This window comes from Dreissena polymorpha, chromosome 1 (genome assembly GCF_020536995.1).
Source record: "Dreissena polymorpha isolate Duluth1 chromosome 1, UMN_Dpol_1.0, whole genome shotgun sequence".
NCBI lineage: Eukaryota > Metazoa > Mollusca > Bivalvia > Myida > Dreissenidae > Dreissena > Dreissena polymorpha.
In genome coordinates, this window is record NC_068355.1 from 129267852 (window position 1) to 129339940 (window position 72089).

At 35.2% G+C, this 72089-nt stretch overlaps 1 protein-coding gene and 1 long non-coding RNA gene across 4 annotated transcripts; both read right to left on the bottom strand.

Moving 5' to 3' along the window:
• Positions 1-8025: 8025 nt before the first annotated feature.
• On the bottom strand, positions 8026-51815 carry LOC127849543 (tetraspanin-9-like). Of its 2 annotated transcripts, none has more exons than XM_052382185.1 (9): positions 51685-51815; positions 50695-50775; positions 47192-47383; positions 35460-35534; positions 32157-32276; positions 30224-30296; positions 28928-29076; positions 19275-19358; positions 8026-10695 (listed from the first exon to the last, which is right to left on the bottom strand). In XM_052382185.1, the coding sequence occupies exons 2-9, from the start codon at positions 50749-50751 to the stop codon at positions 10600-10602; spliced, it is 846 nt and encodes a 281-aa protein (XP_052238145.1). In that variant the 5' UTR covers positions 50752-50775; positions 51685-51815; the 3' UTR covers positions 8026-10599. The 2 variants fall into 2 exon arrangements, with proteins under 2 accessions (XP_052238145.1, XP_052238156.1); XM_052382196.1 differs by having other exon boundaries at positions 8026-10791.
• Positions 18034-19191, bottom strand: LOC127849552 (uncharacterized). Of its 2 annotated transcripts, none has more exons than XR_008034906.1 (3): positions 18948-19191; positions 18591-18743; positions 18034-18182 (listed from the first exon to the last, which is right to left on the bottom strand). It is a non-coding gene; the product is annotated as an uncharacterized LOC127849552 (long non-coding RNA). The 2 variants fall into 2 exon arrangements; XR_008034907.1 differs by lacking the exon at positions 18034-18182 and adding an exon at positions 18289-18386.
• Positions 51816-72089: the final 20274 nt, after the last annotated feature.

Consider the following 72089-nt stretch of genomic DNA (forward strand, 5'->3'; position numbering starts at 1 on the left):
AGATTTCGACATCAAACATCATGGACGTATAGATAGATACATTGAGGACAATTGCAATGCATAAAAACAATTACCCTACAGAAAATAATCGTTTTTTTTGGATGATACCATGACATATCGAGGGATTTTCACTCATTCATAAACTAAATTTATTTGGCGGGGAGTAGTAATTCAACAAATTTGATTGTTTTATATCTTGCTTGGGCATTTTAATGATCATACTTGTTAATGTATAATTAAGGACAACTTGCAGAAAACACAATCCCAATCATAGAACAAGTTCAGTTGCATTTATTTATTTGCTTGAAAACATCATGTGACAACAAATGCATTAAAAATCTTACAATGCTTCATAACTGAGAATTATCTAAAATGCTTAATTGATTTGAAGAACGAATATTATTATATTTTAACTTTAACATACAATTCACAGGTGGTAAGCGTGTGGATATGATATTAGTTAGTAAAAACATCATTTTGAATGGTAAATAATCATATTATAACGAAAAATCAACTTTTCTGAAAAAAAAACAATTCACTATTAAATATATATATAACAAGGTATTCAACTCGAAATCACCCCCAATGTTGAAGATAGCAACTTGATATTTGGCATGCATATGTATCTCATGGAGCTGCACATTTTGAGTGGTGAAAGGTCAAGGTCAAGGACATCCTTCAAGGTCAAAGGTCAAATATATGGGTCAAAATCGCTCATTTAATGTACACTTTTGCAGTATTTTAATATTCAAGATAGCAACTTGATATTTTGCATGCATGTGTATCTCATGGAGCTGCACATTTTGAGTGTTGAAAGGTCAAGGTCATCCTTCAAGGTCAAATATATGGGTCAAAATTGCTCATGTAATGTCACTTCTGCAATATTGAAGCTAGCAATTTTATATTTGAAATGCATGTGTATCTCATGGAGCTGCACATTTTGAGTGGTGAAGGGTCAAGGTCAAGGTCATCCTACAAGGTCAAGGTCATCCTACAAGGTCAAACGTCATATAGGGGGACATTGTGTTTCACAAACGCATCTTGTTTTTTTCCTTTTTTAATTTTGGAAAGAGCGTCTAATAAATGACCACACCCCACATTATACCCCCTCTCAACCCCCCCCCCCCCAAATTTTTTTTTTCCTTTTTTTTATTTTTGAAAGATCGTCTAATGAATTATTGAATATGAACAATTTCCCCATGATGGCTTACGTTATACTGTCAAGCACTCCAATAGTTGAGCGCGCTGTCCTCTGACAGCTCTTGTTATGCCCCTGGTAGGGTGGCATATAGCAGTTGAATTGTCCATCAGAATGTCAGTTTGTCCGTCTGTTCGGAAAAAAACAACTTTAACGTTGGCCATAACTTTTGCAATATTGAAGAGAGGAACTTGATATATGGCATGCATGTGTAGCTCATGAAGCTGCACATTTTGAGTGGTGGAAGTTCAAGGTCAAGGTCATCCTTCAAGGTCAAAGGTAAAAATAAAATAAAAAAATAACAAATTTCAAAGCGGCGTTCTCATGAAGAAGCACATATTGAGTGGTGGAAGTTCAAGGTCAAGGTCATCCTTCAAGGTCAAAGTTCACAAAAATAAATAATATATTTTTATTTTAAAGCGGCCCAATGTGTTTCTGACGAACACATTTCTTGTTCGTTATAATATGATAATTTATCATTCAAAATGATGTTTTCACTAATTAATATCATAGCCACATGCAAACCACCTGTGGGTTGCCTAACAACTAAGGCTTCAACCCATTTAAGGGCCTACCGGTATGTGAATGTTTGCGACCAAAAAAGAGGTGTATTGTAGACCATGTAGCATACAAGTATTACATAAAGGTAATAAATACGAAGCAAAGAAAGGTTGACTGTACAATTATAGTTTTATACTATGCTTTCATTCAGCCAGTGTAAGGCTACCAGAATATTTACAAATACAAAACGTGGCCTATCTTTCTATTTATGCCCCCCTTCGAAGAAGAGGGGGTATATTGTTTTGCACATGTCGGTCGGTCCGTCGGTTGGTCCGTCCACCAGATGGTTTCCGGATGATAACTCAAGAACGCTTAGGCCTAGGATCATGAAACTTCATAGGTACATTGATAATGGGGCGGAAATAACACAGACCTTCTTTGCAGATGATGCAACTTTTTATGTCCCCTTCGAAGAAGAGGGGGTATATTGCTTTGCACATGTCTGTCTGTCTGTCCGTCCACCAGGTGGTTTCCGGATGATAACTCAAGAACGCTTAGGCCTAGGATCATGAAACTTTATAGGTACATTGATCATGACTTGCAGATGACCCCTATTGATTTTGAGGTCACTAGGTCAAAGGTCAAGGTCACAGTGACCCGAAATAGTAAAATGGTTTCCGGATGATAACTCAAAAACGCTTATGCCTAGGATCATGAAACTTAATAGGTAGATTGATCATGACTTGCAGATGACCCCTATTGATTTTCAGGTCACTAGTTCAAAGGTCAAGGTCACGGTGACCCGAAATAGTAAAATAGTTTCCGGATGATAACTCAAGAACGCTTATGCCTAGGATGATGAAACTTCATAGGTAGATTGATAATGACTGGCAGATGACCCCAATTGATTTTCAGGTCACTAGGTCAAAGGTCAAGGTCACGGTGACCCGAAATAGTAAAATGGTTTCCGGATGATAACTCAAGAACGCTTATGCCTAGTATCATACAACTTCATAGGTACATTGATCAAATAACCATTATCTATGATTTTGTATTGTAACCCCCAAATATTTCATAGTTCATTTTATTTACACTGGTTTCCTTTTTTATGCTCCCCCAAAATTTATTTTGGTGGGGGGGGGCATATAGTCACCGCTTCGTCTGTCCGTCCGTGCACAATTTTTGTCCGGACTATTTCTCAGCAAATAATGACCGGAATTCAATGAAACTGTATGGGAAGCTTCACTACCAAGAGGAGATGTGCATATTATCAGCCGGTTCAGGTCGAATGATTTTTCACAGAGTTGTGGCCCTTTGAAATGTTCTATAACAAAGTATTGTCCCCCCAACTACTGTGCCCTGAAGACGTTTCTTTTTATCTGAATATATAGTGCAATATTGTAACAAAAAAACATGTGGGGAGCGTCACCCGTCTCCGACGGTTTCTTGTTTTTACTGGCATTCGTGTGCAGTTTTCATTAATGGAACAGAACTGTGTAGGTTTTAAAAAATCTGCTTTATCTTGTAAGCGTAATTTCATATTTTTCTCAACTTCAAGGGGAGATAATTCTGAACTTATTCTTAGGTTGCTCATTTACGATAGGGGTTGAGTACTCATTGATATGAAAACACTGTAAAAGTTTAAATGTGTTTACGAACCGCCCCCCCCCCCCACCCTCTCACACATATATTGCATGGGCATAATAAAAACAAAAAATGGTAACAATAAAACAGCATGTTTATTTAAACTAAAATGTCTACATCAAAACAAAAAGTTAACATAGAACACAAATAAAATTATTTGATTTTACTGGGGCTCGAACCTTGGGCCTCTCACATGTGAAGCGAGCGTGCAACCACTACACTACGGAACCGCTTGAAAAATCACCTTTTAAGATATTAATAAGCTATTAATAGTCGGTTTAAATGTAAACCCGGAAGTTAAAAACGCTGGATAGTGAGCGGGGTTAAAGGTTCATACCAAAGGGTCCATACCACTGGCAAGATACGGGTCAGGCCTGCGGCCTTCTATATGTGGTTCTTAAAAAAACAACCTGTAGGAGGACTTGATAGTAATGAGACTGGGATGCTGTGATGGTGCTCCTCATTGATAAGCGGCTGCTTCCTTTATCAAGACTCATTATTACAATTAATAATACGTGTCACGCTTCGCGCTCTATAGCGCCTTTATTAGTAACTAGGTGGTTGTTAGGATAGTGGAACAAAGAAGTTTTGTTTTTATACAAAACCAGAAAGTTTCACCGGTTCGCGTATTTCCCCAGTCCCTGTGATCTTTTATTATTGCCCAGTCCCTGTGATCAGTTATTAATTAAAAGAATAAGCTTTGCATTATTGGCAATAAATGTTGTAGTAAATGTAATAGGCACAAATGCAGTACTTATTTACACCAATTTACACAAAAAATCACCACTATGCAAGATATTCTGACAACAAAAATATATACATTGATCCGTAAAATAACTTCTCCTCCCATTAGTCCATATAAACGGACTCCCAGAGCCTTTGATAATTTTTACTATGGCGGCTCTGGCAGTCCATATGCACCCCTTCATAAACTTGGGTGCAGTTCAGCGCGGCGAATCCGTGCGCTTCACTAAACAGACGTCGTTCGAGACAAATTGAGGAAAATAATGAATAAACTTCATAAACATGTTAAATTTATCTGAATGGCAAACTACGGGTGTCATTCTTTGCATGCACCCTATAAAAACACGACGATGTTTCAACACACTTTTCTCGCTGACATGTTTATGTTTAAATTTGAAACAGTGTGTTTTGTATCGAATACCGCATCGTTATCGACTTTATAGGCTGGAGCACTAACCCGACGTGCAAAATATTGGTGTACTGCGACCTAACCAATATTGGGTCAATTTTCCAATATGGCGGATATTGAGTACAAAACACAACCTAAGTCAATAAATTCAATTATTTCTTGCTTTAATGGTACCATTTGGATGAGTTTGTGGTTTAGATAGGTAAATTTGTATTAGTTCTTGCAGTTTCAGTGTTCCTTAACCCTTGCATTGTTGATAACATGTTGCACCCATGGCCAAGAGAGAGCGCATTGCAACTATCAGCAACCCATTGGGTTATACTACTCCTCCAATAAGCGAAAAAAACGTATTACATACTAGTAGCCGCACTTCAGTGCGACGCCAATAAGTTAAAATGAGTATACATGGAGTAAAGGGTTAAACAAAATAAGTTTCAAACAATACAGGGTTGCCATTATGATTGCAAAGGATTATGTGGAATGTAGTAACTGATAAGGCCGGGGATCAAAGGGGCCGCCTAGGCCCCCTTGTGGGTATAAGCCCTGGTAGGGGGCCAGGGGGGGGGGGCGAAGCCCCCCGAACGTTAAACAATTCTAGACATTTTCAGGGACAAAATACCGCTATTCTCAGAGCACAAAAAGTTAAAATAAGGTTAAAAAAAGTAGAGAAAATTTTAAGATTTTCACATTTTTAGTATACTGTACAATTTAAACACATATTATATTGATAGATCTTTGCATGTTCCAATTCTATCCATTACCCGATAATCCATTATTATTACGATTTCTTTCTTCAAAACCAAAATACGGCCAATATTGACAATGAATGTGTTAAAGAATTTAGTAAACACAAATGTCCGCCATTTAACTCAAATGCATATACAAATTGAATGATTAAAGAGTGGTTACGAGAAATTTTTATGTTAGTTAAACTGACTAGTTATAGTATTAAAATAGACATTGAATGGATCTAAGTTGTTAGTATGTCACTGCTGCAACATAGTATTGAAACAAAGCAAATCAAGGCTGGTCAATGAAGTGTCTTATATCAAACTACAAATACCACGTTGTTAATCAAATTATAATTAATTTATTAATTTTAAAGTAGATGTGTGTCTATAGGATACAGATGCCCCCACAATTTGGCTCTGTCACAAAGATTTATATCGTTTACTAAATCAGGGGCCATAACTCCATAGATATCTGATATACTTGCATCAAAATACTCAGGTATACAAGTTCACATGCTGACAACTATTCACAGAAAGATGGCTCTTGCAGTTATACTTTTGAGTTCTGCACGACACAAACTTTGGGATATGGACAGCTAGATGGACAGACAGACAAACAATGGCAAATCACATCCTCCCTTTTTGGGGGGTCATACAAAATTAGTTATGATTAATATGACAGTTAGGAAAAGAAAGCGTAACATTTAAACTAAAATGTAAGTTGTAAGAAAGGAAAGCAGCATCTGCAATTAGGAATTTAACCCATAAGGTTTAAAACACAGCATGGCATTTGTGGGTTCCTTCAGTCAGTAGCATCATTGGGGAAAAAAGAAACTTGGCAGTATAAAGTCTAGATGAAGCGTGCATATCTGTCACCTTTATTTCAAGAAGCACATATGTTATGATTAAATGGAACATACATGTATTTTCACAGTGTAAAAAGATATTATCTTACCTAAAGACCAGTATGTCTGTACTGACTAGCCAATGAACCATGGTGCTTTCAAGGATGGACATCACAAGGTGATCCCCCAAACACATCTGAACTGTACTCATTACAAAAGATTCATAATGGATGGAAATTCTGAAAATACCTAAAGAAGAATCATGTAAGCCTTCATTTTACATTTTATTTATTTTACTTGCAAAATGAAAAAGTATAGATAATAGGGCTATTTTTGAAAAAAGTATGGAAAAGTAGGGTTAAGAAAAAAAAGTAAGGAAAAGTAGGGACCAGTAAAAAGCCTGCATTTGAATATCAACCGTACTTTCGTTTTGACAACTGACGACAGAAATTGTTCGATGTACGATGCGAGTCTAAATGTAGTTTTCATGCAGATTCGTTCATACGACACAATTTTGTTTCACGGATCATTTCGGCTTAGAGGACTGGGTGAGTCATGTAAAATATCGAAAATAATATATTTTTATAAACAACTGGTAACAAGAGAAGTTGAAGATAATTGGTCAGTTACCACATTTTAACTAATTCTTTTGACCTGTTAATTCTTTTCAGCTCAATTCAACAGTGAAAATGCCCATAATATCACTTGTAATTTGAAGGTTAGCGATTTTTATAAGCTTACACCTTGCATAGTGTTTTCATAACCGAGATATCGAGGAGTTTGCGCACACTAAATCAAAATCAACTTATAAACAATTCTGGGAAACTTAAATACTATTGGAAATACTGGAAGTTTGTGTAGATCAAATTTCTGTTTAAAGTTACAAGACATACCGTTAGTTGTCATATAGGCCTACTGGTATCTCTGTATTGTGCTAGATGTTACGATGACATTGGCAGCAATTATTCTAAACGTATTTGTATCACAATTAACTTCTGTCCAGGTTTAACCGCGTATATCTTGCGTTGGATGCAATTAAGAGATACAATGAAAATCAGTAAAAAAAAAATACTATTATTTAACAAGACTATTGCCAAGCAATATAATGTCCCCTATCGGCTCCACCATTGTCAGAAATTCCACTATTATCAGAATTTTGTTGTTGCCATAGCAACCAGAATTTTTGACGTAGGAACAAAATGAAATGAGGTGCATAATGTCCATATTGCCATCTATCCATGTTTTAAGTTTCATGAAAAAATATGAAGAACTTTTTAGATTATCAAAGGATTCAGAAAACCACCATTTTCAGCAGTATTTCTTGTCTATTTGTTGCCATAGCAACCAGAATTTTTGACGTAGGAATAAAATGAAATTACATGCATAATGTCCATATTGCCATCTATCCATGTTTAAAGTTTCATGAAAAAATATGAAGAACTTTTAAAGTTATTGCAGGATCCAGAAAAGTGTGACAGACAGACTCACAGAGAGCAAACCATAAGTCCCCTCGGGTGAAACCAGTAGGGGACAACAAATGGACGCCTTTTATTTTTGTTCTTAGCCCGAGCAATGCACGAGTCATATGGTTAACTTATCAGTCCTAAAATGAAACAAAGTCAATAGTTCGCGCCTTGTGTATTTTAAATTGGGTTTCTACAGACTTCCATATTTCTAAATTCACAAAGGTGGAGTTCAGCTCACCAATCAAATAGGTTAAGAGCATGCGTTTCTCACAAGTACCCAGAGGCAATTTTTTTATCCAATCGCATTGCTTTGAAATATCCAATTAGAATACGAAGTAATAATGAACTTGTGTTCTTTTAAATAACCCGCCCTTTATCTGGGATAATTATTAAGAAGTGCTCATTCATATATATTGCACGTGCAGCACAGCCTAAGATTTCTCTCACTTTGCACATGATGGTAAACTTGCATTAAACCAATCAAAACCACAGTTTTGCTATTTATTCACAATATACCGGTACTCAAAAGTAAAATGTAAAAGGATGAAAATATACATGAAGCATTTACATAAAATACTACAAGTATAAACCTTTACATACATACATATCTACCTATACAAAAATATGTAAACCTATACATACTTACACATATAACTATACAAAAATACAATATTAAAACGTTCACTAAAATAATGGAGTATGGTATTAATCTCTATGGTCATGTTCACAGAAATAATTGATCCAAGATATAATAAAAAATACTTTCCATTTTTTATTGTGTAAATGTAAAATGTGTCAACTAAACGTGTCTAATTACAGGAGACTCCGAAAGAACAGAATTTAATAAAAATCAATATCCTTTACTTAAAGGCACTCATATAAACTAAAACAAGTTATACACATTAAAAGAGAGAATTTAAAATAATTAACCTAACAAAAAAATAGTCATACACAACCTTTGAATTTCAACTAGGACCAAAACCAAAGAAAAACAAGATGTGTTGTGAAACATTATGTCCCCCCCCCCCATATATTTGACCTTTGACCTTGAGGGATGACCTTTACCTTTCACCACTCAAAATGTGCAGCTCCATGAGATACAAATGCATGCCAAATATCACGTTGGTATCTTCAATATTGCAAAAGTTATGGCCAATGTTAAAGTTTGACGCAAACAAACAAACCAACATACCAACAAACAGACAGGGCAAAAACAATAGACTGGGGGACATAAAAACAGTAAAAGTATGAATGCATTCAATGGAACCGGGATAATACATAAAATTAAATACAATCAACAGGACAAAGCATTAAACAATATGATGTTAAACTTTCCGAACTTGAAATTTATCTTCTGATACAACCTATGTTTAGAATAAAATGTTCTGAAAATTTACTACAATTTGTAAGCTTGTTCTGAATTTAACATACTTTAAAAATACAAAATTTGCATATGACAAGAAAATTTACAATATCCAGGTCGTACTTGTTTCCTAAACATATCTTCAGTCCTGAGTGCACTCACATATCCTAAAACCTTTTTACAGCAATCATGAAATCCAATTATCTAATAAACACTAAAAAAAATTAAATCATACACAAATGATGAATTCACTCACAAAATGTTTTAAATAAAAGCTGTTACCATACATGGCACAAGTATGATATGCGTTCAGTTATGATATGTTAAAATAACTTTTATGTTTTAATTTATTTATTGCATCACCACATAACATCTTATAAAAATCAATTGTTAATGGTAATAATTTAAGTTATCGATGCATGATAATATTCAATATCTTATCAATATTTGCCGTGTACAATGTGAATTGAGCCCAATATCAACACTAAAATGGGCCTTGCTCTAGGAAAACGGGGCCCAATGCATGTTTGTAGTGTTCTCCCTTATTAGCCATGCTGTACGCAAAGGTCAATCTGACAGGAAGACATTTGCTGCTTTAGGAATATTTGTTTAATAAAAGTCTCTTATAAACACATATCCAGTCTGGCAGAATGTGTTGTCCCTTAAAAGCCTGTATGGACAGCACAGGCTAATCAAGGATGACTGTTACACTTTACACACTTTTATTGAGCCCTATTTTTCCATAGCAAGACTCAACTATTTACAAGTCATTGATTGACCCATATTTTTCTTTAACATTCATAAGACTGGGCCCGTATTCACCAACCCATTATTAGACTTAAAAATAACGAAAAGATTTGGGACCAAGAAAAAATGCGTTCAATGTTTGAATATATACATGCCTCCACTGGTAATAATGTCATTAACAAAATGTTCTACATGAAAAATGCCATAGATAGAGATGTTTAATAACAAGTTTTACTCAAAATTCAAGCACTTATTGAATATATCAATTTAAAGAATATTCTTCATTTTTAGACTAAAGTCTAAGAATTGTTTGGTGAATACGGGCCCTGATCATTAAAACAAACTTTCCATGGAGTAACATTACGAAGTCAATGTACCATACATGGACAACTTAGGCATGCATACTTATCATGAACATTCATTTCAACGAAACATGTTTTGAATGATGAACATTTTGAAAACTAGATTTATAAAACATAATACATAGTCATACTCCTTAAAAAAAATAAAACCATTTGTGCCTAAATACAACGCATGACTAAAGCCCTCGTTGTACTGAAACATATATAAACACATGCACATGGATTGGTATAGAATGCATGTGTATGCTTAAAATATTGCTGCCAGAAATTGAGGTCACACAAAACTTAATTGCTGTGGGAAACTCCCAAATCCATGGATTTGTCATCACTCACTGTTTCATTCAGAATTAAAAGATTAAAAAAAGTGTTTAACTATTCACATTGATTTCAAATAAACCCATTTTGTACCAAATTTCTAAATGGTTTGTATCATAATTCACAACTTAGTCGACTTGAATTTCATCTTCAAAATCTTAGAGTAATTGGTTACAGCAAACAGATTGCTTCAATTATAACATATTCCATTTTACTAACAAATTCTTTTTTCATTTGACTTCTATTGAGATTTTCGCTATGAATGCACGAATTATTAATCTCCTCTGTCAGCCGTACGCACGTTATAATCCCCTTGGTCACTTTCTTTCAACTTCAAGACAAAGATAACACCCATCACAACACCAGCAATCTGAAAGAAAACCTCTCACCATCATTCTTAGTACTCCATTTCCCCTGTCTCACCCAACTTAAGGATAAACAAAACTCCCGCCACTACACCAGTAATCTGAAAAAGATATAAAAAATCACAATATATCATTCTGCGCATGAAATAAGCCTAGTTCACTGTGAAAACTGGGCTTAATGCATGTGCATTAAAATAAGGTTCATGCCAGCCAGATAAGCCTGTGCAGTCAGCACAGGCTTATCAGGGATAACACTTAAACTTTCAGGGATTTTTTCATTTTAAAAAGCATTTTCTAATAAAAATCCAGTCTAGACGAACAGTGATTTCCTTGATTCACAAAGGCTAATCTCAGTTGACCTTTTTCGCACATGCATTAAGTGTCATTTTTCAAAAACAAGAATCAAATTATTTACAAATCATTTACAAATACACTAGCATCAAAAATGACACAAATAACTATAAAGAAAAGTTCAAATTCAATGTATTACATACGGTATCAAACATCTATCAATGAAAGGGAAATAACTTGAAATTTACACAATGAACACCTTCTGTTTTCAACTTTACTTAGGTAGTTATCTTAATACCTGATGTGTTTTTTATATGAATGTTTGTTGTGATCTGTCTGAGAAACATTATTTTTACGAAACACACAAACACATTTACAAAAACACGTTGCTTTTGTTTTTAAAGAGATATAACAGTGCAAGTCATGGTGTGCATTTTATAAATAGTATGAACGATAGATTATTCTTTTCAAGAGCACCGCCTTGCGGATGCAGACCGCTCATCTATTTTTCTTTTTAAAGGTGTAGGGACCTATCTCAATTTCAATCACAAAGGAGGGAGGGTTGGAGTGGAGGGGTGTATAGTGTGGGTGTGTGGTCATTTATTACATTATCTTCCAAAAATGAAAAAAAAAATGCAAAAAAAAAAATATTTTTGGGGGGGAGGATTCTTGGGTGGGATGGTTGGACAGTATTTCAAAAATAAAATAATAAAAATAAATATTTGTGTTTTTTTAACCATGTTTGAAAAAAAACCAGAGATGTGTTTGTCAGAAACACAATGCCCCCTATTGCGCCGCTTTGCAAAAAAAATATAAAAAAAATTACCTTTGACCTTGAAGGATGACCTTGACCTTCAACTTCAACCACTCAAAATGTGCAGCTTTATGAGAACGCCGCTTTGAAATATTATTTTTTTACCTTTGACCTTGAAGGATGACCTTGACCTTGAAGGATGACCTTGACCTTCCACCACTCAAAATGTGTAGCTTCATGATAACGTCGCTTTGAAATTATGATTTTTTTACCTTTGATCTTGAAGGATGACCTTGACCTTGAAGAATGACCTTCACCTTGAACTTCCACCACTCAAAATGTGCAGCTTCATGAGAACGCCGCTTTGAATTATTTATTTTTTTGACCTTTGACCTTGAAGGATGACCTTGACCTTGAAGGATGACCTTGACCTTGAACTTCCACCACTCAAAATGTGCAGCTTCATGAGAACGCCGCTTTAAAATTTATTTTCTTTTTTTTTTGACCTTGAAGGATGACCTTGACCTTTAACTTCCACCACTCAAAATGTGCAGCTTCATGATAACGCCGCTTTAAATTATTATTTTTTTACCTTCGACCTTGAAGGATGACCTTGACCTTGAAGGATGACCTTGACCTTGAACTTTCACTACAAAAAATGTGTAGCTATATGATAAAGCCGCTTTGAAATTATTTTTTTTTACCTTTGACCTTGACCTTGAAGAATGATGTTGACCTTGAACTTCCACCACTCAAAATGTGCAGCTTCGTGAGAACGTCACTTTGAATTTATTTTTTATTTTTTACCTTGACGGATAACCTTGACCTTTTAGAATGACGTTGACCTTGAACTTCCACCACTAAAAATGTGCAACTTCATGAGAACGCTGCTTTGAAATTTAAAAAAAAAAGACCTTTGACCTTGAAGGATGACCTTGACCTTGAAGGATGACCTTGACCTAGATCTTCCACCACTCAAAATGTGCAGCTTCATGAGAACGCCGCTTTGAAATTTTTTAATTTTTTTAACCTTGAAGGATGACCTTGACCTTGAACTTCCACCACTCAAAATGTTCAACTTCATGAGATACACATGCATGCCAAATATCAAGTTGCTATCTTCAATATTAAAAAAGTTATGGCCAATGTAAAAGTTTTCGGACGGACAGACGCCATATATATGACATTTGACCTTGAAGAATGACCTTGACCTTCATCTTTCACCATTCAAAATGTTCAGCTCCATGAGATACACATGCATGCCAAATATCAAGTTGCTATCTTCAATATTGAAAAAGTTATGGCCAATGTTAAAGTTTTCGGACGGACAGACACCATAAATTTGACATTTGACCTTGAAGGATGACCTTGACCTTTCACCACTCAAAATTTGCAGCTCCATGAGATACACATGCATGCCAAATATCAAGTTGCTATCTTCAAACGTGAAAAAGTTATGGCCAATGTCAAAGTTTTTTTTCGGACGGACGGACTAACATACTGACGGACAGTTAAACTGCTATATGCCACCCTACCGGGGGCATACAAATTATTTTTTTGGGGTGGGGGGGTGGTATAGTATGAGGGTGTGGTGGTCATTTATTAGATATTAGTTAATTAAAAAAAAATAATGGGGGGGATTGAAGGGGGATTTGGGGGGGGGCATGGGGGATAGTTTGGGTGGAGTCTATTGTGGTTTGTCAGGTAAGAGCTGTTTTGTCAAAGTATCAATTGAATCTAATCATAAATAAAGAAGTTATGGCAATTTTAGCAAAATTTAATAATTTGACCTTGAGAGTCAAAGTATTTCAAAGGTCAAGGTAAAATTCAACTTGCCAGATACAGTACCTGATAGCATGTAAGTATTTGAAATTTAAAAGCAATAGCCTTGATACTTTAGAAGTAAAGTGGATCTAAACACAAAATGTAACCATATATTCAAAGTTACTAAGTCAAAAAAGGGCCATAATTCCGTAAAAATTACAAACAGAGTTATGCAACTTGTCCTTTACTGTCCCCTAATGACAGTTTGCGAGTGTTCCAAGTATGAAAGCAATATCTATGATACTTCAGGGGTAAAGTGGACCAAAACACAAAACTTAACCAAATTTTTAAGTATAAAGGGCCCATAATTCCGTCAAAATGCCAGTCAGAGTTACATAACTTTGCCTGCGCAGTCCCCTTACGATAGTTAGTAAGTGTTGCAATTTTGAAAGCAATAGCTTTGATACTTTAGGAAAAAAGTGGACCTAAACACAAAACTTAACCAAATTTTCAATTTTCTAAGTATAAAAAGGGCACATAATTCTGTCAAAATGCCAGTCAGAGTTACATAACTTTGCCTGCACAGTCCCCTTATGATAGTTAGTAAGTTTTGCAAGTATGAAAGCAATAGCTTTGATACTTAAGGAATAAAATGGACCTAAACACAAAACTAGACCAAAATTTTCAATTTTCTAAGTATAAAAAGGGCACATAATTCTGTCAAAATGCAAGCCAGAGTTATCTAACTTTGCCTGCCCAGTCCCCTCATGATAGTAAGTAAGTGTACCAAGTTTGAATGCAATAACATTGATACTTTATGGACGCGGACGCCAAGGTGATGAAAATAGCTCATAATTTAAAAAAAAAATAGATGAGCTAAAAATGAAATTTGCTCCAACTATTCTAACATCTTCCCAAATACAGGTGTGTATAAAATAAACTTATATGTTAAAACCAGATGGAGGTAAAGCATTGAGTCAAAAATTGCTATGAGTAAGAACCATGACGAAACAAGATATGTGTTTGTCAGAATCACTATGTCCCCTTTTGCGCCGCTTTGAAGCTATATAATTGACCTTTGACCTTGAAGGATGACCTTGACTTTGACCTTTCACCACTCAAAATTTGCAGCTCCATGCAATACACATGCCTGCCAAATATCAAGTTGCTATCTTCAATATTGCAAAAGTTATTGCAAATGTTAAAGTTGGGGCAAACAAACAAACACACAAACAAACCAACAGACAGGGCAAAAACAATATGTCCCCACACTATAGTGGTGGGGGACATAAAAAGAGCGTTCTGTTGCAAATAGTGCCAAATACCAGAACTTTTTTTTCATAAAGAGAGAAAGCACTCAAGAGAAAATGCAGAAAGCTTCAGAATATAATAAGATGGTGAGTTAAGGGCTACCCACATCTATTTTGGCTATTATATGAAATAATCAAATATAACTTTAGATCCAATTTGTTATTTGTAATTTAAAGAAAATTAAATAATTAATAAATATAACAGTGCTTTTCACAGGCCATTAAACGGTCCCTCGCCGGGGCACTTGAAAGTCGAAATAAGAGTCCGCTGGCACCTTGAAATTTTCTGATAAGTGTGTATTTTTCATACTGCAACTAGGCATTATTAAGATCAAAGCGATATCGACTGCGCCGAAAATTGTTAGAGCCGATTTATGATCCTCTGTCAATTACGTCATGCATCTCTTTACCCACCTAAAGCCCGCCTAAAGGTGGGTCATCGTTGTAATGGAATATCAATATTGGCCAATGAGAGCGCACGCTTTGAATGAGCGACAACACTTATGGGCAGTAATACTTGCATTAAGATTAGCATATGACGAGTCTCGGTCACTTACTTACTTACAACCGGGTGTAATCCTCGTGGATATTGTGCATTTCATGCATAATATGGTCAAAACATGTATTCGACTCGTAATGCGCTTTTACAAATTATCGTTGAATTAATTACGCACAACTGTAAATGTATCTGTCGATTCTCAAATGAGTATTATTGAATTTGTAGTCCGAAACACGTTTCCGAATTTTAATGCTAACAAATATCAACAAATTCTAGCGTCAAATAAACAGTGCTTTATCTTTTGTCTCAATAAAAAGCACGCGAAAATTATGCAGACATGAAGGACGTTGCATGGAAAGTGTGAGTTTATTTTGTGTTGTATAAAAAGGAGAACATCACGTCAGGCGATTAACGCATGTTCAGAGGGAAAGAAACGCCCCGATCGGACATTTCATCATATCTTTAAATAGTAACATATGCCAAAATGTATTTGATACTTAAGAAAAATGGCGAATGTTTGTGTTTCTTGAATTTCTTGAGCACTTTTATCATAAATATTTACCAGATTTTGCTTTTTAAACCTGAATATACGAGACTATCTGGTAATGAGTAGCGGCAGGAAAAGTAATAAGTACCCCCCCGCCCCCTAAACGACCCCGGGGCGTCTGAAAAAAATCCTGTGGAAGGCACTGTATAAGTCACATACATTAATTTGTGTTGCAATACTTGATTTATATATATTTAACAATACTTAATTTAATTAAAAATTATTTTTAGTATTATGTATATAAGCAACTTGATTATTAATATACTTATACAATGGAACTTAATGTTTTAAACATGTTTAATAAAGTAGTACGGCAAATCTCATATGTCCCCTTTTGCGCCGCTTTAAAGCTATATATTTGACCTTTGACCTTGAAGGATGACCTTGACCTTTACCACTCAAAATGTGCAGCTCCATGATATACACATGCATGCCAAATATCAAGTTGCTATCTTCAATATTGCAAAAGTTATTGCAAATATTAAAGTTGGGGCAAACAAACAAACACACAAACAAACAAACAAACAAACAGACAGGGCAAAACAATATGTCCCCCACTGAAGTGGTGGGAGACATAACAACATAATAGTTAAAATAAAATAGACAAGTTTTAAATTTCAATTTTTAACGATTATCACTCCACAATATTAAATTGATGAATACAAAACAAGACTCAGGACAGTGGTTTATAGAGGTTGCACAGTGTACGTGATATGTTAAATACCTATAAAAATACATATTTTCCTTCTTTCTAAATCAACCAGAAGCATTATTTTATAGCCAGATTGACAGGTGATTCGCCACTTAATTGAGCAACAATTATTATTAAAGCTTGTCTTGAAACAAAATAACTTACAGGACAAGTGGACAAAGGCAATTTTCAAGCCCCAAAGATATAAGTTTTACTTTTAGAAATATTGGAACTTACTACTTGTACTAGCTGTGAACATGAATTCTCTTTCTATCATACATACCATGTTAAAAGAATTTAATTAACTAAAAACTGTACAACTTTTGAACAACAAACAAATCAATAAGTATTAAATCATAAACATTTTAACTACTGCACATTCAAAAATAAGCATGGACAGTATGGCCATTATCTTGTAAGTCTTGTTTTGTATGCTTTTTTTATCAATAGAGACAACTCCTGTACTGAACAAGAGCTGTCTCCATAGGATGACATATGCCCCCAATAAACGCTTTGATAGAAGTTATTGAAATGCACTAAGTGACCCGTGACCTAGTTTTTGACCAGGCATAACCCATATTCACACTTGACTTAGATATTGTCTAGATACAACTTCTGACCAAATTTGGTGAAGATCTGATAAAAACTACTTAAACTAGAGAGCAGACACCATACTAAATCCTTGAATTGCACTAAGTGACCCCGTGACCTAGTTTTTGACCCGGCATGACCCATATTCGGACTTGACTTAGATTTTGTCTTGATACAACTTCTGACCAAGTTTGGTAAAGATCAGATGAAAACTACTTCAATTAGAGAGCGGACACCATGCTTAATCCTTGAAATGCACTAAGTGACCCCGTGACCTAGTTTTTGACCCGACATGACCCATATTCGAACTTGACCTAGATATTGTCTAGATACAACTTCTGACCAAGTTTGGTAAAGATCGGATGAAAACTATTTGAATTAGAGAGCGGACACGAAAAATGTGGCCGACCGACGGACAGTGCGAAAACTATATACCCCCTTTTCTTCGAAATGGGGGCATAAAAACTTTGAGAAGGTGAAAAAGGTAAATTGAAAAATATATAATTGGACATTAACTAAAACTTAAATTGTATTCAAATAATGTGTATCTTTACTTTACTAACATATTAAAGCATTGATTCTAATATTGATTTCTGTCATTACATGAATGAAAATGTATATCAATATTACATACACCTTGTACAGAACCTTGCTCTGGGAAAATGGTGCTTAATGCAAGTGCATAAAGTGTCGTCCATGAATAGCCTGAGCAGTCTGTTAAGGCTCAGCAGGGCCAAACCTTTCTGCTTTCTGACATTTTCCCTTTAAGGAAGTCTCTTTTCAGCCAAACCTTTCTGCTTTCTGACATTTTCCCTATAAGGAAGTCTCTTTTCAGCCAAACCTTTCTGCTTTCTGACATTTTCCCTTTAAAGAAGTCTCTTTTCAGCCAAACCTTTCTGCTTTCTCACATTTTCCCTTTAAAGAAGTCTCTTCTCAGTCAAACCTTTCTGCTTTCTCACATTTTCCCTTTAAGGAAGTCTCTACTCAGTCAAACCTTTCTGCTTTCTCACATTTTCCCTTTAAGGAAGTCTCTTTTCAGCCAAACCTTTCTGCTTTCTCACATTTTCCCTTTAAGGAAGTCTCTACTCAGTCAAACCTTTCTGCTTTCTCACATTTTCCCTTTAAGGAAGTCTCTACTCAGTCAAACCTTTCTGCTTTCTCACATTTTCCCTTTAAGGAAGTCTCTTTTCAGCCAAACCTTTCTGCTTTCTGACATTTTCCCTTTAAGGAAGTCTCTTTTCAGCCAAACCTTTCTGCTTTCTGACATTTTCCCTTTAAAGAAGTCTCTTTTCAGCCAAACCTTTCTGCTTTCTGACATTTTCCCTTTAAGGAAGTCTCTTTTCATCCAAACCTTTCTGCTTTCTGACATTTTCCCTTTAAAGAAGTCTCTTTTCAGCCAAACCTTTCTGCTTTCTCACATTTTCCCTTTAAAGAAGTCTCTTTTCAGCCACACCTTTCTGCTTTCTCACATTTTCCCTTTAAGGAAGTCTCTTTTCAGCCAAACCTTTCTGCTTTCTCACATTTTCCCTTTAAGGAAGTCTCTTTTCAGCCAAACCTTTCTGCTTTCTCACATTTTCCCTTTAAGGAAGTCTCTTTTCAGCCAAACCTTTCTGCTTTCTGACATTTTCCCTTTAAGGAAGTCTCTTTTCAGCCAAACCTTTCTGCTTTCTGACATTTTCCCTTTAAGGAATTCTCTTTTCAGCCAAACCTTTCTGCTTTCTCACATTTTCCCTTAAAGGAAGTCTCTTTTCAGCCAAACCTTTCTGCTTTCTGACATTTTCCCTTTAAGGAAGTCTCTTTTCAGCCAAACCTTTCTGCTTTCTCACATTTTCCCTTTAAGGAAGTCTCTTTTCAGCCAAACCTTTCTGCTTTCTGACATTTTCCCTTTAAGGAAGTCTCTTTTCAGCCAAACCTTTCTGCTTTCTCACATTTTCCCTTTAAGGAAGTCTCTTTTCAGCCAAACCTTTCTGCTTTCTCACATTTTCCCTTAAAGGAAGTCTCTTCTCAGCAAAAAAAAGTTCAAGCAGAAAAATGTCAACTCTGACTGCACAGGATTATACGGGACTGCACTTTATGCAGATGCATTTAGCTCCTTTTTCTCGGAGAGTGGCTCATTATGTTTAATTATTGCGCTTACCAGGAATACGCAGAACGCGAAGCCGATGCCGAGAACAATGTTTGCCTGCTCTATGATAAACTCTCTAGCAGCCGTGTAACAACCCTGAAATGCGGCCATAAGTTGCGATTTAAGCATTAACCAAAACGCGCCCACACACAATACAACAATAAACAACAGCCAAACTTTCATTTACAAACTTGGCCTATGGACCCCAGGTAGTTGAAGAGCTTGTCTTTTCTTTTCTTTGACCAGTTAACATCTTTTTTTGTTTTATCAGAATTTAATATAAGTAGCAGTAATTTACGTCATCAACAATGCCACCACAAATGTCTGAGAATAGTTTTCATTAGAAAAGTAAATAATTTAACTTATGTCATTACAAAACAACAATAAACAGTTATTATGAAATGAAATAATGAAATTTAGTATTTATGTAATTGCTTGAATGAATGGATGAACAAACACAACTTTGTTGTAAGCCATATACAATGCAACCGTAACATAAACAGCCCCACCAAACAAGAGATATGTTCGTCGTCAGAAACACAATGCCTCTACTGCGCCGCTTTGAAATAAAATTTCTATTTATCATTTGGCAGGTATATAAATCATCTCCCTTTAAAGCTTATTACTTCCCTTGGATTTTGTCCAATCCAACTGGGGGAGGGGTGGGTGGGGGGATCTGTAGACAGTCAAAAATGACCAAGTCAGACATCACTGAATACCAAGGCCTGTAGTTTATCCAAGAAATCATAGCCAGAGTTCATCATGTATCTATGGACATAAGTCCACAGGTATGTAATGAACCCTACCATTCACAAATTAGTACAGGAAAGAACTGATTTTTATATCATTTTTAAAAAAAAATTCAATCATTTGAGTTATAAATAATCAAAATAAAAAATCTGTACAGTAACTGTGAAAAGAACTTAAATTCTTGGTAAGGAAATATATAATCTGAGATATTATTATATAAATTACTTCCCTTGAAAATAATTGTCTCTAACAAATCTCTATTTTTAGTAGCAAATAATTAAAAGCCACCACCGTGACTGTAGATTCACCACTCAAAATGTGCAGCTCCATGAGATACACATGCATGCCAAATATCAAGTTGCTATGTTCAATATTGAATAATTATCTCCCTTTTAAAGCTTATTACTTCCCTTGGATTTGTAATTTTGACCTTAGACCTTGAAGGATGACCTTGACCTGTTACCACGATGTGTTTGTCAGAAACACAAAGCCGCCTACTGCGCCGCTTTGATTTATTTAACAAAAATATATATCATTCGGCAGGTCAGATAATTCTGTCCATTTAAAGCTTATTACTTCCCTTGGATTTGTTTTTTCGACCCCGTGACCTAGTTTTTGACCTGGCATGACCCATGTTCGAACTTGACCTAGATATTGTCTAGATACAACTGACCAAGTTTCGTAAAGATGGGATGAAAACTATTTGAACTAGAGCTTTGTCACAGACTTGACGAATACCCCCACATGCCGCATTGACACATAATATTTTGCATGCCTTCTTCACAAAATACAGCTGACACCATGCTCAATTTTTAAAACGCACTAAGTGACCCTTTGACCTAGTTTTTGACACAGAAAGGCCCATGTTCTAACTTGGCCTTAAGATCATCTCCATAAACTTCTGACCAAGTTTGGTGAAGATCGGATGTAAACTACTTTAATTAGAGAGCGGACACCATGCTGAATGTTAAAAAACGCACAAATTGGACCCGTGACCTAGTTTTAGGCCCGGAATGGCCCATGTTCAAACTTGTCCTAAAGATCATTTAGATAAAACTTGTGACCAAGTTTGGTGAGGATTGGATGAAAACTACTTGAATTAGAGAGCGGACAACATGGTGAGGTTTAAAACGCACTAAGATACCCCATGACCTAGTTTTTGACCCGGCATGACCCATATTCAAACTTGACCTAGACATCATCTAGATACAACTTCTGACAAAGTTTGGTGAAGATTGGATGAAAACTACTTGAATAAGAGAGCGGACAAGATTGTGTTGTTTAAAACGTAAAGTGACCCCGTGACCTTGTTTTTGACCCGGCATGACCCATATTCAAACTTGCCCTAGACATAATCAAGATACAACTTCTGACCAATTTTGGTGAAGATTGGATAAAAACTACTTGAATTAGAGAGCGGACAACATGGTGGGGTTTAAAACACTCTAAGTGACCCCGTGACCTATTTTTTTACCCGGCATGGCTTTTGTTCGAACTTGACCTACACATCATCTAGTTACAACTTCTGACCAAGTGTGGTGAAGATCGGATTTAAACTACTTGAATTAGAGAGCAGACACCATGCTCAATGTGTAAAACGTACTAAGTGACCCTGTGACCTAGTTTTTGAGCTGGCATGGCCCATGTTCGAACTTGGCCTTCAGATCATCTAGATAAAACTTCTGACCAAGTTTGGTGAAGATCGGATGAAAACTACTTGAATAAGAGAGAGGACACCATGCTGAATGTTAAAATACGCACTAAGTGACCCCGTGACCTAGTTTTTGACCCGGTAAGGCCCATGTTCGAACTTGGCCTTAAGATCATTTAGATACAACTTCTGACCAAGTTTGGTGAAGATCGAATGAAAACTACTTGAATTAGATTGCGGACAACATGCTGAATGTTTAAAACGCACTTAGTGACCCCGTGACCTAGTTTTTGACCCGGCAAGGCCCATGTTCAAAATTTGGCCTAGACATCATGTAGATACAACTTCTGACCAAGTTTGGTGAAGATCAAATGAAAACTACTTGAATTAGAGATCGGACAACATGCTGAATGTTTAAAACGCACTAAGTGACCCCATGACCTAGTTTTTGACCTGGCATGGCCCATGTTGGAACTTGGCCTAGACATCATGTAGATACAACATCTGACCAAGTTTGGTGAAGATCGGATGAAAACTACTTGAATTAGAGAGCAGACACTTAATACGGACTGACAGACAGACCGACAGACAAGTTCACTCCTATATACCCCCCTAAACTTCGTTTGTGGGGGTATAATTAGAGAGCGGACACGAAAAGTGTGACAGACTGACTGACAGACTGACGGACAGTGCCAAAAGGGGGCATAAAAATAAAATAATGACCCATGAAAATGAACATTATGTAGCTCTTTTAACATTTTACTCCTTGCATATAAACTTTAAACATTAAATATTTTACACACGAAAAAAGGTTATATTTTTAAGAATATAATTTTTTTAACGGTTCATGCAATTGTACTGCAGTATTTGTGTATATAATACAAGCTTATACTTACTTTTTACTAGGCATGAAAGACCAGATGTCAATGCAAGCTTATTGTTGACTAAAGATTACTTTAAAAAATGTCATATTGCTTATGTTCTGTCAATTGAAAGAAAGTAATTTAAGATCGCTTAAGTTATAACATAAGATGCCATATCAGTTTTTTAATAAAAATGTGTTATAACATTAATTTAAATAATTTTGTAAATGAATGTTAGATTTAGTATTTATTTTTCCTGTATTAAGGCCAGCATTTTTTTTTATTTGTTTAACGGGAAATTTTTCCAAAAAAAAATGAGTCGGGGGGGGGGGGGATAAATAAAAATAAAAGCATGAAAAGTGAGCAGTCTACCAAAAAAAAAACAAAAAAACTGTCTGAACCGATTATTTTATTTTTGAAAATTTAAAATTCAGCAAATTTAACCTTATGAATACTTGCATTAACCTTTAAGTGTTTTATATATCTCATTACACTGTTGCAGAAGCTTTTTATAATAATAGTTAACATATTTTCATATATATTTATAGGTTAAAGCACCTTTAGCATGTATTATACTTTATTGCCTCAAAAGAGACTATTAAACACGCCAGGTGTGTAGTGTATTATAGTGATCGTTAAACTTTTGTTGAATGAATATCATAATGTATGTTTATAACAAATATAGCATGCATTTGACATAAATAAAAAAGACTTGAAAACTGTTTACATTGTTTAATAGCTTTATCAACCAACTTTGTACCTTTCATCCATGGGTGGAATATGCACACTAAAAAATACTCTTTAATATACAACAGACTTGCTTTATATCATGATAATTTGTATCAATCATGAGAAAAAATGAGCCATGTAACAGGAAATTGGACCTTAGGGCAATTGCAACAATTTTGGCTCTAACAGAGCATTCTGATCAGAATCCAATCTGTTTAACATAATTGTCATTCAGTCAGTACTTCTAACAGTGTTTTTTTTCACCTATAGGGGAATGGTGGCGGGGCCCGTCCAAAGGGGAAAAATGCGTCCTTTTTTAGGAAAAGGGGAAAATTAAGAAGTCATTCTTTTATATGTAATGATATTTATTATATGAATACACATGTATGTATGAATGTAATATTCACAGCTGAATGTCTCTGTTCTTTTTCGTAAATATATATCAATGATTTGTTCAACATTTGTTTCAGTCAGTTCAGCCGTCATGCACAGTATCAGTTTTCCAAGCCAATTAGAGTCTAATTGGGATTTTTTTAATCAATAAAATGGCAAATTTGAACATTTTTTATCAATAAAATGGGCCAAATTGGAATGTTTTTATCAACAAATATTGACACAATATAGATACATCAGGCCTTTTCTTGGCCATTTTGGAAAAAAAATTAATTCATGAAGTCCACTGATTTGGGAAAACCTAATGTGATATAACTCTTTTTAATAATAAAAAATCATATTAATTATAGTTATATACCTTGTTAGATGTTTATAAAATGAATTTGAGATATATATATCATGAGGCAGTTGTTTCCAAAAAAAAAAAAAAAAAAAAAAATTTTTTTTTTTTACTTTTGGAGGGGATTTTTCCAAAAAAATTGGGGGAAAATATATACTATTTGTGGAGGGGAATGGGGCCGAAATTGCCATAAAAAAACACTGTTCTAAAGATGTCAAGCGAACACTTTGGATCCTTATAAGACTGCGCTTGAATTGATCTTGATCCAAACTTTGTGTAGTGAAAGTTCTAGTACAAAAATGTGAATATTTCATTTAAGAAACCGAGAGTTATAGACTTAAAAAAACATGTGGTGCATTTCATTTTATATTCAGATAGAGTTATAGTGTTTATTTATGTAAAGTGAACACAAGGTCCATGACTACAATATTTTGTGTATAACATCGTTATGAGGTTCTCTTTGAAGTTTGTTCAAATCATGCCGAAAATTTGCCCTCCCTAGGGGTTACTGTTTTGCTTATTCTCTGAAACCGCAAGGCCCATTGGTTTGTTACGTTGCATGCCAACCATATAGTGGTTCTTTGCTAAGTTTCCTCAAAGCATGTCTCCGTGATCAATACTGTTTGTGCTTCATGGGTCAACTGATTTATATAGATTAATGTATTTGATAATTCCTAACAACACAGAAACCGCAAGGGTCAGTGGTTCAATATTTGGTGTGTAACATGTTAGTGTTTTCTTCTTCTAGGTGTGATCAAATCATACATTTGGATTAAAAATAACCCGTCCTTGTTTCACATGATTAATATTTACTTATATAATATAGATCTTAAACAATCTTATTCTCTCAAAACGCATGGGTCAGGTGATAATTATTTTGTATGTGAAATTGTATGGTGGTAATCTTAGTTGTTTTTGTATCATGTCCATTGGCTTCACATTAGCCCCATCAACATATTGAGGTAAAAGACACAATTAATCTAGAAACCTGGATTTATTTCATTGAACATTTTCTTAAGTGAAAGCCATATAAAGAATTAAATAGTACATGTAGCAAGGATTTAAATTGTTCTAGTAGAACTAGAATTACTCTGCTGACTGTATCTAATTTACTCGCAAGATTAATTATATACAGAAAACAACTTTTAACCATGTAATTTTATATTTTTAAAATAGTATTTAATTTTAATAATTTCGTTAAAGACTCACAGTATTGTCAAAATAAAATGGTGTAAACTTTTGCACATATTATTTTGTTCCTCTTATTCACTGTTTTTTAGTTCAAATGAAAATTTCTATGGAATGTGTTGTCTGTATTATTTCAAGGAGAAACAACAATGACATTTTCTTGGATATATAATAAACAGAGAGAGCTATATAAATATGAAGATAATAATAACCCTTGGAACAAATACATAGAGCCAATTGAGCACATTTATCAACAGAGCCTGAGGTGTGGTAAATTTACTTGCATTCCTTGCAGTACAAATCCTGCAGTATGAAAACATTATGTACAGTTGATAGAACATCATATTTAAGCTAAATAATAACTCATTTTTGAAAAATAAATTAAGATGTATTTCTGATTTACAAAACTGATCAAATAATTAAGAAATAAATTCTATTTACTTTTTCATGACATTTCGAAAGTCAAAACTTTGGTTTCGTCTGTAGAAATTCAATAAAATGAACTGATCCACACAAAGGACATAACTTGGTCAAAATGTACCGGAAAAATGGTTAAAATGTCGATATAAAAATAGTTATACATTTAAATGTATGGAAAAAAAAATTTGTTTTAATTTAATAAAGAATAATAAGCATGTTAATTTGCTACTGTGTCAAGAAAAATAATTAAAACTGTCTTGTGACTTTGACGGACATACAAACATCCGGACCCAATGTTATTTTATACAGAAGCTGTGTTGCATACTTTTTTTCTAAATAAAGAATTTATATGGGTGGGGAATGGGATTATTGATGCAAATACCTGTGGTTCAGTCATCATGTTCATTATAAAAAAAACGTAAAGAAGTACTTCTTGGACATTTTCGGGATCTTGATTTTTTGTCTATAAAAATATTACAGGATCTACATTTTAATAAATACGCATATTTATTAAACCTACCCAAAACTTTTTAACACATCGCATGTTATTGATGGTGACACCTCTGTATCATCTGCAAAAGCTCTAATTATTTTTAATTTTGTATCCCATAATATGGGAATGATGTCAACAATGGTGTTCTGAAGATTAACTTTTCTAATTGAAATTGTTTCTGCTCCATTTTTAATTAATTTGATTTTAAAGTATGCTACATTTGTCTTGTTGTTGTTAATGTCCGCCATTTCCGAAATGAAATATGAAAATCATTTGTTAAATACTCGCCGATTGGCTAATAGTGTGTGGTATTGGCTGCAATAGCCAATGAAAATCGCTGACGCTTTACAAGTCGACTTGGCACAACGAAACAACCCGTATTATAAACAAAGTTTGAACAACACTTTCGGCAATCTGCGCAATTTTTTTTATTTTGGATAAAAAACCAGGTCAGCGGGTGAAATGTAAGAAAAAAAAGAAATTTTTTATTTGAATTTGTCGAAAAATAGGGTCGGGCGCTCCCGTAAAACAAATAATAAAAAAATGCTGGCCTAAAACATATAGGTTCAAAGTTATAAATCTACACAATGTCTTAAGGACTTTCTCATCAAAGAAATCTTAGTGACAAAACATTGAGCTGGAGTTGTGATAATTAAATCTTAAGTTATCAACGTGATTAAGGACTTAAGGTATGGCAGGGTTGTCATTATTAACCGATTGCCGATCAAATTCATCGGTTAAAATCGCCAAAAAATCGGTTGTTTTTGCCGAATCTTTAAAATTGCGATCGGAAGTTTTGATCACGCAAACCGACAATAATTGATGAGGAATAACCGTAGTATAGAAGAGCGACGCCCATTCAGTCAGTCCATTAACTCCGCCTAAGAGCTACTGTTTTCAATGAATTTCTCAGCGAGTGGCCAAAATTGATTTTTCCAGCTGTCAATCAAATTCTTCTTGGTAAGCACGTCAACCAATTTGCACTCAGGCAGCTGACCCCACGTGAAACTGTATCAAATAGCTGTACATTTCACAGATTATTACTGACCTATCTCAATGAATGTAGCACTGTATAGCGTAATTAACTAGTTTTTTTAGTTAGAGAAAAGGTTTCCACATATTAAAAAATGCTCTTCAATTTTCTACCAAAATAAAAGATATTAGCGACCTCTGCCCTACGAAGTTGTTATTCAGCATCTAAATATTAAAGTCGACGCTTTCTCCGAGGAAGAATGACGTGATGTTATACATGAAGTATAATTTTGGCATGATTTTCATCTGCACATGAAAAACACGAGAAATGTTTCCCTGTTGCTAGAATTTTCTTAATTTTCCGTGAATAATGAAATCTGAAAATGATTTCGGATAACACATTTAATTATACGCATTTGAAAATACCTCAATTAAATAATGCATTTTGTTATACAAATGGTCATAACACATAATGTAATAAGTAGGTAAATAACGTGTTTTGAGATTGCCAAACTATGCATACATAAAGGTCTACATGCATGAATGACCTGACAAGTTATATCACAATCCGGAATGAAAAGTACTCTGTAAAATTTAAAACAAGTGATGTGTTAGTCAGAAACACAATGCCCCCTATTGCGCCGCTTTGAAGCCATAAATTTGACCTTTGACTTTGAAGGATGACCTTAACCTTTCATCACTCAAAATTTGCAGCTCCATGAGATACCCATGCATGCCAAATATCAAGTTGCTATCTTCAATATTGCAAAAGTTATGAAGAAGGTTAAAGTTTTGGTTAAAGTTTTTGAATTTTTTTTTTGACCTTTGACCTTGAAGGATGACCTTGACCTTTCACCACTCAAAATGTGCAGCTCCATGAGATACACATGCATGCCAAATATCAAGTTGCTATCTTGAATATTGCAAAAGTTATGACCAAGGTTAAAGTTTTGGGACACACACACACACACACAACTACATTCAATGACAGACAGGCTAAAAACAATATACCCCCGATCTTTTGATCCGGGGGCATAAAAAGACGTGCTTTTATTCTCAGAAATTCACTTTCGCAAACTTTTCTGAAAGGAGGTTCATGTAACAGTTTAGATTGAGTCGTAATTACTAAATATAAACGGTTTTCAATGCTCTAAAATCGCGTCACGTGATTCACGAATGTTTAATGGGAATTCCCCAATCTCACAATTCAATTTGTATATGCACTTGCGTTAAATGGCGGACGACATTCATCGTCAATATTGGCCGTAATTTGGTTTTGAAAAAAAGAAATCATTATAATACTGGATTATCGGGTAATGGATAGAATTGGAACATGCAACGATCTATCAATATATGTTTTCATATTGTACAGTATACTAAAAATGTGAAAATCTTAAAATTTTCTATTCATTTTAGACCTCATTTTAACTTTTTAGGCTCTGAGAATAACAGTTTTTTGTCCCTAAAATGTCTAGAATTCGTTTTCGGTCCCCCCTAACAGGGCCTTGCCTTGGACCTAAAAGGGGGCCTAGGCAGCCCCCTTGACCCCGGCCGAATCGGTTACTTTTCAAAAATAATCCTTTGTTTACAATCATAATGACAACCCTGTATGGTTAATCTCACAATAGTTGTACCACACTCGAAAAAAATGGGATTAATGCAATCTGCACACGCTAAACAGGGCCAATATTTTCCGCTTCTATGGTATTTTTTGCTTAAAGGAATTATGTTCTAAACGAAAATCTATTGAAGTAAAAAAGTTTTAGTCCCTTATAAGCCTGCGCAGACTGCACTGGCTAATCTGGGACAACAATTTAGACGCAGTCATTATGCCCTGTTTTCCCAGAGCAAGGCTCATTTATTTACCCTGTAATGAAGAGCGTTATTCTGAGCCCCAGTTTGCATCCTCGGTGGTCCAAATGCGAATGACTGACAGTTTTGCAGGTTCAGATACTGGCCCAGTCTGTTTTCATATACACAGCAGCTGGGTGGCACGAATTTTTTGTCATACTCACCTGCAAAATTGAAACAAGTGAAACATGAGTAATAAACAAGTGAAACATGAGCAATAAACAAGTGAAACATGAGCAATAAACAAGTGAAACATGAGCAATAAACAAGTGAAACATGAGCAATAAACAAGTGAAACATGAGCAATAAACAAGTGAAACGTGAGCAAAAAACAAGTGAAACATGAGCAATAAACAAGTGAAACATGAGCAATATTTATGGAAATCTCACTTGGCTCAGTATGGACAATTATTAAAAAAGAGTTTGTATTTATATATAAATATCTAAACATACATAGCAATCATAATAAGTTGAAAATTAAACACTCCAAGAACTTTCCACATTTGCAATTCAGAACAAAAACTTTGTTGTCACAAAAATAAACCAGTCACTAAAAAAATTCAGGTTAAGAATGGAAAAAGTCTCAATTAATTTCTCTAATTGTTTGTCTTTAAATTGTAACCTTTACATTCAACCTACATACTTGGTTGTAGTATGTGCAGCTCAGTGTACTTGTAACTGCTGCAAAATTATTTTAAAGTAATTAAATTCCTGAATTTCAAAATCATTAATTTGATCAATGTAATGATCGTATTTGTGATGTTGACCTTAGAGCTATTTACCTGGATTTACACCTGACATTCCGCCTCATCTTTTTGATCAATTATGCTTGTTAAGGTTTTTGAAAATCCAGCCATGCTGGACAAAGTTATGCTCCAGACAAAGTGTCAATTGTGAATTTCCACAATTTAACCTTGGACGAAGGTAGTTCAAGCACATCCTTGCATTGTAACCTTGACCTTGGACCTAGGGACCATCATGCTTATCATTTATGCCAAGTCATTTCAAACTCAAACAATGCTAGACAAAGTTATGCTCCTGACAAATATTTCCCTGTGCCCACCTGCCCCCCCCCCCCCAGCTGTTTTTATGGCCCGAAATCATGACTAACACAATGCATAATAAGGAAATCTGACACATTTAAATAACACCAAATACACCTTAATACATGTACAACTTCAATATAAGAATGTGTCCCTTGGACATGAAAACTAGCTGCCACAAAAATTGAAGTTTGCATAGTCATAGTCAGTGTCACTGACCACTGAAAGCATAAATCAACAGTACCTTCAGATATAAGTGATTACTTACTGTACTGCCTGGTGAACCAGTTGGACTCCTGGTACAGACCCCAGCCCTCATCATTGACAGCACAGCATCGCAACTGGAACAATAACATTGGGATAAAGTTGGTAAAAGCTGTTTTAAAAATCAATATGGAATGCTTTAGCATATATTATGTTATTAAACATCAGTGTCTATTTTTAAGGAGGATAATATTGTGGTAGTTGACATTATGAAAATACATATAGAATATTTGTGCAAGTAACAAATTAAACTCTGTAATCTATATAAAGCCATCAAATTTTTTATATTTTGTATTGCCAATTAGGCGACATAGTTTGAGAAAGGTACAGGAGTTTGATGTTCAGTATATTAAAGGGATAAATAATGTATAATCTTGGGCTACTGTCTTGTACAGTAGAGATGCTCCAAAAAGCTTGTAATGAACCTAATGAACATGTGCATAAAATGATTTGAGAAAACCGTACTTGAATATCTAGCAGCAAAGACTAGTATCAGAGTACTACAAAATATTGTGTTGTCTATTTTGTGACACAAGTTCCATTTTTACCTCAATCTGGTATTTTGTGAAAGGGACCTGAACCTTTCAGAATGATTTTTGCAAACAACCAACAAATACAAATATGTATGAAATTGTTTGATACATCGAAAACAGCTTTTAGACATCTGTCTATTTTAAGCTTAAGCAGCAATTTTTCAGTGAAGTGGAACCATGCAAATAATCTATTGTAAGCTCAAACAACCATTTTATACATTTTTTCCTTACCTTATGGTTAGATTTGAAAACAAGTTCACACAAACATAATTAAAGTAGGATTATTTTTTTCAAAAGGAACCTTTTGAAAAAAATTCCTACTTAAATATCATTTGCGTGAAATTGTTTGCAAATCTAACCATAGGGTAAGGAAACAAGAGCTGTCAGAGGACAGCGCGCTCGACTATTCGACAGTATAAAGTAAGCCATCATGGAGAGGGGCGAAGGGGGTATAATGGTGTGTGTGTGATAATTTTATAGATGATCTTTCAAAAATAAGAAGAAAAAAAAATATTTTTTTGGGGGGGTGGTGGGTTGGGGGGTGGGGGGGAAGGGGGGTATAATGTGGGTGTGTGATCATTTAATAGATGATCTTTCAAAAATAAGAAGAAAGAAAAAAAAATTGGGGGAGGGTTGGGGGGGGAGGGGTTCTGGGGGGGGCGTGGGGGATGGTTTGAGTTGAGTGCACTGTGGTATGTCAGGTAAGTGTTGTTTTGTCAAACTTTAACATAGATTTATCAATAATATGCATATTCTAAGTATAAAAGGGGCAATAACCTTGTTTGTGGTTGGGGTCATGATGGTTAACAAGTATGCAAAATATGAAAGCAATATGTCAAGGGACATTGAAAATATTTGGGGTAGTACACAAATTTTAACATTTGCACGCAAATCGACACGGGAACGGCAACGCCGACGCCGGGGTGAGTAGGATAGCTCCACTATATATATTTCATATATAATAGTCAAGCTAAAAATGTGTTAAGACATATTTCTATTTTTCGCTTAAGTGGCAATATTGTGCTGTGAAGCGGAATCGCATGCATGTTAGGGACAGGACCCCAGAAGGAAAACTTCTAAAATATCATAAAAATCAGCCAAGACAATTTGAAGATATGAAAGAAACACAGATGTTTGTTAATTTTATTCAAAAAAATCTTAGGATCCATATAAGGCCCTTTAATTTGCTTATAACTTATAAGCTGCGATTTCTTGTTGAAAATAAAAAACTTACTATTGTGTACACTTCTGTTACAGCAAATGACAAATGTTAAAACATGTAAAAAAATATTATGAACAAACCTACAAGTAATGTTAAGTGGGAGACATAAAAATATACAGTCTATGACATTTACCTGTAAAATTGATAATTTTAGCATCCATTAAAAAAAACTAAGAAATTACCCGTTGTTGCAACATATCCCAGGACTCTGTGACATCCCTGTTTCTATCACTGTAATCAACACTGGTGGCATACTGAGTTCTGATGCCACGCTTCATGTCCTCTTGGAGGTTGTCTTCAAGCTGACAAACATAAAATATAATGGTAAACAAAAACAGAAACTTAAAAAAATAAATACATATGTAATTAGTGTCAGACATGATGTAAAACAGAGTCTATATTATTTGTAGTGGCCTTTTTTTACCATATCATTCTTTTACAAATCTAAGTACATGTTAATATCTCAAACAATCAATTATTTTAAAGAGCTGACAACTGCTTAGGAGAATACAAAATCAAGTTATTATTGATTGAACACACTGCTTTTTAATGTAACTGTAACCAGACAGGGCCCTCAATCTATCAAATCTGCCGCCGAATTTCGGCGGCAGTCCCCTACCTAAAAAGAATTCCCCCTAAGAAAACATATTTATTTTTTTTTAATAGAAAGATGTGTCTCATGATTATTATATCTCAATTCAATTTCAATTTAATCTTTTCAAACATACTAAATTATGAAAAATGCAATGAATATAGTGCAAACATGTACAAATGTAATAATGAGAGAGTATGTAAAAAAATCCCCCAAAAAGGGAAACGCCGCGAAAATTCCCCCTCCTAAGGGCTGTGGACCCCTTCCCCCAAAGTAGTGTGAGGGCGCTGCAAGAGCCCAAAAGGCCCAAAGTTGCTCAACTGAGATTCAAAGGAACTGAGCTGTTCTGTGCAGCCCAAGATGTCATGAGAACAAATGTTCTAACCAACTTTCATGACTAGTTAACACCCTGGCAGCCACGTTTTTCAACAGACCAGAACCATTTTCATACACATCCAAGATAACATTTAAACAAATATTCTGACAAAGTTTCATGAAGATTCATGAAGCCATATAAGGAAACATGCCGTGGCCCCTTCAAGGCCATGTTTTTCAACCAACTGGAACCATTTTCGAACTTATTCAAGATATCATTGGGACAATTCTTCTGACCAAGTTTCATGATGATCGGACTATAAATGTGGCTTCTAGAGTGTTAACAAGGTTTTACTATAGCTATATAAGGATAAATGCCACGCCCCTTTGGCGGCCATGCTTTTCCACCAACTGGAACCATTTTCGAACTCATCCAAGATATCATTGGGACAAATCGTCTGACCAAGTTTCATGATGATCCAACAATAAACGTGGCCTCTAGAGCGTTAATAACTTAAGGTTTTACTAAAGCCATATATACAGTAGCCATATTAAGAAAATTGCCTCGCCCCCTGATGGCCATGTTTTTAAAGCAACCGAAACCATTTTCGAACTCATCCAAGATATCATTGGGACAAATCTTCTGACCAAGTTTCATGAAGATTGGAAAATAAATGTGGCCTCTAGAGTGTTAACACGATTTTACTATAGCCATATATAGGGAAAAATGCCCCGCCCCTTGGCAGCCATGTTTTTTAAGCAAACGTAACCATTTTCGAACTCATCAAAGATATCATTTAGACCAATCTTCTGACCAAATTTCATGAAGATTGGACAATAAATGTTGCCTCTAGAGTGTTAACAAGGTTTTACTATAGCCATTTAAGCGAAAATGCCCGCCCCATGGCAGCCACGTTTATCAACCATCTGGCATCATTTTTAAACTTGTCCAAGATATTATTGGGATGAATCTTCTGACCAAGTTTCATGAAGATTGGACCATAAATGTGGCCTCTAGAGTGTTAACAAGATTTTACTATAGCCATATAAAGCCATTTAAGGAAAAATGCCCCGCCCCTTGGCGGCCTTGTTTTTCAAGCAAACTTAACCATTTTCGTACTCATCCAAGATATCATTAAGACCAAATTTCATGAAGATTGGACAATAAATGTGGACTTTAGAGTGTTAACAAGGTTTTACTAAAGCCATATATAGCCATATAAGGAAAAATGCCGGGCCCCTTGGTGGCCATGTTTTTAAAGCAACCAAAACCATTTTCGAACTCATCCAAGATATTATTGGGACAAATCTTTTGACCAAGTTTCATGCAGATTGAAAAAAAATATGGCCTCTAGTGTGTAAACAAGGTTATACTAAAGCCATATAAGGAAAAATGCCCCACCCCCTGGCCGCCATGTTTTTCAGCCAACCGGCATCATTTAAAAAAAGATGCGTTTGTGAAACACAATGTCCCCCTATATGACGTTTGACCTTGAATGATGACCTTGACATTGTGAAGGATGACCTTGACCTTGACATTTCACCACTCAAAATGTGCAGCTCCATGAGATACACATGCATGCCAAATATCAAGTTGCTATCTTCAATATTGCAAAAGAATTCATAAAATAAGCGATTTGGGCCACATATATTTGACCTCTGACCTTGAAGGATGACCTTGACCTTGACCTTTCACCACTCAAAATGTGCAGCTCCATGAGATGCACATGCATGCCAAACATCAAGTTGCTATCTTCAATATTGCAAAAGTATTTATAAAATAAGCGATTTGGGCCACATATATTTGACCTCTGACCTTGAAGGATGACCTTGACCTTTCACCACTCAAAATGTGCAGCTCCATGAGATACACATGCATGCCAAATATCAAGTTGCTATCTTCAATATTGCAAAAGTATTCATAAAATGAGCGATTTTGGCCACATATATTTGACCTCTGACCTTGAAGGATGACCTTGACCTTTCACCACTCAAAAATTTGCAGCTTCATGAGATACATATGCATGCCAAATATGAAGTTGCTATCTTCAACATAGCAAAAGTTATTGCAAAATGTTAAAGTTGGCGCAAACAGACCAACAGACCAACGGACCAACAGACAGACAGGGCAAATACAATATGTCCCCCACTACTATAGAAGGTACATAAAAATATTATTGGGATGAATCTTCTGACCAAGTTTCATAAAGATCGGACGATAAATGTGGCCTCTAGAGTGTTAACAACAAGATTTCACTATAGCCATATATGGCCATATAAGGAAAAATGCCCTGCCCCTTGGCAGCAATGTTTTCCAAGCAAACCTAACCATTCTTGAACTCATGCAAGATATTATTGAGACCTATCTTCTGACTTAATTTCATGAAGATTGGACAATAAATATGGCCTCTAGAGTGTAAACAAAGGCAAATCTTGAAGCCGCGCAACGGGCGACGGACAATGCACAACTGACAAAAGATCACAATAGCTCACCATGAGCACATTGTGTTCAGGTGAGCTAACAAAACATTACTCGAAAGCCATGACACTTCAGGAGCCGTACAAGAGCCTCACTTACATTATCCCTGAAGACAGCACCCAAAATGGCGGCTGTAAGAAGGAGCACAAACATCAACCCAATCACAGCTACAAACTGAAATAAAAAAAACATTGAAAGTTATTCAAAGCAAAGTCAATTTTATTCAACCCTATATTTCTTGCTAATACAATTAGAATTATTAGGCTAAAATATAATGAAACGAAGCATTTTTCTGGTAAAATTCCTGAAAAAAATATGAGCTGGTAGGTAGTTTTTAAAAAAAAATTAATGTATGCAGTGATTTTTTTAGCTTTTATTTGTTACAGCCTGTGCCATTTGAATTGGAAAAATTCGCGCAATAAACCATGACATTTGGAAAAATAGCACGCTAAATTGGGAAAAATTAAGCATTATAAATATGACTTGAGTAACAGAATTAAAATTGTTCTTAAGTGCATGTTCAGGGTTTTTCTAGCCATTTTGGGAAAAGGATTCTGGTCAAATTGGGATTGTTTTAATTGCAAATTTGGGAATTAATTATCAACAAAAAGGACTAAATTAAAGTTATATATTTTGCAGGATGTTTTAATAAAAAGTTGAGATCTAGAAATAAGAAGTCATAAGAGACTTCTTTCTTTAAAAAAAAAGGAAATTGGGCTTTTTTGGGGAAATTTGGGTCAGCTTTTTGGGAAAAAACTTTTATTTTTGTGATTGGGAAGCAGCCAAAAATCGGCTGTAATTTTTTGCAAAAAAACCCACTGGTATGCAAAACTTAAATTTACCACAATAACATGAGAATTTGTAGATTTGCATGCCCCTATTAGATGAGCAAGATTAATGGGAAAATTAAGACAACTATACACTGCAGATTCGATGTACCTTCAGTTATTTTTCGAATCTTTAATGTCCAATAAACCATGAAATGCAGAGGAACAAGTATGTTCACACACTTAAATTTTCTTTCGATTATCAAACATTTAAGTATTAAAGTGATATTATGGGCATTTTTCACTGTTGAATTGAGCTGAAAAAAATTAACAGGTCAAAGGAGTTAGTTAACTGACCAAGTATCTGCAACTCAACTTGCTACCAGTTGTTTATAAAAATATTTATTATATTCGATATTTCACATGACTCATCCAGTCTTCTAAGTTGAAATGATCTGTAAAACAAAATTGTGTCTTTGTGTCGTATGAACGAATCTGCACTAAAACTAAATTTAGATTCACATCGTACATCGAATCATTTCTGTTGTCAGTTGTCAAAACGAAAGCACGCTAACAGGGGTCTCGCTAGTGGGCAAAGTGGGCGATTAGTTCGCCCAGGGAATATTAATTTAGCACATTAATTTCATGAAGGCGAAGTAACATCTCCCCCTTTAAATGATTTACTTTATGCCAGACATTGACAGGGTTCATACAGATTTTCTTGAATAAAATTCAAGCACTTTTTAAGCACTTTTCAAGGGAAAAAATCCAAATTCAAGCACGTCTTTAGTCCCACATACTGAAAAATGTATATTATTTTAGTGTCCAATACTGACAACATTTTTCGCTAAATTGGTCCCTTCTTGCTTAACATTCTTTGTGACTTACAACAGTCTGCACTACCCTGATACCGTACCAACTGTTTTAATCAAAAGTAAGATATTTCATTATGATAATTTAGTACCGTAATTGACCAAAGGCATTACACATACCAAAACAAAACCCGTTATTTGTATTGAATATGTATTCTAAATGTTTACTCTTCTGGTGGCTTTACTACGCGGATTCCACCATACTAGCCATCTCTATATCTGTTCTGCATACTTAGAATTGGTGTTGTCAATTACCCAAGAGAACTTCAAAAACAACCCTTTCTGAAAAATGCACTTCTTCACTGGCATATTTCAACTTGTCAGCACCATAATAGCATAATGCATACAAAAAAAACCAAAGTAGACCAATTGGCGACAGATGAGTATTAGTTACCTCCCTTACCTTATAAAACCCGTACCGATCCAGCACCTGCTAGTATAAACAGATGGGAACTGTCATAAATCTGGAGAAAAAACTATGACTTCGTATGAAAATATGTATTTTTGTCCTTAGTACAGGCACCTTGTACTTAAACAAACGCCACTCGCTGCGGTATTCATCTCACTGTGTTCGCTTACCAATATAAAGCCCGCGATGAGTGTTCAGATCCAGGGTTGTCATTATTAACCGATTGCCGATCGAATTCATCGGTTAAAATCGCCAGAAAATCGGTTGTTTTTCCCGAATCTTTAAAATTGCGATCGGAAGTTTTGATCACGCAAACCGACAATAATTGACGAGGAATAACCGTTGTATAGAAGAGCGACGTCCGGTCATTCAGTCAGTCCATTAACTCCGCCTAAGAGCTACTGTTGTCAATGAATTTCTCAGCGAGTGGCCAATATTGATTTTTCCAGCTGTTAATCGAATTCTTCTTGGTAAGCACGTCAACAAATCAGCGCTCAGGCAGCCGAATACTTGTCGAACCCACGTGAAACTGTATCAAATAGCTGTACATTTCACCGATTATTACTGACCGTAGCTCAACGAATGTAGCACTGGAGAGCGTAATTAACTAGTTTTTTTAGTGAGAGAAAAGGTTTCCACATATTAAAAAATGCTCTTCGATTATCTACAAAAAAAAGATATAAGCGCCCTACGAAGTTGTTATTCAGCATCTAAATATTAAAGTCCACGCTTTCCCCGAGGAAAAATGACGTGACGTTATACATGAAGTCTAATTTTGGCATGATTTTATCTGTACATGAAAAACACGAGAAATGTGTCTCTGTTGCTAGAATTTTCTAAATTTTCCGTGAATAATGAAATCTGAAAATGATTTCGAATAACACATTTAAGCAGGGATCATATTTTTTCGGTTTTGTCGGTCCTAAACCGATTGGGGTCATGAAAGACCGATTGAAAATCCCAAAGAGTCGGTCTGATTCTGTTTGCTAAAATTTCCATGGCATGAAATCGATTACGCAGTGCACATGCTAGCATACCCTAATTACATTCTTATCTCAATTAGGTGTGATAAACCATTCACTGCAGTCTCTAAACCGGTCAGGACCAGTCTATTGCACGTCAGCCGACTAGTATCAGCGTATGACCCCAAACAACGACGATTTGCGCGGTTGTGTATTAGTCAAGCGTGAATAATCCAGTGTCAATATCAATCGATAATTTCACTGGCTTATACCTAGCACACTAATCGGTCCGTAATGTGTGCTCATCTATGATAAAATCGTTGACAGTTACTTCGGAGATTAAAACCTCGATGTTATCCTCGTGGAAATTGTGCATTTCATGCATGATTCAATCAGTAAACTTTCATATAAACAAAGAAGAAAATCGGATATTCTGCAATAATTGTGGGCGGACCTTATACACTGAAAGCACGCGCTGTAACTAAACAAAACATGCCGATACATTTTCCACCAGCGTAATAATCCGGCAATAAATGAATGAAAGTTGCGGTTTTGATTGACAGAACAGCCGAAAGTTATTTTTATGGGCGGAACTTCACATGAAATAGTACACAAGAAAAATAATATACATTGTATAAATCTTTAGTAAAAATCATGTTAGAATCGAAATAATTTGTGTACTTTATTGTTTGTTGTTGAATAACCCACGACCGGAAGTTAAGATGCGTGGTTTTTATTCACTCGTGCTTCGCACTCGTGATTGAAAAGTCAGATAAAACAGTTACCGAAACAACAGTGAAATAGCTAATGATAAAACCAATTGAGAAAACTCGTATGTTCCGTTTAAAAAAATGCTTAAGGCAATTTAACTTGTACATTATTATACCCTCTTCATGAATGGCAAAATCAATGGTATATATTTTAACGTAATTTGTCATAATTTCGGATAAAATTTTTCGGACACTTTTTCCCCATTTAAAACCAGACCGATTGATGTTGCTGGAAAATATGATCCCTGCATTTAAGTAAACGCATTTGAAAATACTTCAATTAAATAATGCATTTTGATATACAAATGGTCATAACGCATAATGTAATAAGTAGGTTAATAACATGTTTTGAGATTGCCAAACTATGCATACATATAGGTCTACATGCATGAATGACCTGACAAGTTATATCACGATCCGGAATAAAAAGTACTCGGTAAAATTTAAAGAAAGACGCGTTTTTATTCTCAGAAATTAATTTTCACTTCCGCAAACTTTTCTGAAATGAGGTACATGTAACAGTTTAGATTAAGTCGTTGATTTGTCGTAATTTTTCAATGTAAACGGTTCTCAATGCTTTCAAATCGCGTCACGTGATTCACGCATGTTCAATGGGAATTCCCCAATCCCACAATTCAATTTGTATATAAACTTGTGTTAAATGGCGGACGACATTCATTGTCAATATTGGCCATAATTTGGTTTTGAAAGAAAGAAATCGTAATAATACTGGATTATCGGGTAATGGATAGAATTGGAACATGCAATGATCTATCAATACAATGTTTTTACATGGTACAGTATACTAAAAATGTGAAAATCTTAAAATTGTCTATTCTTTGTAGACCTTATTTTAACTTTTTATGCTCTGAGAATAGCAGATTTTTGTCCCTAAAATGTCTAGAATTCGTTTGCTTCGCCCCCTGACCCCCTACCAGGGCCTTGCCCTGGACCTTGACCCCCGGCAGAATCGGTTACTATTCCAAAATAATCCTTTGTTTACAATCATAATGACAACCCTGCAGATCAAATGTCGCGCGGCCGTTTGCCATAAGGCGAACACCGAATCACAGCAGACCCATAATTTATACCGCCGTGTTCATCATATTCGCTTAAAATATAATAATGCAACATAAACGTATTGTATTGATCCCTTTCATTTAAAAGTGATAATAAATAATGTAAATAATTCACACCCATGCCCATGACAGTGTTTTTATCTTATAAAACGCCGCGTATAAAAGAAAACAGTGTACGCACCTAGCTGTAGGATACCGCACCTGGAGGATTGTTAATTGAGTGTTTGATTATTCAATTAACAGTTTGAAGCCAAGGAGAACTCATAGCTGATTGTAGTAATCGTATGATCCCCGAGTCTCCAGATTCCCTGATACATACGTTTCAACTGTCTCAATCGCATACATGCAACTTCTCCCATCTTAATTCATTACTCAATAATCCCATATATGCCTGATTTCCATTTTTAAAATCAAATTATGGGTGGGTTATATAGACGATTAAAGTCATAAACACAAACGTTTGCAATTTTTGAAAGTTATCAAATGAATTTCCTCATATGATTCTATTTAAAGATTTGATGAAATAATCACCCAATCAGGACCGTTGTATTGCAACATGTGTAAATCATCTGACACGGTTTGCATGCATCGTGTACAGCTATTTAAGGTTACAACTTCTACATAAAAATAAATGAATTTCTTTGTTCTGATAAAAAGCGCACGAAAATTGGCGTGGGTCAGATAGGAGGAGCGATCAATATCATCGGATCGATATAACGTGAAACTAGAAATGGCGCGGCAGAGGCCGACGCGTATCCCCACGCCGAATGTTTGACCTAGGTGTGCCCCAGGGTTGGTAATGGGGCCATGCATAGCTGAGATTGACCGTATTGTCATAAGAGAAGTTCATCATCAATTAGAAGTGAATTGGTGTAGAAATGAAGAAGTTATAGTAAAAGGCAATTTTGGGTGGGTGTGACATATGTGGGCAGGGCGCCCCAGGGTTGGTAATGGGGCCATGCATAGTTGAGATTGACCGTATTGTCATAAGAGAGGTTCAGTATCAATTTGAAGTGAATCGGTGTAGAAATGAAGAAATTATAGTAAAAGGCAATTTTGGGTGGGTGTGGTCTATGTGGGCGGGGCGCCCCAGGGTTGGTAATGGGGCCATGCATAGTTGAGATTGACTGTATTGTCATAAGAGAAGTTCAATATCAATTTGAAGTGAATCGGTGTAGAAATGAAGAAATTATAGTAAAGGCAATTTTGGGTGGGTGTGGTCTATGTGGGCGGGGCCCCAGGGTTGGTTATGGGAACATGCATAGTTGAGATTGACCCTAATGTCATAAGAGAAGTTCAGTATCAATTTGAAGTGAATCCGTGTAGAAATGAAAAAATTATAGTAAATGGAATTTTTTGGTGGGTGTGGCCTATGTGGGCGGGCGCCCCAGGGTTGGGATTGGGGCCATGCATAGTTGAGATTGACCCTAATGTCATAACAAAAGTTCAGTATCAATTTGAAGTGAATCCGTGTAGAAATGAAAAAATTATAGTAAATGGAAATTTTTGGTGGGTGTGGCCTATGTGGGTGGGGCGCCCCAGGGTTGGGAATGGGGCCATGCATGGTTGAGATTGACTGTATTGTCATAGGTGAGGTCCAGTATCAATTTGAAGTGAATCGGTGTAGAAATAAAGAAGTAAATGTAAAATAACCTAAAAAATGAGTGATAATTTCTGACGCGGCCCCACCCCAACCCCTATAACTTTTGACCCAGGGGTCAGATCAAAATTCCAAATAGTGCACCGTCGCACATATGCTCATAGCTACCATGTGTGTAAATTTCAAGGTTCTAGTGCTTTTAGTGTAGGAGGAGATAGTGGCCAGGACGGACGGACAGACGGACGGACAGACGGACGGACAGACGGACGGACGGACGGACGGCGGAGATCACCACAATATCCCCACCTTTTTTTCAAAAAGCGTGGGGATAATTATCTGAAAGCTTGGAAATAATGAATCTGTTTTTAACATTTTTAATTGTTGTTATTTAATTTTCAAGCACTTTTCCAGCCAATTTCAAGCACTTTCTAAGCACTTTTCAAGGCTATGGTTGAAAATAAGCACTTTCAAGCACTCCAGATCGTTTTTAAGAACTTTTCAAGATAAACCTTGATTTTCAAGCACTTTTCAAGGTCTGTGCGAACCCTGATTGACTGATTAAAATCAATTTGATATGGAGGATTGGACACAGGAGGATTCTCAGCCATAAGTTGCCCCATTTACAGATCATGCAAAGTTGAACATTCAAAAGAACAATCTGGAGCTTTTAGACTTCTTGAAATCGTTCATAGATGATCCCTTGATTAATTGCCTTGTGCTGGCTACAAATAACTATTCTTAAACAAAGCTAAATGGCCCATTATAAAAACAATACTCAAGAATGATCAAATGGGAAGAGATAACCTAGTACTGGGCCAATAAATATGGGGCGCATTTACAGGTCAGATTTGGAATCTCTGCTGTAAAATAAGATTTTAAATGAATTTTTAATTTAAAACAAATATTTGTAACAAAATAAGAATTTGTTTTAATGTTCTAATGCTTAAAATTAACAAGGAAGTAACAAGGGACAAAATTGTCACAAAACCAGGTTTTCATTGTGAAAAAAAAATCTGATAAAGGGAGAAAACTCAAACTGAACTTTTGAAATGACCAAAAAAAATTAACCCCCTTTGTAAGTTTTTGTTTTTTTTTAATCTATTTTTAGTCGTGGCGACCTTGACCTTGGAGATATCGACGTAATTATTTCGCGCGACTCACCGTCCAATGATGGTGAACAAATGTGCCAAATGATTTTAAAATCTGACGATGAACGACATAGTTATGGCTCGGACAAGCTCATTTATGGCCATTTTTGACCTTTGAACTCAAAGTGTGACCTTGACCTTGGAGATATCGACGTAATTATTTCGCGCGACACACCGTCCAATGATGGTGAACAAATGTGCCAAATGATTTTAAAATCTGACAATGAACGACATAGTTATGACCCGGACAAGCTTATTCCGCCAGCCCGCCAGCCAGCCAGCCAGCAGCCAGCCAGCCCGCCAGCCAGCCCGCCCGCATTCGCCATTCTAATAACCAGTTTTTTCCTTCGGAAAACCTGGTTAAAAATATTCTGAACATTACTGGTTTGTTACAATTGAAGTTTATTTGATACACCTGTTCAGGAAAAATATAAAAAGTACCATCATTATCAACAATCCATGAGAAATAAGAAAAATGTACACTTAACATGTCTTATTGTATAAACCAATTAGTGCTGCAACAATACGCAAAAAACTGCATTGCAATATGTTGTAAGTTCAAAAACCCGTATTGCAATATATTGCAGCCAATATATATTGCTAACTTGTACCAGTATTATAACTCTCCAGCTAATCACTAAAACCAACTTAATTGCATGAACATAACCTTTGTATTGTATGTTTAAGTTCTAGTTATATCCTATTGGCAATTCTAGCATTATTTACAAAAATGTCTATAAAGTCAAACTCGGCGTTCGTTTCGTCTGCCATTTTGAGAACTTTTATAAAAGCCGACAAGAAGAATAATAACCGGAATTTTTTTTATGGATGTTTAAAAGCCAGTCGTGTAACTTATCAGAATGCTGTTATGTAAATTTGTTTTTGATCATTATTACTTATGTTTATAATGTAAACATCTATTTACATTTTTATTAATATGTAATTAATTGTTTGTTTTTTCGTATTTCCATAAGCTTCATCTTAAATTTAACACGGGTTTTGTTTTGTTTACCTTGATATCATTATTTCGAATGGCTTTTCTGGGCGGAATATGGATTAATTTTTGTAGAATTTTTGTACCGGTATGATGAAAATCGTATCGCAATACAATATGCGGATTTCGTATTGCGATATATTCTGATATACCGTTGCAGCACTAAAAACAAGTGAAGAGTTGATTGAACGCTGAACAGAAACCACTTATCCTTTAAGTTGCCGCAAAATATACATTAAACTAAGATCTATGACGCAAATGTACCATTTCTCCAAAAGATGTTACCATTTCTCCCTATTTTGACTTTAGGGAGAAGTGGCTTCTACCTCAATTTTGAGCCTAGCTAGACCCCTGTGAGCCTAGCTAGACCCCTGTGAGCCTAGCTAGACCCCTGTGAGCCTAGCTAGACCCCTGTGCTTGATATTCAAATGCATTATTATTCTCTTTCTCGGATATTGTTTAAATATAATGATTCTGCATTAACAAATATAAGTGTATATGAAGTGAAAACACCAAAAATAAACAACGGTTGCAATAGACACCTATAAACATGGCATATACTGTTAGATGCCCATACTATGAGCCCTGTTTTTCCATCCAGCACTTTTTAGTTACATCCCAATATCATGTTAAATATAAATTTCATGTATGTATTTGAACATGTTGTGGCCATATTTGTTAAGATTAATATAAAACATGTTGATAAATATCATAAAACTACCAAGTTCTACCCTGTTAGTACAAAAATTTGTAACAAATACATGCGGATTCTGGACAAAAAAGGTATACCTTTTATAGTGCCCATGAGTTCCTGCTTCCATAACTCTACCAAAAAATCTTGGGCTACTTACATGTACCTTTATTTCAATATTATCAATAAAGGTTATTTCTTGGATATAAAACTTAAACAAGAGCACCTCCTTGAGGGTACAGACCGCTCATTCATTTTTCTTTTTAAAGGCACAGGGACTCTCAATTTCAATCACAAAGGAGGGAGGGGTGGAGTGAAGAGGGGTGTATAGTGTGGGGGTGTGGACATTTATTACATTATCTTCCAAAAATGCAAAAAAAATGCAAAAAAAAAACATTCAGGGGTGGGGGGTGTGTGGGGGGAGGGGATTCTTGGGTGCGATGGTTAGATGGTATTTCAAAAATAAAATAATAAAAAAAAAAATGTGTGTTATTTAACCGTTTCAAAAAAAAAATTGGGGTTGGGGTGGGGTATAGTGTGAGGGTGTGGTGGTCATTTGTGAGATGATCTTAAAAAAAAAATTAAGGGGGGGGGGGGGGGGGGGGGGGGGATTCGGGGGGGAGGGCACGGGGGATGGTTTGGGTGGAGTCTATTGTGGTATGTCAGGTAAGAGTAGTTTTGTCAAAGTATCAATCAAATCTAATCATAAATAAAGAAGTTATGGCAATTTTAGAAAAATTTAATAATTTGACCTTGAGGGTCAAGGTAAAATTCAACATGCCAGGTACAGTAACCTCATGATAGCATGAAAGTATTTGAAGTTTAAAAGCAATAGCCTTGATACTTTAGAAGTAAAGTGGATCGAAACACAAAATTTAACCATATATTCAAAGTTACTAAGTCAAAAAAGGGCCATAATAGCGTAAAAATGACAACCAGAGTTATGCAACTTGTCCTTTTACTGTACCCTTATGATAGTTTGCAAATGTTCCAAGTATGAAAGCAATATCTATGATACTTTAGGGGTAAAAAGACCAAAACACAAAACTTAACCAAATTTTCAATTTTCTAAGTATAAAGGGCCCATAATTCCGTTCAAATGCCAGTCAGAGTTACATAACTTTGCCTGCACAGTCCCCTTATGATAGTTAATAAGTGTTGCAAGTATGAAAGCAATAGCTTTGATACTGTAGGAATAAAGTGGACCTAAACACAATATTAACAAAATTTTCAATTTTCTAAGTATAAAAGGGGCACATAATTCTGTCAAAATGCCGGTCAGAGTTACATAACTTTGCCTGCACAGTCCCCTTATGATAGTTAGTAAGTGTTGCAAGTATGAAGCAATAGCTTTGATACTTAAGGAATCAAATGGACCTAAACACAAAACTTAACCAAAAGTTTCAATTTTCTAAGAATAAAAAGGGCACATAATTCTGTCAAAATGCACGCCAGAGTTATCTTACTTTGCCTGTCTAGTCCCCTCATGATAGTAAGTAAGTGTTCCAAGTTTGAATGCAATAGCATTGATACTTTCTGAGAAAAGTGGACCTAAACGCAATACTTAACCGGACGCCGACGCCAAGGTGATGACAATAGCTCATAATTTTTAAAAAAAAAATAGATGAGCTAAAAAGGCACAAACCTATACAATTTTCAATCAGACATTCTTTTTTATTAATGGTGATTTAACAGTCCGTGTCCAATATGTTACATCTTGAAGTCAGATCTCAAACTGTTTTTAAATAACTTGTGTAGTGTCTACAAATGTTTTGATAGGAACAAGGATGAGGTCGAAACGCTGTGATGACGAATCAATGCCGTTTATTTCAAAGAGAATATTTAAAGATTTTGTATACAAATCATGTTTGCTAAGTGGTGTCTAATCTGTTACATCATTGACTTTAAACAAATATAAATTGTCTGTTTTTGCAAAATGCCTTAACTTTTTTTTTCCAATTTATTAAATCGTAGGACTTTCCACAAACTCAGCAATGAAATAAAATTTTGTGGTTAACACAGCAGCTTAAAATTCAGTGTTAAACATCAAGCTATTTATGATGTAACCAAAAAGTGCTGGACGGAAAAACCAGGCTCATATCACTTTAACTAAATTCAATTTCATTGTGCATTTTTTGCGAAATCATTATACATTACAATTTCACTAGTGCAACAAGAATTAAACTGACTTCCCGACATCATCTTACATTGTGTATGCCTTATTAATAACGTCCTTAAAATGTAATTACAACTCATTTATGTTTGTTGCTAAAATATATTGATTTGTAAAAATAATGATTTTGCACTTATTTCTGACATAACATCGGCATTGTAATTTTCTGACATAGAAACCTAAAACACACCATTTTTTGTTAAGGCCTTACAACACATAAACATATACTGCAAAATTAAAATCTTTTGAATTGTTTTTTAGTTGATTTTATTTGTTGAATGTATTGTCCAATAAATAAAAAAAATTGATTTGTCTATTATAATAAATGCCATTTACATGTCAGAACAATAAACTTTTTAAACTTACCACGGCAACAAGGCATTTGTTGTTGGCCACTGCGCCACCACATCCTATAAATGTTGTCACTATTATACACGCTCCTACTACCACCATGATGTAGGATGCAGAGTTGAACAGTGAGCTCCCTATGATATTGGATATGAAGATTTTGTCAGCTATAGCCCAGATTCCTATTCCCATTATAATGGCTCCACAAAGCTGTAACCAACAAAAGATACATTTTGTTTCATCAGAGTTATAATAATTATGCAGCAGATAAAGGGACATAATCAGCCAAAGCTGAATTCAGCTGGAAACCTATATCTGATCATCTTCAGCAAACATCTGCTGCTCAGGCCTAAAAAAAAAAGTTTTGTTTCTGGTAACATGCCCAAAAAAATGTGGGGGGTTGGTAGGCTTTTTTCTTCTTAATACCACAACACTTAATTGAATATTTAACTCAATGAGAATGTCATTATTTTCAGGTATCAGCAGTGTGAAATGCATGACGACATAGCACCAACTTTCAGATATAGTTCTTAACAAGAAGATGTTTAATCCAGATTGTCTTTATCTGTAATCTACTGTACAAATAAATATTCTTAGAAAACTAAAGACTACTTTTTGAATAAAGCATTTATTGACTAGAATAAATGTCAATGAAACAAAACATTAACAAAATTAACAGTTCAACAGCAGAGTATTTACTTAGTTAATATAATACTTTTTTTATAAACATGTCAAAACTCAATTAATCATAGAGTTCAGATGACTAGGAATAAATGACTAGACTTGTTTATTTTATACACACTAGATATTGAATTTTGCAAATTTATAGCAAACATTTTAGAGAGGTAAAATGAGAATTGTATTGAGATTTGACACCATGCCAGGATCTTGTCTGAATGTGCTCGATTCCAAAATATTCACAAATAACAAATGCAGTTCAGAAGTGACCGTGCGTTGTCAATTTTTTCTTACCAAAGCTTCAACTTCAAATCCTTCCAATTCACCGTGTTTATTGCCATCAAATACATTGGCAATAGTTGAGTTATGGGGTAAGGACAATATACTGTTGCATCCATCTGGTTTGTGGCTGCATTTACCCAACCTAACGGCAATCAATGAAGTTGCCATTTACATGATTTAGCTAGAGAGTTCTTTGCTTTTTTATCCCCATCCTTTTTCAAAAGCGTGGGGATATTGTGGTTATCTCTGCCGTCCGTCCGTCCTGGCCACTATCTCCTCCTACACTATTAGCACTAGAACCTTGAAACTTTAACACTTGGTAGCTATGAGCATATGTGCGACCCTGCACTATTTGGAATTTTGATCTGACCCCTGGGTCAAAAGTTATGGGGGTTGGGGTGGGGCCAGGTCAGAGATTTTCACTCATTTTTTAATGTAATTTAACATTCACTTCTTCATTTCCAGGCTTTCTGAAAAGGCCGGACCGCCGGTCTTGTCCGGCAAAATTCTTAACGGTCGGGCGAAATTTCTAATATCGCCAGTCCTTGTGACAGGCCAAAAAAATTGTGACTAAATACCGAAAAGTCTAATACTTGCCAAAAGAACGAAAACACCCCATTAGAATCCCTCTTTTTGTGAATTTCGAGCCTTTCTGTCATTAAGAACACTAACGCGTCACTAGTTTATAAGAGTGCTCTCCCTTTGTTGTTTTTTTCAAAAATGTCAATTTTATTGGTCCGACATATTACCACCTATCCAATTACAAACGTTGTAACAAAAACTACACATGAATAAATGTTGTTGCTAAAGTTTCAATGGCGCTATACAAGGCCAGAAAAGGAAGCTAAGCGATGAGGAAAAAAAACAAAATCGAAAGAATATGAAGCAAAACAAGTAAAAAGAACTTTTCACAGTAGTGGAAGTCTGACAGAAATTGGCTGCATTATGACGAGTCACAATCAATATGTTTTGTGATGTATGTTGAAACGATCCAATACGGTGCAAGTATACTAATCAATGCGTAGTCATGTTATGTTATATTGTTTTGAGTCTGAATATAATTTAAAGCTGTTGTCCATCATACACTCTAATCACAAGAACACGCAAACGTTTTGTTTTACTTTATCGAGTGTACTTGTACACAGGCTGCACATTGCAATAAATATGAGTTAAACTTTACTTAATTCTTCAATTATAAACTTAACGCTGTTCGGTCAGGTGAATTTTTGTCCAGACAGGCATACTTTTCCATCAGCCTGTCCGGTTGACAGGCATTTTTTGGGACTTTTCAGGAAGCCGGCATTTCTACACCGATTTACTTCAAATTGATACTGAACATCTCTTATGACAATACGGTCAATCACAACTATGCATGGCCCCATTACCAACCCTGGGGCTCCCCGCCCACATAGACCACGCCCACCCAAAATTGCCTTTTACTATAACGTCTTCATTTCTACAACGATTTACTTCAAATTGATACTGAACATCTCTTATGACAATACGGTCAATCTGAACTAGGTATGGCCCCATTACCAACCCTGGGGCGGCCCCCCCACATAGACCACGCCCACCCAAAATTGCCTTTTACTATAACTTCTTCATTTCTACACCGATTTACTTCAAATTGATACTAGACATCTCTTATGACAATACAGACAATCTCAACTATGCATAGCCCCATTACCAACCCTGGGGCGCCCTTGCCCACATAGACCACGCCCACCCAAAATTGCCTTTCACTATAAATTCTTCATTTTTACACCGATTTACTTCAAATTGATACTGAACATCTCTTATGACAATACGGTCAATCTCAACTATGCATGGCCCCATTATCAACCCTGGGGCACCCCCTGGGTCAAACATGCGGCGTGGGGATACGCGTCGGCCTCTGCCGCGCCATTTCTAGTTATGTATTTTTACTGAGCACCATTTCCGGTAGTCTCTATATCGTCTAGGCGTATTGATGATAAAGAGTGTCTAAAGGATTCAGACGCTTTCTGCAGTTGTGTAAATTTCACACACAAAATTCGGACGCAGATTTTGTAAGAGAAAATTTTTTTGAGTTGGCGGTTCAAAATAGGGTTGGTCGGGTAACCGGAAACAAGACTTCTTGTTTTTAGGCCTCACAAAAAATCTATTAGTTTCAAGTTAATTTAAACGTTTCAAGTTATTGCTGAAAACAGATGGATAGAGGAGTCATTTCCTTTTTTAAATCCAATGTTATGATTAAGAATTTAATCTGGATGTGTAAATTACAGTATAAAGATTCACAAACCTGCTTGTAAAATACTAACCAGGTGACTTTAACACTGATTATAAACAGTCTTGGTTTAAATGAGATTCACTCACCCTTTCAAAAATTATAACTTGCCACTTCAGTAACATTAGTTTAGTCTCTGTTTTGTAACAAACATAATTTACAGAATATACATACATAATAATAAACATAATCAAGTGACATCTAATTTCTTAATCAAACAATGATACTTGACATTCTTAATTAAATTGATACTGTATGGGTACACTTAATTAAATGAAAACAGCAAACTACTTACGAAAAGTAACACATTTATAATGAGCAGGAACGCTTTACAGGCTGTCTTGGACACCATGATTTTTGCTCCTTGTCTTTAAAGCTGAAATAGAAACATGATATTAAAACATACCGGTACCCCACCCACATCAGAAATGATACATAAGATACTGACATTATAAAAATGTGTATTGTACAAGCTTTCCAAAAATATATAGTTATCTGTATGTTCCTGACTTTTGTACAAGTTACTAATTGTGTGTTAATCTTAATATGCTCAAAAGAACGCGAAGTTCATGTTATTTAGTATGTTCGTTTCCATGTTTATACGGTATATTATGATATATAAGATTATAACTGACATTATAAAAATGTGTATTGTACAAGCTTTCCAAAAATATATAGTTATCTATATGTTCCTGACTTTTGTACAAGTTACTATTTGTGTGTTTATCTTACTATGCTCAAAAGGACGCAAAGTTCATGTTATTTGGTATGTTCGTTTCCATGGAAATGCGGTATATTATGACATATATAAGATTATAACTGACAATATTACAATGTGTATTGTACAAGCTTTCCAAAAATATATACTTATCTATAGGTTCCTGACTTATTTATTCTCTTACCATAACAAAATCAAATAATATTGGTTGAAATCCTACATTTTCGGTGCCTTTTAGAAGTTTTACTACACTATGTATATGATATAATATGGGAAAAAGTTGCCGAATTTGACCATATTTTCAAGACTAAAAAATTGATATAAAAAACTATAAGTCGTAGAATAATAAAAATTGCATCATTGTCAAGGTAATTTTAAGCTCTATTTAATTTCATTAAAAGAATTTAAAAATAATTAAAAACAAAAAATGGCCTGAACCCTCTAATACAGGTACGCTACAGGTACTCCGACTGATTGTAATTTGAATATCGCCGAAATTAACTCCCATATGCAATTCATTTGTGCATGAATAAATTGTTAATTAACTATTTTTACAAAAAAACTTACTGTTTTGAGTTGTAATAGCTGTTACTAACTGCCTTAGCGTACAAAAATCAATTATTTAAAAATAATTTCGACTCTTCAAAGTGAGGTGATGATAAAACGCGGAAGTGACTTGACTGTGATTCGAATATTTTATAGGTAAAGACGGCAATCGACTACCGCACGGGAACCAGTCGTTTTTACCTGGATTAGACCTGCATTCTATACATAGATGGTGACGTCACTGCGTTAGTCATTAAGACCGGTGTGTACACAATGTCAGACCTGTGTATTCAAATTAATCAAAGCGCTGAAGACACTGAAGTTGTTCGCCATTGCATAATTTAAGACGCAACTCATTTTTTCAAAATTAATCACAAGTTTGAAATGAATACACGCCATTCAAATACAGTAGTCAAGTCAAGTAAATTTTATTAAAAGTCGACAAGAGTGCATAACATATAACAGGGACCTATACAAACACATTTGTTTGTATAGGTCCCTGGTTATTATTATACAATTGTTAATAATGTCGGTTCAAAAGCTTATTATAGCTTATGTTTATATGCGGGGACCTATACATAGGTCCCTGTAATATCATTTTAAAAGCAGCTGTTAATAGAGACAGTGAAGTTATTTAAACATGGTTAAGACAAACAAAATACTAAAGTACATTATGGCATAAATGGCAAAGCATTTGTTACGCTAAAGGAAGTACCTAGGAATAAAACATAAAAACGAGAGATTTGTGATAATCTAGACCTTGTGCACTTTTTGACGATGCTAACAGCATCGTCCAAGGTATCATAATCGTAAAAAAAATTCTAACAATATCGACCTATGTAAAAGACCGAGCCAGTCCGATTGAGATAACTCGATTTTTCAGTTACTTCACATTCGATGTGAATGGATCACTTTCTATGACTTCGCCCATGAGAGACTTGATAACACTCGTGTCAAAACTTTCTTACAGCTTAAATCGGCTTGTTTCGCTATTAAGTAATGCAACAATTAATGGATTTCGACAAGGCAAAACTGGCATACTGAGGATACTGGTATTTTTAGTTATCAATTTAAGTCACATTTCGCTTTATAAATTTTGTTTAAGCATTTTGCGACTTATTGAATGGCTATGATACCCGATATCAACGTGTCATATGGGATTTGCATATCACCAAGCTGTCCTGAAATACAACATTGAATACAAACTCTTTACTCAAATTACTGGTAAGTATGAATTCTTTCTTCTTTCTATTTCAGTAGTTGATGTCTTCTTCTTCTTCCATGTGATGTACTAATCTCACTCTGGAGCATACTCGTACATTTGTTATATACAAGGTGATCGTGAGAGTGCAGTTAAAAGAATAAAACATTTAATATTTATAATATGTACAGTCAGGAAAGCTCAATGTTTGAATTGGAGGCCGGCCAGTCCTTCCCTGAATGACTCTGGGGTCTGTAGAACTGTGAGGTGCTTTGGTAGCTGGTTCCACAATCGAGCTCCAGAGATAAAGAAGGAGTGGCGGTAGGTGTCTGTTCTGCATTAGGGTATCCAGTAACGGACCACTGCACCATCCATGTCTTCGAGACCACGTCCTCTTGTAGATGTGATGGATCGCCGGAGAGGGTCGGTGGCTGGAATGTCGAGACGACCATATGTGATTCGATACATCATCAGAAGTTTAGAGTGCTGGCGGCGGAGTTCTAGGGTAGGTAGCCCAAGGTCTGCGATCATCTGGCTAGTGCTGCTTGTAGTCCTGTAGTTGCCTGTGATGAATCGCGCTGCTCTTTGCTGTACAGCCTCTAACTCTTGAATACATGCCTGTGTGTGAGGGTCCCAAGCTGCTGATGCGTAGTCGAGGACAGGTCTGACTAGTGACTTATAGCACTGCAACTTTATGTCTTTTGGGCAGCTTGAGAGGTTTCTGCGGAGGAAGGCGAGAGAGTTATTGGCAGACTTAGTGCGGCAGTCCACGTGTGGTTTCCAGGAAAGATCACTGGCAAGTGTCACGCCTAAGTACTTTCCTGTCTTGACTAAGGCCAGCTGGTGCCCGTGGATGCTGTAGTCTGCTTGAGTCGGGGTTCGCTTTCTTTACATTATTGTCATTACAGTCCAAATAATTAGACGTAATTTACCGTTTAGTCCATGTATATTGACCTCATATTTATAGGATTAGGTATTATGTTAAAAGGGGCCTTTTTACAGATTTTGACATGTTTTGAAGTAAGTCATTAAATGCTTTATATTGATAAATGTAAACATTGGATATTAAAAGCTCCAGTTAAAAATCCAGAATAAAATTCTTTAAAAAAAAGTAGTCCGCAGCAGGGCTCGAACCAGTGACCCCCTGGAGTAAAAACGCATTAGCCTGCTCGACCATTCTGCCAAGTATAAATGGTTGACGAATTTTATACCTAGAATAAGCAATCTTCGTAGTTTCACACAATTGAACAACAACAACATAACTCTCCAAATTATTCAATCGTTTCGCGTTGCAACGCTTTATAATTTTTAAATCGTTAAAAGATGCATATAATGGCTATATTAGACCATGGTAAATGTTTAGTAATACTGTTTTCTTAAAATAACATAACTTTAACGAAAATTTGCAAATCCGATACAACTTTTTTCAATTTTTGTCAATTTACCAAAACGTGAAAAGATCCCTTTAAAGTTAAATGAACCATATCCCAGTTAAAGAGACATTGAAGCGATTGTGGCCAGTTTAGATCCAGTTCAGCCTGCAGGTGCTTGAAAGCTGTTTGCTTAAGAGCGGTTTTCTGACAATGAAAAATAGTTTTATTGGATACTGATTAGACTGCCCTTTTCCTGTGACCTGGCTAATTAAATTTAGAAGCCTGGTAACAGTTTAACGTTAATGTTACCAATGTGTCAGACCAGGGCCTGGATTTTGAAATCTAGGACATGCATGGTCAGAAGATGTCATTAAAGATTATACATTTTTTCAAACACATACAAATGCATACAAATATAAATAGTAAAAAATGCACTAAGTTAGAAGGCATTTGACTTCGGCTGGTGCCTTGGCACACCAGGTGTTTCGGTTGCAATAGTTTAATGGACTCACTACTTGGATGTGTAGTTACATTATTTACAGTATATCAAACAGTATTTAGCATGAACCAATGATTTTTTTCAAACATAAATTATTGATGTAAAATGCTTGAAGGAATAATATTTAAGGTTTAACTCTTTCAGTGCTGGAACCGAATTTTGAAAGTCTTTGCAAACAGTTTGGATCCAGATGAGACGCCACGCCACGAAAATTTCGTTAAGTATTTCGTAAAATAAAGTTAACACCTTAACAATCAGTGTTCCTTATAGCAATAGCCAAAATTTCAACGCTAGATGTGGTATGATTACATAGATTTTTGTAGATACAAAATGCTCGTTTTTATTTATTTGTGGCCACAATTAATTCCCGCGAATATATCTATTCATACGACACACGAACACCATTTTAGTGTTCATGTGTCGTATGAATAGATATGCAAAACCACCTTAAAAACGAGCATTTTGTATCTACAAACATCTATTTTATCAGACCACATCTGACATTGAAATTTCGGCAATTGCCATAAGGAACACTGATTTTTAATTGGTTAAGTTTATTTTACGAACAATTGTACGAAATTTTCGTTGATTTTGAATAGTAATGTTACTTTAAAGGTTATCTTTGAAAATTATATTTTTCATGATTTTTTTGGCAACAAGGGATAATTCATTTTTAAAAAATGTGATTAATTTTCTGACAAAAAACTGGTACCATGAGTAGCATGAAACAATAATTTTTTTAAACTTTTGTAATTGATGAAAAATGATTGCAAAAATAATATCTAAGGTCATATAAAGCATTTTTATGCCCCCCTTCGAAGAAGAGGGGGTTTATTGCTTTGCACATGTCGGTCAGTCTGTCGGTCTGTCGCTCCGCCCACCAGGTGTTTTTCCGAATGATAACTCAAGAACGCTTGGGCCTAGGATCATGAAACTTCATAAGTACACTGATCATGACTCGCAGATGACCCCTATTGATTTTCAGGTCACTAGGTCAAAGGTCAAGGTCACATTGACAAAAAACATAGTCACACAATGGCTGTCATTACAACGGAGAGCCCATATGGGGGGAATGCATGTTTTACAAACAGCCCTTGTTTATTTTATTTTAATAGGTTACTCTGAAAATTCTAATTTTCATGATTTGTTTTTGCAACAAGGTGTTATGAAATTTAAAAAATGTTACGGGATTTTTAGACCAAAACTGTACTATGATAATACAATAATGCACTTCGCCAAAACATTTATAATTATATTGTTTATTCTTGAAAATGTATTTCCCCTATTCACTAAAAATAACACTTTTGATCAGAAAATTCATATATAATGATGTTTACTTTTATTTTCAAGAATCATAATGCCTCTTTTTAGTTGTATTTAGCCACAAGTTCTCGTCAGCCACTTAAGGGTTATGTGTTGCCTTTCTTTTACTAAATGCAAAATAATTCCACACTTTGAGACATTCATAAAATATTTTATGTCTTTACAACACCGACAGGCTAATAAATTTATATATCAAGTACTTCCATACTAACAGGACCATTCTAGGCGGGCAACCTAGCAACCTTGATTTGTTCATATCATCCTATCAATCTGTTATATGTTTTATGAGTCATTTGTTCGGAGAACATTTAATGTTTGTTATAACTTTTAAATAATTCAATGTTCAAAGTGATATTGTTATTGACCGATAAACCAACATACTGATTAAAAGGGAATATTTTATTAATTATTTGCATTTTATCTTACATGAGAAATATTTGCCTAAATGTTTTTCAAACTATAGAGAAATCTATATACAATTAATAACTGACGACGTTTAACAAAAAAAAGAAATAGTAAAATGGTTTCCGGATGATAACTCAATAACGCTTATGCCTAGGATCATGAAACTTCATAGGTACATTGATCATGACTCGAAGATGACCCCTATTAATTTTAAGGTCACTAGGTCAAAGGTCAAGGTAAAAGTGACCCGAAATAGTAAAATGGTTTCCGGATGATAACTCAAGAACGCTTATGCCTAGGATCATGAAACTTAATAGGTAGATTGATCATGACTCGCATTTGACCACTATTGATTTTCAGGTCACTATATCAAAGGTCAAGGTCACGGTGACCTGAAATAGTAAAATGGTTTCCTGATAAAAACTCAAGAACACTTATGCCTAGGATCATGAAACTTCATGCGTACATTGATCATGACTCGCAGATGACCACTATTGATTTTGAGGTCACTAAGTCAAGGTCAAGGTCACGGTGACCCGAAATAGTAAAATGGTTTCCGGATGATAACTCAAGAACGCTTATGCCTAGGATAATGAAACTTCATAGGTTCATTGATCATGACTCACAATGAACCCTATTGATTTTCAGGTCACTAGGTCAAAGGTCAAGTTCACGGTGACCCGAAATAGTAAAATGGTTTCCGGATGATAACTCAGAACGCTTATGCCTAGGATCATGAAATTTCATAGATACATTGATCATGACTCGCATATGACCCCTTTTGAGGTCACTAGGTCAAAAGTCAAGGTCACGGTGACCCGAAATAGTTAAATGGTTTCCGGATGATAACTCAAGAACGCTTATGCCTAGGATCATGAAACGTCATAAATACATTAATCATGATTCGCAGATGATCCCTATTTAATTTCAGGTCACTACGTCAAAGTTCAAGGTAACGGTGACCCGAAATAATAAAATGGTTTCAGGATAACTCAAGAACGTTTATGCCTAGGATCATGAAACTATATAGGTACATTGATCATGACTCGCAGATGAACCCTAATGATTTTCAGGTCACTAGGTCAAAGGTCAAGGTCACAGTGACTCAACTTTGAAAAATGGTTTCCAAATGATAAGTCAAGAATGCTTACGCCTATGATCATGAAACGTCTAAGGTACATTGATCAGTGACCCCTATTTACTTTCAGGTCACTAGGTCCAAGGTCACGGTGACTTGACTCGAGTGCATCGGGATTGTCTCCCATATGGCCATCGCCCCCAGAAAGACGTGTTAGTTGGTTACGGGGGATAGTGCAAGATACAGGAGACACCCCGTTCCAGAGTTGACCCTGGGTCTTTTAGTGCCCGGTGTATAGCACCTAGTACACTGCACCTCGGTTTAACGTCTCATGCGAAAGACGAATTAGTAGGTTAGGTGCAGCGGGGGATCGAACCAGCCATCTCTGGATTGTGAAGCCAGTGTGTTACCACTAGACCACGGATCCGCTACAGATCTTCATGAAAATTGGACAGAATTGAATGTTATCTCGATGAAATAAAGTTTCAGTTTGAAAGTTGGTAGTTTGTCAAAAACTAAGTCATTAGGTCAAAATATAGAAAACTTCCTTTACCTTTCTACAGGTCACATTATCTTCCTGATTTTCATGAAAATTGCTTACAATGTCCATCTTAATCAAATCAAAAGCTGAATTTGCAAGTTGTTCCTGGCAGGCTAAAGCTAGGTTACAACTTAGTAAAATCATACACAAGTTTTTGACACTATAGAAGGAGTTTTGGGTGAGCGATACAGGGCTATCTTGTTTTAGAACAGCCTGTAGTAAGAAAGGGAAGGTAATGTATTTGTTTCAAAAGTTACATTTTATTGTTATTGGAAGTAACTGAGCAATTATATGATGTCATAGTTTTGGTTATTTTGCTCACTTGTTATGATGTGACAAGGTGAGCTTTTGTTATCACTCTTTGTTGTATTTTATCGAAAGTTTATTGTGAACACATAAGATATCATTTTACAATGTTTAAATTTGGGTGTCACCTCTTTGCCAGATTCTTATGAAACTAGTCACCTCTATGTCATTTTTGGTTTCATATTCTATCAAAAATTAGGGAACTAGGTCAAATATAAGAAAAGGTCTGTTAATACTTTAGTGGTCACATTCTCTCTCTGATCCACTTGTAAATTGGTTAGAACATTATTTTAAATGCTTTCAAAGTCAAGCATGAAAGTAGCATATTTAACATTTAGGTAGATAGATAGACAGACAGACAGACAGACAGACAGACAGACAGACAGACAGACAGACAGACAGACAGACAGACAGACAGACAGACAGACAGACAGACAGACAGACAGACAGACAGACAGACAGACAGACAGACAGACAGACAGACAGACAGACAGACAGACAGACAGACAGACAGACAGACAGACAGACAGACAGACAGACAGACAGACAGACAGACAGACAGATAGATTTATTTCGGCATAGGAAGCATATACACAGTTCACAACATAACATAGAATAAAATAATAAGCAATTATTAAAAACTATATCATGTACAATAAACTATGACATGCTCACCAAACCAAGGATAACACAAAAAAGAGCAAGCCCTTATTTCCATTGTGGTCGTTATTATTGGTGGCATGACAAAAAGAGGCAGACCTTAAACATAACTATGTTGACCTTAAACATAACTATGTTCATAGTAAAATAATTACTTAATGATATAAAAATATATATCACCGTTCAAAAGAGATCAAACTAATTATCACAGTAGTGCTCAGAAAATATGACAGGAGCTGGAAACTAAGATCAATTGATAATGTTATCAATTATTGCAACACATAGGTATTTTGACAGTTGTAATCTGATGATATGAGGTATCATGAATTATCTCAATTAAATATATTGCTAAAATGTATGTTATGAAGTATGAACTAATAATTATTAAAAATAAAAACCTAAGACGAAGTTAATATCTGCTTATTAAAAGTGAAAAGATACACATATATAAAAAATTAAATATTATTCATTAAATGACTTTTAATGGCAACCTTAAAGCCTTCTAACCTGTTGACCTCTGTGAGAGACTCAGGTAAAGAGTTCCAGAGTTTAATGCTGTTAAAAGAAAAGGATTTGGAACCATGACATTTGACCTTGGGTTAACAATACCCACCCTTTTTACTAAGCCTAGTGCTGCAATTATGCATAGAATCTTGGGAAACAAAGTGTTCACTCAAGTAATCTGGAAAAAGGCCATTTCTTATTTTGAAGACATGACATAACATTATTTGATTTACTCTCATTTGAACTGGTAACCTGTTGAGGGACTTAAAGTGAGATTGGTCAATATGAACTCTAGAATCAAGGTCAATAACAAACCTAATTAACTTATTTTGACAGGTTTTAACTTATTTCTTAAAGACTGAGTTATACTATTATACCAAACAGAACAAGCATAATCATAATGACACTGAATCAGTGACATTACAAGGAGTTTCTTCGTATGCAAAGTAAGGAAATCTTTCTTACGATAAAGGAATTTTAACCTAGAATTGGCCTTTTTCAAAAAAGACTCAGCCATTGAGCAGAGAGAAAGGTTTTGGTCAAGGGTAATTTCAAGATACTTAACGGATGATGTAGAAACAATGGGTGTACCATTACAAGATATATCAATGCTAGATTGTGACCTAAGTTTTTGCTTGGACCCAAACACAATTGACTCAGTTTTACCTAAGTACAATGACAACTTATTGTCGATCAACCATTGGCTAACCAAGTTCATATCATCTGTTAGTGCCTTTTCACCATCAAGTACACTTTTACCAGAAACAAGGATTCCAGAATCATCAGCATATAATAACAATTTATTTTTAACCACAGCTGACATATCATTCACGTAAATTAGAAAAAGAAGGGGTCCAAGGATTGAGCCTTGGGGTACACCACAGGTTATACTGGCCTTAGAAGAAAAGGTACCGGAGACATCAACAAGCTGGTTTCTATCCGACAAGTATGATTTGAACCAGTTTAAAACGCTATCACTAAGACCGGATGTACGAAGCTTCATGAGAAGAATTGAGTAGTCGACTGTATCAAACGCCTTCTGTAAATCTAACATAACCATGCCAACAATATTACCTTTATCATTTTCATACCTGATAAAAAGGTGAATTAAACAAGGTCTAGTCTCAGTGGTTAACAGGTCACGTTCCAAAGTGGGTCATGTGCTTCCAAGCATTTGATCAATAACTAAAATCATTAAAATCCATGTTAAAACTTACATTTTTTACTTGATCTTCATGGCAGTTGATCAGAATGTTCAAATAAATAAAAGTAGGATCTCGGTAACAAGACTCAACTAGATCGGATAGACGCAAATAGTTTGTTCATACTCACAATGCCTTTTTTTCTAGATCTTCATGAAAAATTAGTTAACACCACTAGGAAACAATCAGTTTCAGGTGAGCCACATTGTGCTGTTAAAGCTATCTATGTATAGTTTAGATTGTTACAAAACCTTGTTATCAATAAAAATAAATGAAAAAAATGGCTTTCTAAAACTTGTAGTCTTGGATGATATATTCATCAACTTGTAATCTACGACAATCTTTTTTGAGAAGAAAAACAAAGTTTGATTATTATTATACCCCAACATACTGTGATTGGGGGTTAGCACAGGAATTCTCAATTATGTTCCTCGAAAAATAATGGGTTAGCATATTGTTGCTGTTTTATCCAGTTGTCTGGACCATTTCTCCCAAAATAATTTTAAGTTCAAATATGAGATATTTAGGTAAATAAATTTCATTGAAGGGATGCAGTGTCCAAGAACGAAAACGATTGCATCACAACCATTAACTATTGACCTGCGGATAAATGACAAGCAATACAAATTACACAATTGCGGTGATGTAGATTAACTTAGATGGATGCTTATTTATGTTATGCTTTCCGGTTATTTATACAGAAATATCAGTGAAATAAACTGGTATTTCACTTTTTTAAACAGTGAAAAATAACAGTGAAAATATCGATATTTTTCGCATTTTTTTCTGGGAAAATCGATATGCCACCGAATCCAACAAATATCCTCTATATATACATCCTCTTCATAAGCATCGTCAAACCAGTACTTTCAGTACTTTGATTATTGACAATGCGAACAGCATCGACCAAGGTTTGATAACCATCCTAAAAAATTTCACAATGGCGGCCTATGTAAAAGACCGAGCCAGTCCGATTGAGATAACTCGATTTTTCAGTTACTTCCCTTTTGCATACGCCACTGCGTAGGAGCATTGATAACATTCTCCTAGCAGAGTTGTCGTTCGTGTTTCAACATTCAACAATGGCCGTCTTAATGAGAGTCTCGATTCAAAACTTTCTTACTGCATACATTGCCTTGTTTCGCTATTTAGAAGCTGTCATTTAGGATATATGAATTATTTATTCACTAAATCTCCGCTTATGACAACAATAGTTGGAATTCGAAGGATATATACTCGATGTGAATGAAGGACTTTCTGGATCGTAACAGCTTGACACGGCAAAACTGGCAAACTGATTACTGGTATTTTTAGTTATCAATATAAGTCACATTGTGCTTTATAAATTGTATTCGAGCATTTTGCGACTTATTGAATGACTATGATACCCGATATCAACATTTCATCGGGGATTTGCAGATCACCAAGCCGTCCTGAGATTCAACATTGATTTCAAACTCTTTACTGGTTAGTACTCTTAGTGTTAGTACTTTTTATCATTTTAAAGTTAAATGAACTGTGTCACAGTAAAAGAGACATTAAGGCGATTGTGGCCAGTTTGGATCTAGATCAGCCAGCAGTCGCTTGAAAGCTGTTTGCTTAAAAGCGTTTTTCTTACAATAACAAATAATTTAATTGGATACTGATTTGACTGCGCTTTTCCTGTGACCTGGCTCAAATAACAGAATTGTCATTAATCAAATTATTTTTTTCGAACATTAATCAATTGTTCTTCTTGTCCCTCGGGATCAATGACTCCAGCACTTTCCTGTTGAGAATTGAATACTGCTAAAGGCGATGCTAGGGGGCGTGAGAGATGTTGCACCTTCCAGTATCGCTCGATTGTTCATTGTCGGCTCGGGTACTACGTACATGTACCCCGGGTACTCTTAAGTATACTTACATGTATCCCGGGTACGGTAAATATACTAAAATGTACCCGGGAAATTTAACCCTAAATCAGTCGTTGTCGACTATTTTTTTGTAATAATTATAATCGGAACACATACTCAAAAAGCATGCTGATGCAGTGTTTTTTAAAGAGAAGTGTGTTTAAGATAATCGGTTGCGCGTTTTACGACATCGGATTTTTGGCGCGAATACAACTCGGGTACAGTCTAATATGGACCGAGTACAATTACGTTTATTTACCGTACCTGGGGTACATGTAAGTATACTTAGAGTACCCAGGGTACATGTAAGTATACTTAAGAGTACCCGGGGTACATGTAAGTAGTACCAGAGCCGACAATGACCAATCAAGCTCCATTATCCCTCATGAACCGACTCAAAAAACCGAGTCGGCAATATTTGACTTAATTTTTGGTTTGGTTGTTCTCGAGGGATCGAAAATTTCAGAATCTTCCTAAAAGCCCTTCGGGTTTGATCCCCAGAAGCGACATTGAAAACTAGCATACTTTGTTATCTAAAAGGTTGCTAAACCTGATATACAATGATAATGTGAATTTTCTCTCACATGTTCATCAGTCATATTATATAAAAAAAACTTACAGCAGTAGTAAACAACTGGACAATAATTAATGAACGCATCTTTCATTTGTCTTTGACACTTTGATTTTGACATGGCCTAGATTTAAATATGTGGCTGGACTTGACCAGCACTCTTGTAACAGAGCTAAAGTTTTAATGTACCATTGAAGATCGCCTAAATCCAGATTTGCTATTATAGACGTGTGGAAAGTTTTAAGGGTGTGACAAGTAAGCAAAAATTGGTCATTACCCAGAGGCCGCAACTGATCTATGACTGAATTAAAACAAGAAAAATCAGTGCCTGATTTAGATTTCCTTAGATAGTTCAATAAAAACTAATTTCATAAGCCTGGAAACAGTTTAACGGTAATGCTACCAATATGTCACAACAGGGCCTTGAATTTGAAATCTAGGACATGCATGGTCATTTCTTCAAGAAATCAGGACACAAAATTGTATTTTAAGTCCTTAATTGACCTGGCTATAGTTCTCAGATTATTATAAGCTCAATCAGTATATTTATATCATTATTTATGCTTTGTGTATTGTAAACATATACACAATCATGCAGTTACATAATAGCAATAAATAATATCAAAGCTTCCCATACTATAAAGGTCATTGACAAAGCCTATGGTCAAAATGTGAACACATTGAGTGTAATCGCCCTCTCGTGCCAGCAAAAACAACACGTTGACAGGTTGTCATTTTTGACAGTTCTACTTTCACTTTCATTTTGTGATATCAAACTATTAACAATTATGTGGCTGAGAAAAATATCGCCATTACTTTTTATGCTCCCGGTAGGGTGGCCTATATCAGTTGAGCTGTCAGTCAGTCAGTCAGTGTGTCCGTCCGTCCGTCCGTCCGAAAACTTTAATGGCCATAACTTTTTTAATATTGAACATAGCAACTTGATATTTGGCATACATGTGCATCTCATGGAGCTGCACATTTTCAGTTGTGAAAGGTGAAGGTGAAGGTCATCCTTCAAGTTCAAATGTCAAATATAAAGCGTCTGTCTGTCTGTCCGAAAACTTTAACATTGGCCATAACTTTTTCAATATTGGCGTGCATGCGTATCTCATAGAGCTGCACATATTGATTGGTGAAAGGTCAAGGTCATCCTTCAAGGTCAAAGGTCAAATTTTGCAATATTGAAGATAGCAACTCCATATTCGGCATGCATGTGTATGTCATGGAGCTGCACATTTTGAGTGGTGAAAGGTCAAGGTCATCATTCAAGGTAAAAGGTAAAATATATGGGTTCAAAGCTGCGCAGCAGGGGACATTGTGTTTCACATACACAGCTCTTGTTTAATATATTTTCTGAACATTTCTTCAAAAAACTTACATCAATACACGATTTTCTTCGTTAATTCAATCATTCCTGACAGACTTGTGTACATATTTCGCTAACATTTTGACGCGCGTAGGTAGGACCGCATTACCGATTCCGAAATGTGTATTCATACTATTGCCTTCGATGAACTTATCTGATGTTTGACGGAAAGGGCCGAAAATGTGCGAGTGTGGGTCAAGTTCCCCACAGGTACTACTTTCCTGTTCCCCCAATTTTTTTTCCGTACCTAAAATTTTTCGTACCCAAACTTTTTTCGTACCCAATTTTTTTTTCGTACCCAATTTTTTTTTCATCCCCAATTTTTTGTTCGTATCCAAATTTTTTTCGGTCCCAATTTTTTTTCCCAAATATTTTTTCGTACCCAAATTTGTTTTCATACCCAAATTTTTTTCGCAATATTTTTGTACCAAATTTCTTTTTCGTACCAACATACACAATTGTGGTGATTGTGGTGATGTAGATAAACTTAACTTGATGCTTTTATATCCATCCTCTCAAAAGCATCGTCACACCAGTACTGTCAGTACTTTGATCTTCCTATTTATTTTATAGAGATAACTTAGACAAAATGACAACAATGGACATGGACTTTCTGAAAGCATAGAAAGTATGATGAAAATGGTATTGAGAACTGAATATAAGAACAATTTGCAATCACCATCATATTAAATGAATATTGTTGGAATATCGAATACCTATCTCACTAAGAATATAATTTCATGATCAAAATTCCCTGTACAAAACTTTTAATTTTTGACACCATATATACAAATTCAAAATATACAATACGATAATTGATGAAAATAAATAATAAATAAATCTGCGAGCAATACTTTTTACTCACAAATTAGGTAGTCATAAAGACAGCACTGTTGACCCGTACTTTGTTGTTTATGCATTACTTGTAACCCTAGCAGTTCACACGGTGTCAACAACTCTGACCTTAACATAGGTATAGAACAATATATAATACGCTTTTTCGGCATAGCTGCTTTACCGAACTTTTCACCTTAAATGACTTTAGCATAACGCCAGCAGACACGCGCGAATATTTTCGAATATTTCATAGGTTGATTCGAGATAAAACCTCTGAACTTTGGCTACATCACGGTGTCAGTGCTCATCGCAAAAGATGTAGCACTGTTCAGTGTAAGGAATTACGGACTACTCTCTGTATGTTCAAACGACACAAATTGTAGCCCAGTTACAATTACGCTTTAAAACCCATCTCGCAAAATTTCAGGGTCAGTACTCGTTCACTAAATTGTCCGGGGTATATATAATTTGCTATTGATAAACACAGTTTTGCTTTCAAGATGAGAAAACAAACATTACCGAAATAGTATAGTGTCACGATAAGAGGAAAGTCGTTTAATTATCCAACTACAAAGTTTGCCTTACTTTGTCAGCACGTCTGGAAATCGTTCCTGAACGCCTTGATAAGCTGCCCTTATTAACACGTTTGGTATTTTGAATTCAATTTTTTATCGAAAAGAATTGTTCTAAAAAGTGTCATTTACAATTCGCAATATGATTTTTAATAACCCTCGTCATGCGAAAATGGGTCTTATTCCATATGGGCCCATCATATATATAGCCCACTCATCCTGCGCATCTCTCAGTCTGGTCAGGAGATACATAATGAGACCATAACATATTGAGTGATTTTATAGCGAACAGCATCGCCTCTGACCAGACTGCGCAAATGCACATATTGGGTTGAAGATACGCTGGCCGAAACGCATAAGACCCATTTTCGCATGAAGCGGCTATGAACGTGTGATTTAAATGTGTGGAAAGAAAACTGCGTTTAAATCAAATATTAACATACGTTATATTTCGATAGTGAAGAAATATACTCATAATAATGCATGTTAGGACACATATCATGTGCACTCCCAGCCGTAGTATATTTTTTATCTACTTACACTAATTTGTGGTTTGACAATGATAACACACATTTCATGCAGTGAATATGCGACTTACAAGTAAAAAAAACACAATAGTTAAACTTCTGTTTTCAGTTTATTTATTTAGAAACGTAAATTGCAAACTTTATTTCGAAGTCAGTATTTACGCCGACTATACCTTTTAAAAATATATTTCTTGATATATTTAGTTGTTTTTTTAATATTCGGTTTGAGCGATAATAAAGCATTTTTGAAGTTGTCTACAGTATACCTGTACTAATTGCTGAACTAATGTTCAACGTTTTATAAATTGAGAACTGTGCATATAAACAAGCTTAACCTTCTACTATTGCGTTGTTAGCACCCGTAAATACAAAAGATCGCCGCTATCTGTTGAGAACAAAAGAACGTTTCCCAGAAATATCAAATTTAACCCCGCTGTAGAAGCAAGAACGAGATTACGAAACAGATAATTCTTGTTATATTTAATTGTTTTTATATTCGGTTTAAGCGATTATGAAGCATTTTTATTGTTGTCTATGGTATCCCTGAAGTTATTGTTGAACTCATGTTCAACGTTTTATAAATTGAGAATATAAACAAGCGTAACCTTATACTATTGCGTTGTTTTACCGAATCTATTAATAGCCTCAGATTATGAATGACCTGTACTACATGTATGTCATTAAGACGCAGCAGATAGTAGACTTTTTTTAATAATTCATAAATAATTTCTTCAGCGACACGTATAATACAAACATTGTTCATTGATTTTTTTAATCTTTTCTATATCAAAAATATTCCATTTAAAGTCTCTATAACGCTCAAAATCAACGAAAATTTTGTAAAGTATTTCGTAAAATAAAGTTAGTTCACCTAAACAATCGGTGTTCCTTATAGCAATAGCCACAATTTCAACGCTAGATGTGGTATGATTACATAGATTTTTGTAGACACAAAATGCTCGTTTTTATTTATTTGTAACTACAGCAAATTCCATGTTAATTTCCTGCGTATATATATATATATATATATATATATATATATATATATATATATATATATATATATATATATATATATATATAAATACTATCGCCACCTTAGGGCGAAGTGCGCAAAAACACAGCACTTTGGCGATTTTTTAAAACTTCTTTAAACTAAGTTTATGTTTAATAAAAATCTCATAACTAAATAATTTAAGAGAAAAACATTGTAAAACTATGAAAAAATATTTTAAATTTTGCACAATTATATGTTAAATTTCTGAATTTTCATTTTCGACTTAATTCTATTTCTACCTAATGCCAAAAAACCCATATAGAAATTTCACTTTACCTCTTCAATGCACTTGGGAGAAGGGAACTTAATACCGAAAACATACTAATTTACGCTCTACTTCTCTAAGACTGTTGATAAATTTAGCAAAAATAAATATTTAGATAATAAATAATAAATAAAAATATATTATGCCGATACACGTCTGTAAACGTAACAGCATAATTTTATTATGCGTTTATGATACTTTTCTTACAATTTAATATAATATTTAATATTTATAATATTTATGTATTATCCGCGTGCTGATTTTTCGCTGATCTAAAAATAGAACACATACACAAAGTAAATGTTAGGAATTAGGGTGCACTCAGATATATACGTTTATTTGTTGAGATTCAATTGCTCTGTTCGATCACGACCTCGGCGATGCATTAAATTCATCCAAGTATTGTGTGCTTTTTGTTGGTTACTTCAGACATTTGTGGAACATTCAAGATCTTACATTTATTTCGACTCACCTATGGTCGGTGTTGTGCTAAACCGTTACGACATTGCTTTGCACGAATGAATCAGTGTACGCCTTTTACTTCTGCTTAGTTATTTGTTTACAGTTTAGTGCTTGCATTTATTGCGCCTAATTTACGTCACATTTACTATCACGTGATGCTTCGAATAGCCAATTACCTTGATGGTTAATATTCTTATCAATGTAAGTGTAATTACAAATATTATATAAATTCTAATTTTGATAACTGAATTAGTTCTCTGGTGGATTTTGATTAGCGTCTCTATAATGATGGCCAGCTAATGGTTAAAACAAAAACAAAACGAAACAACGTAAAAAACAACATTGAATAAAAGTGTGGTCATCTGCTTCGAACGTTCATTAAATACATAGCATTGCGAATTTAAAACTATTTGAGAGATCCCGAACCTCACACTTAGCCCAGCGATATAAAACACACATAAGTGTGAATAATCTTTTGTAATACAAATTGAAAGGCAATAAAAGAGAGCTAATAAATAATTTAATAACGGCTGGATTAATCAATGGTTAGAAGAAACCAAAGCAACAGAGTTATAGCTTTCTGGGGCACGATGCAATGAACGAAATAACATGTATCAATTTTTCTTTTCGTTTGAACAAAAAAAAAACACAAATAAAACGCGTCTGCTAATTTATTTGATGCATGTATTTGGTTTTCACTTACGCCAGTATTGTATCGAAGTATATGACAACGCATTCTCTTACTGTCGTAAAAATAAGACCTCTCGATATAAGATTTAACGATATGAAATAAATGTATACTTTATTATTATACTTTAAGAAGAAGAAAAAAACAGACAAACAAACATAACAGTGCACTCACACATATTGTGTATTAACTATTATACATAATACGGGTTCGATACATACAATATTCTCATTTGTACGAAATATTTGCTCTGATATCGCATAATTGGTATGCAATTGTCAAAAATTGTACGCCTGAATATTTATATACGGCTATAAATAAGCATGTTGCAATATACATATATTTTGCCATACAAGTTTTATAATTTCGCTTGCATCTTTCTATTTCTATGCATTTCCAGCATTTGAAGGGAATTTTAAATACAGCACTGACCGCAGTTTTATCTGATATTTTGTGATGCTATGCAATGTAGGACCATAGGCGGATCCCCTAAAATCGCCAAAGTAAAGTCAATTCATTTGATGTTTAACACTTAACTAGATCTTAATCACCTATTTAAACATGTCAAAGCATTCAACATCACTATAATCGTGGCGCTTCTGGGGAGCTTTGCCCCCCTGGACCCCCAAAACGATAAACTATGCACTTTTTTGGCATTAAAAGAAGGTACTTTGATGAAAGTATATAAGGCGTGACATGTTCGAGAAGTGGTTGTCAAAGCCTTCAAAATCACTAAAATCGTGGAGCTTAGGGGGGGGGGGGCTTCGCTCCCCTGGACCCCTATCACTATGCCCTGCACCCACCAGAGGTTCTAGCGGCCCCCCTGGACCACCGGCAAAACTTTGAATATCCCGCCCCCCCCCCCACCCCAAACCAGATATTCCGGAGCCGCCCCTGTGGACGGGTTGTTGTTTTGAAAATCTTTCTAGGGAAGCATATTTGTTGTAATGTATATACCCTGTATTGTTCGTACCCAAATGTTTTTTCGTACCCAATTTTGTTTTGGCATACTTTGTTTGTACCCTGAAGTTTTGTGTTTTGTTACCGTTTTCTAAAATATGTATCTTGGTGGATTTGAGCACTTAATACAAGTAAATGTCCAGCGTAAAGAAGCCTGTACGTCAGGTATACCCTTAACACAGTATTGAGTCGAGGTACCTGACAGCTTTCATGTTTGTCGTCGGATAATTGACGTTCAATTTATATTAAGTAAATAGTCTATAAAATTGATCTTGGCAACAAAAATGTTCACACCTTAAAAAGGCACTTCACCATTTAAACTGATGTTAAATTTAATCCCAACTGCTTAGTTGAAGTAGTTTATTAATATTTATGTTGAGTCATATTAATACTGAAATAACTTTGCATAAAAATAAATCAGTTTCTTAAACACATGTTTTCTCTTATAATCACATGTGTAAACACGTATGTCCGAAAAAAGCATTGTCAGCAATCTTGTTCATTTTTAGATCGGCTTATTCATTCTTAGAAAGATATTTAATTATTTTGTATTTTTATATACATTTCCAGCATAAAGTTGCATTTTCCTCAGTGTGCAATTGCTGGAAGAATAAAAAAGCAACGTATGAATACAAAGTGTTGTGTTTTCATTTCATTATATTAAGGAATTTTTGCAGCAATATGAAACACGTTTTAGCTTCTGATTATTTGCCGTAAGAATGTATTTTGTTTTCTACGCAAACAGTATTGTGTCGAAGTATATGAACGCATTCTCGTTATGGTGTCAGATTAAATATCGTCATATAAAATGTAACGACATATAATAAATGTAAATTTTATGATAATTTTTTATATAAAAATAGAACAAACGTAAAACATATTCACGCAAAGTGTAAATTGACTTGATTCACTACTTATTTCTCAATAAATAGTAACATCTTAGAATTGTTGCTCTCATTTGTACGAAATCTATCGCCCTGTTCTTATGTAATATGCATACACTATACGCCTGAACACATATATGGTAGTCAAATAAAAATGCATGTAGGAATATATACATTTTATTATATTAGTTTATTATTTTGCTTGCATGAACAAACGGATACTTTCTATGTGTGAGTATTTCCAGCATTAGGGGGAATTTTAAACAAAGCGCTTTTTAGAACATATTCTCTGGTTGCATAATTTTTCTATTCGTTTATACCCTGTAATCTGTTCAGGACCATGTTTTATGATCAGAATGCATATACCGTTTTTTAAATATGCATTCATTATATAATATTATTGCATAAACTCTATCTATAATGCCCTCTGGCGGGGTGCAGAAACTTGGCAAATAGATGGCTTGAACGGGAGAAATCGTGTATTAACAATGCGATTCACGTGCCGTTCAAGCGCTGTTATGTGTTTTACATATCCATAATCTGGTCTACGCGCAGTTACTTCCCTTCTCCAGCCTTCGACGACTTTCCAAGCATAATTGGGGAACTGAATAAGCACCAGTTTCCTCATGCATGCAGGGATAATGACTATTTCAATCCACTTTTCAAGTTACTTGTATACCATCTGCACTCTCTTGACATCAGCTTTATTGTATTGGCAACGTCATTGAAGTTAAGGTTATTTACTCAACACTTTCAAAAGACTATGCTCAAATGTAAGTGTTTATGTACCTTCAACGTTCCTGCTGTAAATTCCAAAATAATTCCTCATTTCTTACTTTACGCTGCTGCATTTCAACTTTGCATTAATCCACTGTTTAAACACATTTTAAATCGAAAGCTGCCTATCCGAAAGTAAAGCCTCGTCATTTCGGATGATCACCGAGTGAGGCATATCTAAAACACAACCTTGAACTGTATTTAAATAATCGAATTATTTTGTCGATGTCGAATGAACAAAATATTGTTTTCAATGTTATTTAAAATTATTTTGGTATGTGTGATTTGTTTATGCAATAATAGCGAAAATACACATTTCTCGGACATGATCATCTGCCGGCGCTCTCAAAATCCGTTCCTGCCCTCGTGCCTGCGGGCGCTCTCAAAATCCGTTCCTGCCCTCGTGCTGCGCACTCGGGCAGGAACGGATTTTTTGAGCGCCTGCAGATGATCATGCCCTTGAAAACGTGTAT

Bases quoted from the DNA above. Each gene is read 5' to 3' on its own strand.
- LOC127849543 (XM_052382185.1), bottom strand. From the start codon at position 50,751: ATGGTGTCCAAGACAGCCTGTAAAGCGTTCCTGCTCATTATAAATGTG. The intron at 32,277-35,459 runs GTAAGTGAGGCT...TATGTTTGTCAG, and splicing joins GTGCTGTCTTCAGGGATAAT to CTTGAAGACAACCTCCAAGA. The intron at 10,696-19,274 runs GTAAGCGCAATA...GTTTTCTTTCAG, and splicing joins TCGCGTTCTGCGTATTCCTG to ATTGCTGGTGTTGTGATGGG.